The sequence below is a fragment of the Tachyglossus aculeatus genome, chromosome 1, assembly GCF_015852505.1.
Source record: "Tachyglossus aculeatus isolate mTacAcu1 chromosome 1, mTacAcu1.pri, whole genome shotgun sequence".
In the NCBI taxonomy this organism is placed as follows: domain Eukaryota; kingdom Metazoa; phylum Chordata; class Mammalia; order Monotremata; family Tachyglossidae; genus Tachyglossus; species Tachyglossus aculeatus.
In genome coordinates, this window is record NC_052066.1 from 29,595,895 (window position 1) to 29,667,983 (window position 72,089).

Consider the following 72,089-nt stretch of genomic DNA (forward strand, 5'->3'; position numbering starts at 1 on the left):
ATCCCCTCGGCCCCAGTGACCGCCATTCCTACCCCGGTGTTACAAACCAGCAGGTTCACCAGTGACGCCGCACCACAGTAAAGTCTCCTGCTTTCCGTTTGCCTGGTAATTAGAATGATGGCATTTATTAAGCAATTACTCTGTGCCAAAGCACGGAGCGCCGGGGTAGATAAAGGATAATCAGATTGGACACAGGCCCTGTCCCGTGTTGAGATCACAATATGAGAGGAAAAGAGAGAGAAAGAGGAGAGAAAGAGAGGGAGCACTGCACTGTATCACCATCTTACAGAATCCCCCGAACCCCAGGCCTGTGGTATTTCCACTCATAACAATAATAATGATATTTGTTAAGCTCTTACTATGTGCCACGCACTGTACTAAGCGCGGAGTGGACACAAGCGAATCGGATTGAACACAGTCCCTTCCTTGCAGAGGGCTCCCAGTCTTAGTCTCCATTTTACAGATGAGCTAACTGAGGCCCAGAGAAGTGAATGACTTGCCTAAGGTCACACAGCAGACAAGCGGCGGAGCTGGGATTAGAACCCACGACTTTCTGAATCCCAGACCGTGCTCTATCCTCTAAGCTACGCTGTTTCACTGCTTCTCTAATCCACTCTATCACCATTTTTTGGAAATATGTTGCGTTAGCCTGAATCTAGAGACTGTCAAACCCCCACTTCACACACACCCCACCCCGTCTCTCTCTTTCAATTTCTCTCTCTTTCTCTCTCTCTCCCAATGCATTGCATTTCTTCCCGGGTCCCTTTAACCTCAGACTCTGCTTCGGAGCCAAGGAATTAGGTGGCAGAAGGTGGGCAGAGAGAGGTTGGATGACAAAAATAGAAATACCAGGCACACAGGCATACATTACGTACCCTAGCTGCCCTGGGCAGGAGCTAGGTTGCCAGAAAGCTAGACTGTCTGGTACAGAGTTGAGTGACAGCCACCCCCCTGCCCAAGTAGACCCGATTAGCCATTCCTTCCCCCTAAAACACTGGTCCCATCCCACTGAACCAAAGAGCCAGGAGGGGAAGGGAAACTACGCAGGAGGGTCCCCTTTGGCAAGAGCCGGGGGGTCCTTGTAGACCTTCTTCTTCCTTCCCAATCCCCACTCACTCCATCACTCACTCTTCTCACCTTTTATTACTCTCTCGGCTTCCATTCCTCCTCCCTTTCCTTCTTCTCCTCTTCTTTCCTTTCCTTCTCCTTTTCCTTCCCCTTCTCCTCTTCCTCCTCCTCTTCCTTTTCCTTCTCCTCCTCTTCTTTCCCTTCCTCCTCCTTTCCCTTCTCCTCCTCCTCCTCCTTCTCCTCTTCCTCCTCCTTCTCCTCCTCCTCCTTCTCCTCTTCCTCCTCCTTCTCCTCTTCCTCCTCCTTCTCTTCCTCCTCCTTCTCTTCCTCCTTCTCCTCTTCCTCCTCCTTCTCCTCTTCCTCCTTCTCCTCCTCCTCTTGTTCCTCCTTACCGTACGATCCATCCTTCCCTGCTTCCTCTTCCCCGTTCCCCCGTCTCATCCAAAACATCATCATAATAAACCCAGCCGACGAAACGGCAGGACAAAAACACTCAACCACCACCATGAAAACATAAGAAAGCATTCCCAAACGAGTTCCCCCAAAATGCCGGCGGGCCCGCACAGTGCGGTCGTCTCTTCCGACAGACCGAAAGCCGGAGGAGCGTCCGGCTTCACCCGAGTCCCCACTTTGGTTAATAAATATTCGACGACGGAGACCGAGTAGGGGAGCGAGGACTCGGGAGGAGGAGGAGGCCGAGTTCCCACCCCTGAGGCGACCCTGCCGACGGGCCGGGGTCAGTAAACGGAGGACCAGTGGCAGCGCGTCTTCACGACCTGCAGCAGTGGCTTCTTGAAAGTCAGGAAGATGACGCCGCAGGCCACGAGCAGGGTGAGGCAGGTGGGGAGGAGGAGCACCAAGTAGAGCAGGGCCGGGTCGGCCCGTCCCCAACGGCAGTCGCGGACCACCTCCTCGGGCAGGTCGTCCACGCGGAAGCCGCGGGCGGAGAAGTTGCAGAGGACCCGGGCCCGGTCGGGGACGCCGAGCCCCGGCCGGCTGAGGAGGAGGTCCCAGCCCTCCATCCGGCAGCAGTCGAAGGGATTCTGGCCCAGGTAGAGGACCCGCAGGCTCTGCGGGAGCCGCTCGGCCACGGTCCGGCGGGGCAGGGCCGCCAGGCCGTTCTGCCGCAGGTCCAGGATCTCCAGGGCCAGGCGGCCCAGGGCCCGGGGGACGTCGCTCAGGGAGTTGCTCGCCAGGCCCAGGACCCGCAGGCTCCCGAAGAGGGACAGGTCCGGCTCGGTGCAGTTGGGCCCCAGGCCGGCGCGGCCCAGGTGGAGGACCCTCAGGGTGGCGGCCAGGGGCCCCAGGGCCGGACCACCCCGACACAGGGCGCCCTCGTTGTCGGACAGGTCCAGGTGGGTCAAGGCCATCCCCCGGAAGGCCTGGGCGTCCAGGCCCGCCAGCCCGCAGCCGCCCAGGGAGAGGCTCCTCAGGGAGGCCGCGTCCCGGAAATCCACGCAGGCCCCGGTCGGCTGCGGGCACAGCCGGATGCGGTTGTGACTCAGGTCCACTGTAGTGATGTTCCCGGTGTGGGCGAAGAAGCCGGCGGGCAGCCCCCGCAGCCGGTTGACGCTCAGGTTCAGGAAGCGGAGGTCCCGGAGGAGCCGGGGGGCCGCCTCCGTCCCCTCCCTGGCCGGGCCTCGTCCTCGCGGGGGCCGGGCCCGGCCCGGGGGCCCGTCCTCCCGCAGGCCGAGCGACTCCAGGCAGTTCCGGTTCAGGTCCAGGTGGGCGAGGGCCGTCAGATTGCGCAGGAACCCGGACGGCAGGTAGCGAAACTGGTTTCGGCTGAGGTCCAGGAAGCGCAGGGAGGACAGGTCGCCCAGGGCCCAGTCCTCCCAGAGGGTCACGGTGGTGACCGAGAGCAGGCCGCCGTCCAGGAGCAGGAACTGCACCACTTCCTCCCGCCCCCGCGGTCGGGCCTCCCCGCCGAGGGCCGCGGCCGCCGCCTCGTAGAAGCTCATCTCGTTGTCGGCCAGGAGGAGCGTGTGGAGCCGGCTGGCCGCCGGCAGGAGCGGGAAGAAGAGGAGCCGGTTGTGGGACAGGTCGAGGGTCTCCAGGCGGAAGGCCGCCTCTCGGCCGGACGACAGGAACCACTCCAGGATGTTGTTGCTCACGTTGAGCACCCGCAGCTGGGTCAGCTCGAAGTCCACGATGCAGGGGAGAATGTTGTAGGCCAGATCGAGCCGGTCCAGGGCCCCCAGCCCCTCGAAGGTCCCCTTCTCGATCTCGTAGATGTAGTTTTTCTGCAGGTCCAGCTCCCGGAGGCTGCCCAGGCCGGCGAAGACGGAGGGGTCCAGCCGCATGAGGCCGTTGCGGGCCAGGGACAGGGACTCCAGGGAGGAGAGGTTCCGGAGCAGCAGGGCGGCCGTCTCCTCGGTCAGGCCGTTCCTCGACAGGTCCAGCCTCCTCAGGGCCGGGAGGGAGCGGAGGGCGGCCCCCGTGGCGGCGGCGTGGGCGGAGAGGGAGTTGTCCGCCAGGTCCAGGGCCCACAGGCGGGCGCTGCCCGTGAGGGCGCCGGGTTCGACGAGCTCCAGCCGGCAGCCGCGGGCGCTCAGCTTCCCCAGCAGCGGGTAGGAGGAGGAGAGCCGCCCGCCCAAAGTCCGGATGGGGTTCCCGTCCAGGAGCAGCTCTTCTAGCTGGGGCGGCAGATGGGTGGGGGGCGAAGTCAGGCCTCTCCTCTGGCAATCAGCACTCCCATCCACCTGGTCGGGAGAGGGGGGAAAAGCAGCGTGGCTCAGTGGAAAGAGCACGGGTTTGGAGGTCAGAGGGCATGAGCTCAAATCCCGCCACTTGTCCGCTGGGTGACCCTTTTTATGGCATTTATTAAGCACGTACAATGTGCAAAGCACTGTTCTAAGCACTGGGGAGGTTACAAGGTGATCAGTTTGTCCCACGGGGGGCTCACGGTCTTAATTCCCATTTTACAGACGAGCGATCTGAGGCCCAGAGAAGTGACTTGCCCAAAGTCACACAGCTGACAATTGGTGGAGCCGGGACTTGAACCCATGACCTCTGACTCCAAAGCCCGGGCTCTTTCCACTGAGCCACGCTGCTTTGGGCAAGCCGCTTCACTTCTCTGGGCCTCAGTTCCCTCATCTGTAAAATGGGGATGAAGACTGTGAGCCCCGCGTGGGACGACCTGATCACCTGTAGGCTCCCCAGTGCTTCGAACAGTGCTTTGCACATAGTTAGCGCTTAACAAATGCCATCATTATTTTTTGAGAAACAGCGTGGCTCAGTGGAAAGAGCCCGGGCTTGCGAGTCAGAGGTCATGGGTTCAAATCCCAGCTCCGCCACTTGTCAACTCTGTGACTTTGGGCAAGCCACTACACTTCTCTGGGCCTCAGTCACCTCATCTGTAAAATGGGGATGAAGACTGTGAGCCCCACGTGGGACAACCTGATCACCTTGTATCCTGAACAGTGCTTCGCTTAACAAATGCCATTATTATTATTATTATTATTATTATTATTAAACACATCACCACGCTAGAAAATTGGGGGGCGCAGGGGCGAAAGGCTAGGCCTAGTGGAAAGAGCCCGGGCTTGGGAGTCGAAGGATCTGGATTCTAATCCCAGGCTCTGCCGGTCACTTGCTGTGTGACTTGCCCAAGTCACCTCACTTCTCTGGATCTCGGTTTCCTCAACTGCAAAGTTCAATCCACCTGACAATGACTCTCCCCTCCCTTCAAAGCCTTATTCAAGGCCCATCCACTAGGCCATGCTGCTTCTCTCAGTTATCCACCACTAGTCCACTATGTGACCTTGGGCAAGTCATTTCCCTCTTCTGTACCTCAGTTAGCTCATCTGTAATAATGGGGATTAAGATGGTGAGCCCTAGGTGAGACAGGGACTCTACCCAAACTGATTAGCTTGTATTGGCCCCAGTGCCTAGTAATAATAATAATGGCATTTGTTAAGTACTTACTATGTGCCAAACACTGTTGTAAGCGCTGGGGGGGATACAAGGTAATGAGGTTGTCCCACATGGGGCGCACAGTCTTACTCCCCATTTTCCAAATGAGGGAATTGAGGCCCAGAGAAGTTGTGACTTGCCCAAAGTCACACAGCTGACAAGTGGCGGAGCCGGATTAGAACCCATGACCTCTGACTCCCAAGCCCAACTGTGAGCCCACTGTTGGGTAGGGACTGTCTCTAGATGTTGCCAACTTGTACTTCCCAAGCGCTTAGTACAGTGCTCTGCACACAGTAAGCGCTCAATAAATACGATTGATTGATTGATTGATTGATTGATTTCCACTGAACTACGCTGCTTCTCTAGTACAGTGCCTGGCACATAGCTCTTAACCAATACCACAAAAACAAAAATCTTAATCTTACTTGGCCACTTGCCTGCCTCTCTATGTTACAGTTTCCTCAATGATAAAATAAGGATTAATGAACACCTTTCCCTCCTATTTAGATTGGGAGCTCATTCACTCATTCATTCAGTCGTATTTATTGAGCACTTACTGTGTGCAGAGCACTGGACTAAGCGCTTGGGAAGTCCAAGTTGGCAACATCTAGAGACGGTCCCTACCCACCAACGGGCTCACAGTCTGGAAGGGGGAGACAGACAACAGAACAAAACATGTGGACGGGTGTCAAGTCATCAGAATAAATGGAAGTAAAGCTAGATGCACATCATTAACAAAATAAATAGAATAGAAAATATGTACAAATAAAATAAATAGAGTAATAAATCTGTACAGATCTGTGCAGTGGGGAGGGGAAGGAGGTAGACTGTGGAGGTAGACAGTCTTTTAGACTGTGAGCCCACCGTTGGGTAGGGACTGTCTCTATATGTTGCCAACTTGGACTTCCCAAGCGCTTAGTACAGTGGTCTGCACACAGTAAGCGCTCAATACATACGATTGATGATGATGATGATGAGGTAGGGCGGGGAGGATGGGGAGGAGGAGAGGAAAAAGGGGGCTCAGTCTGGAAAGCTCCATGGCAGACAGTGACTCTGTCTGACCTGATTACCCCAACGCTTGGCACAGAGTAAATGCTCAACAAATACCACCATTATTATTACTAGTATCCCCCACTCAAATCTCTCCTAGAATCCCACCTCCTCCAGCAAGCTTTCCCCAATTAATTTCCCACCTCCTCACCCATTTTCATTCATTCATTCATTCAATCGTAATTATTGAGTGCTTGCTGTTTGCAGAGCACTGTACTAAGTGCTTGGAAAGTACAGTTCAGCAAAAAAGAGAGATAATCCCTGCCCACGTCGGGCTCACAGTCTAGAAGGGGGCAGACAGACATCAAAACAAGTAAACAGGCATCAATATAAATAAATAGAATTATAGAATTATTTACATAAGTGCTGTGGGGTGGGGATGGGGGGAAATCAAAGGCAGCGAGTCGAGGTGAACCGAAAGGGAGGGGGAACTGAGGAAAAGGGGGTTAGTCTGGGAAGGCCTCTTGGAGGAGGTGAGCCTTCAGTAGGGATTGGAAGGGGGGAAGTGTGATTGTTTGGTGGATTTGAGGAGGGAGAGCATTCCAGGCCAGGGGGAGGATGTGGGACAGGTGAGACAAGGCCCAGTGAGGAGGTGAGCGATGGCAGAGGAGCGGAGGGTGCGGGCTGGGCTGGAGAAGGAGAGAAGGGAGGTGAGGTAAGAAGGGGCGAGGTGATGGATGGCCTTGAAGCCGAGAGTGAGGAGTTTTTGCTTCATGTGAAGGTTGACAGGCAGCCACTGGAGATTTTTGAGGAAGGGAGTGACATGCTCAGAGTGCTTCTGTAGAAAAATGATCTGGGCAGTAGAGTGAAGTATGGACCGAAGTGGGAACAGACAGGAGGATGGGAGGTCAGAGAGGAGGCCGATGCAGTAATCCAGTCGGGATAGGATGAGAGATTGAACCAGCAAGGTAGCAGGTTGGATGGAGAAGCAAAGGCGGATCTTGGTGATAAGCCATATCATCCTTTCCTTTAATCTTACCATCTACAAACTCGTGTACAGCCTCCTTAGCACACATGACCACTCTATGATAATAATAATAATAATAATAATAATAATAATCTTGGTATTTGTTAAGTGCTTACTTCTATTACTTCTAGTACAGCCCACACCCTCCGCTCCTCCTCCGCTGATCTCCTCACCGTACCTCGTTCTCGCCTGTCCCGCCATCGACCCCCAGCCCACGTCCTCCCCCTGGCCCGGAATGCCCTCCCTCTGCCCATCCGCCAAGCTACCTCTCTTTCTCCCTTCAAGGCCCTACTGAGAGCTCACCTCCTCCAGGAGGCCTTCCCAAACTCAGCCCCCTGCTTCCTCTCCCCCTCGTCCCCCTCACTATCCCCCGGTCTTACCTCCTTCCCTTCCCCACAGCACCTGTATATATGTATATATGTTTGTACATATTTATTATTCTATTTATTTATTTATTTTACTTGTACATATCTATTCTATTTATTTCATTTTGTTAATATGTTTGGTTTTGTACTCTGTCTCCCCATTCTAGACTGTGAGCCCACTGTGAGGTAGGGACTGTCTCTATATGTTGCCAACTTGTACTTTCCAAGTGCTTAGTACAGTGCTCTGCACACAGTAAGTGCTCAATAAATATGATTGATTGATTGATTGATTACTATATGCCAAGCACTGCTCTAAGCACTGGGGGAGATACAAAGCTATCAGGTTGTCCCACGTGGGGCTCACAGTCTTCATCCTCATCTTACAGATGAGTGAACTGAGGCCCAGAGAAGTGAAGTGACTTGCCCAAAGTCACACAGCTGACAAGTGGCAGAGCTGGGATTAGACCCCATGACCTCTAACTCCCAAGCCTGGGCTCTTCCCACTGAGCCACACTGCTTCTCTAATAATACATATATATAATATTTTTATGTTCATTATTAATATTAATGACAATAATACTGAGATTTATTAAGTGCTTACTATGGGCCAGGCACTGTACTAAGCGCTGGGGTGGATACAAGCAAATCGGGTTGGACACAGTCCCTGTCCCATGTGGGGCTCGCAGTCTCAATCCCCATTTTCCAGTTGAGGTAATTGAGGCCCAGAGAAGTGAAGCGACTTGCCTGGGGTCACACAGCAGATAAGTGGCAGAGCCCGGATTAGAACCCAGGACCTTCAGACTCACAGGCCCGGGCTGTAGCCATCGTCTCTCCAGTCAGTGTGTAAGCTCCTTGGGACCAGGGAATGTGTCACTTTGCAAGTCTTTATTTCCCAAGTGACTATAACAGTGCAATCACACGAAGTGGTTGCTCAATAAATAATAATAATAATGATGGTATTTGTTTGTTAAGTGCTTACTATGTGCCAAGCACTGTTCTAAGCGCTGGGGAGGATACAAGGTAATCAGGTTGTCCCATGGTGGGGGCTCACATATTTATTTATTTTACTTGTACATATCTATTCTATTTATTTTATTTTGTTAGTATGTTTGGTTTTGTTCTCTGTCTCCCCCTTTTAGACTGTGAGCCCACTGTTGGGTAGGGACTGCCTCTATATGTTGCCAACTTGTACTTCCCAAGCGCTTAGTACAGTGCTCTGCACACGGTAAGTGCTCAATAAATACGATTGATTGATTGATTGATTGATTAATCCCCATTTTACAGATGAGGGAACTGAGGCCCAGAGAAGTTAGGCGACTTGCCCAAAGTCACACAGCTGACAAGAGGCGGAATCGGGATTAGAACCCATGACCTCTGACTTCCAAGCCTGGGCTCTTTCCTTTGAGCCATGCTGCTTCTCAACAGTGATTATGGTATCTGTTAGGCTCTTACTATGAGCCAGGCACTGTAGTAAGCGCTGGGGTGGATACAAGCAATTGGGTTAGAGACAGTCCCTTGTCCGACGGGGGGGGGGGCTCACAGTTTTAATCTTCATGTTACAGATGAGGTAAGTGAGGCACAGATATGTTAAATGACTTGCCCAAGGTCACACAGCAGACAAGTGTCAGAGCCGGGATTAGAACCTAGATCCTCCTGATTCCCAGGCCCGTGTTCAATCCCCCGCTGTTGGGTAGGGACCGTCTCTAGATGTTGCCAACTTGGACTTCCCAAGCGCTTAGTACAGTGCTCTGCACGCAGTAAGCGCTCAATAAATACGATTGAATGAATGAACCCGCTACGCCATGCGGCTTCTTAATTACGACTGCTTTTCCCAAACGACTCGACGGCATAAAACAAGACCTCCACTGCTATTACTACTCTGGCGTAGTGGCCAGAGCACAGGCCTGGGAATCAGAAGGTCACGGGTTCTAATCCTGGCTCCGCCACTCGTCTGCTGTGTGGCCTTGGGCAAGTCCCTTCACTTCTCTGGGCCTCAGTTACCTCATCTGGAAAATGGGGTTGAGACTGTGAGTCCCACGTGGGACAGGGACTGTGTCCAACCTGATTTGCTTGTATCCAACCCAGCGCTTAGTTCAGTGGCTGGCACAGAGTAAGTACTTAACAAGTAGCGTGGCTCAGTGGAAAGAGCCCGGGCTTTGGAGTCAGGGGTCAGGGGTTCAATTCCCGGCTCTGCCAATTGTCAGCTGGGTGACTTTGGGCAAGTCACTTAACTTCTCTGGGCCTCAGTGACCTCATCTGTAAAATGGGGATGAAGACTGTGAGCCCCCCGTGGGACAACCTGATCACCTTGTAACCTCCCCAGTGCTTAGAACAGTGCTTGGCACATAGTAAGCGCTTAACAAAAGCCATTATTATTATTATTATTATTATTAAGTACCAAAATTACCATTATTATTATCATTATTAATCTCAATCAATCCATTTGTATCTGAGAGTTTACTGTGTGCAGAGCACTGTACTAAGCACTTGGGAGAGTGGAATATCACAGAGTCGGTAGACATGTAGAAAAGCAGCGTGGCTCAGTGGAAAGAGCCCGGGCTTTGGAGTCAGAGGTCATGGGTTCAAATCCCGGCTCCACCAATTGTCAGCTGTGTGACCTCGGGGAATTAATTTGCCCAAAGAGAGAGTCTCCCTCTCTCCCCCTCACCCTACCTCCTTCCCCTCCCCACAGCCCCTGTATGTAATGATAATAATAATGATGGTATTTGTTAAGTGCTTACTACGTGCCAAGCACTGTTCTAAGCGCTGGGGAGGATACAAGGTAATCAGGTTGTCCCATGGGGGGCTCACATTCTTAATCCCAATTTTACAGATGAGGGAACTGAGGCCCTCATCTCATCTCTTTACTTGTACATTTTACATTTCTTTTAGACTGTGAGCCCACTGTTGGGTAGGGACTGTCTCTGTGTGTTGCCAATTTGTACTTCCCAAGTGCTTAGTACAGTGCTCTGCACATAGTAAGCGCTCAATAAATACGATTGATTGATTGATTGATTTACTATTCTATTTATTTTGTTAATGATGTGCATCTAGCTTTACTGCTATTTATTCTGATGACCTGACACCTGTTCACATGTTTAGTTTTGTTGTCTGTCTCCCCCTTCTAGACTGTGAGCCCGTTGTTGGGTAGGGACCGTCTCTAGATGTTGCCGACTTGTACTTCCCAAGCGCTTAGTACAGTGCTCTGCAGACAGTAAGTGCTCAATAAATACGATTGAATGAATGAATGAATGAACTTAACTTCTCTGTGCCTCAGTGACCTCATCTATAAAATGGGGATTAAGACTGTGAGCCCCCCCGCCGTGAGACAACCTGGTCACCTAGTAACCTTCCCAGTGCTTAGAACAGTGCTTTGCACATAATAAGCGCTAAATAAATGCCATTATTATTATTATTATGTTCCCTGTCCAAAAGGAATTTACAGACTAGCAGGGAACACAGACATAAAAATAAATTATGGATACGGACCTAAGTGCTTTGGGTCTGATTGTCTCTGTTGCTGAATTGTACTTTCCAAGCGCATAGTACAGTGCTCTGCATACAGTAAGCATTCATTAAATACGATTGAATGAATGAATGATGGTGGGGAGAATAAAGGGGACAAATATAAGCACATACATATTTGTACATATTGTACATTGTACATTTGTATATTTGTACATATTTATTACTCTATTTATTTATTTATTTATTTATTTATTTTACTTGTACATATCTATTCTATTTATTTTATTTTGTTAGTATGTTTGGTTTTGTTCTCTGTCTCCCCGTTTTAGACTGTGAGCCCACTGTTGGGTAGGGACTGTCTCTATATGTTGCCAACTTGGACTTCCCAAGCGCTTAATACAGTGCTCTGCACACAGTAAGCACTCAATAAATACGATTGATGATGAAATATAAGCGCAAGGGCAATGCAGAAGAGATGCGAAAAGGGCAAATGACCGTTTAGTTGGGGAAGGTCTCTTGGAGGAGATGTGACTTTAATAAGACTTTGAAGATGGGGAGAGTTGTATTCATTCAGCATTTACCTTGTGCAGAGCACCTTACCAAGCTCTCGGTAGAGAACAATATAACAGTGTCGGTCGACACGTTCCCTGCCTGCAGCGAGCTTACAATCGTGTGTGTTGTATTCGACGTGGAGAGGGAGTTACAGGCCAGAGGAAGGACGTGGGTGAGGGGTTTCAGGTGAGAAAAATGAGATGGAGATAGAGCGGTCGGTTAGCGTTAGAGGAGTAAAGTGTGAGGGCTGGCTTGTAGCAGGAAATAAGTAAGGTAAGGGAGGAGGCGGCCAGGTAACTGAGTGCTTTAAATAATAATAATAATAATAATGGCATTTATTAAGCACTAACTATGTGCCAAGCACTGTTCTAAGCACTGGGAAGGTTACAAGGTGATCAGGTTGTCCCACGTGGGGCTCACAGTCTTCATCCTCATTTTACAGATGAGGTAACTGAGGCCCAGAGAAGTGAAGTGACTCGCCCAAAGTCACACAGCTGACAATTGGTGCAGCTGGGATTTGAACCCATGACCTCTGACTCCAAAGCCCGGGCTCTTTCCACTGAGCCACGCTGCTTCCCCTGAAGCCGACGATAAGGAGCTTCCATTTGCTGCGGAGGTGGATGGGCAACCACTTGGAGGTTCTTGACGACGGGAGGACGTGGACTGAGCTTTTTTTGAGAAAAACGATCGAGGCAGCAAAGTGAAATATGGAGCGGAGCGTGGAGAGACAGGAGGCAGGGAGATCAGCCAGGAGGCTGAGGCAGTAGTCAAGGCGGGATAGGGTAAGTGTTTGGATCAGCATCATAATTCATTCATTCTTTCAATCGTATTTATTGTACGCTTACTGTGCGCAGAGCACTGTACTAAGCGCTTGGGAAGTACAAGTTGGCAACATCTAGAGACGGTCCCTACCCAACAGCGGGCTCACGGTCTAGAAGGGGGAGCCAGACGACAAAACGAAACATGCAGACCGGTGTCAAAATCGTCAGAACAAATAGCATTAAAGCTAGATGCGCATCATGAACAAAATAAATAGAATAGTAAATATGTACAAGTAAAATAAATCGAGTAATAAATCTGTACAGACAAATATACAGGTGCTGTGGGGAGGGGAAGGAGGTAGGGCGGGGGGGATGGGGAGGAGGAGAGGAAAAAGGGAGCTCAGTCTGGGGCTTAGTAATATTTTGGCCGGAGAGGAAAGAGTGGATTTTAGTAATGTTGGGGAGATAGAACCAAAATTATTTGCTGAAACTAGCTCTCTTCCTCCCTTCAAAACCCTACTGAGAGCTCACCTCCTCCAGGAGGACTTCCCACACTCAGCCCTCCTCATCCTCTGTTCCTCCTCCCCTTCCCATAGCCCCTACTCCCTCCCTCTGCCCTACCTCCTTCCCCTCCCCACAGCACCTGTGCATATTTGTACATATCTATTACTCTATTAATTTTATTAATGATGTGTATATATCTATAATTCTATTTATTTAGAGAAGCAGCATGGCTCAGTGGAAAGAGCATGGTCTTCAGAGTCAGAGGTCATGGGTTCGAATCCCGGCTCCGCCACTTGTCAGCTGTGTGACTTTCAGCAAGTCACATAATAATAATAATAATAATAATAGTATTTGTTAAGCACTTACTATGTACAAAGCACTGTTCCAAGCACTGGGGCGGTTACAAGGTGATCAGGTTGTCCCACCGGGGGCTCACAGTTTTAATCCCCATTTTACAGATGAGGTCACTGAGGCCCAGAGAAGTTAAGTGACTTGCCCTAAGTCACACAGCTGATAGTTGGCGGAACTGGGATTTGAACCCATGACCTCTGACTCCAAAGCCCGTGCTCTTTCCACTGAGCCACGGTGCTTCTCTACTTCTCCGGGCCTCAGTTCCCTCATCTGTAAAATGGGGATTAAGACTGTGAGCCCCATGTAGGACAACCTGATAACCCTGTTTCCTCCCCAGTGCTTAGAACAGTGCTTTGCACATAGTAAGCACTTAATAAATGCCATCATATTATTATATTATTATTTATTTAGATGGTATTGACACCTGTCTACTTGTTTTGTTTTGCTGGCTGTCTCCCCCTTCTAGACTGGGAGCCCGTTGTTGGGTAGGGACCGTCTCTAGATGTTGCCGACTTGGACTTCCTGAGCGCTTAGTACAGTGCTCTGCACACAGTAAACGCTCAATAAATACGATTGAATGAATGAACGACAGATTGAGTATATGGGTCGAATGAAAGAGGTGAACCGAGAATAATGCCGCGGTTACAGGCTCGTGAGACGGGGACGGTAGTGGTGCCGTCTACAGTGATGGGAAAGTTGCGGAAGGACAGGGTTTGGGGGTGAAGATAAGGAATTCTGTTCCTGACATGTTAAGTTGGATATAATGGCAGAATATTCAGGTAGAGATGACCTGAAGGGGGGAGGAAACGTATGATTTCCAAGAAGGAGAAAGATCAGGGCTGGAGATGTAGATTTGGGGAATCAGATGAATAGAGATGTTAGTTGAAGCTGTGACAGCAATTGAGTTCTCCAAGGGAGTGAGTGTAGGTGAATAATAATAATAATAATACTAAATAATAATAATAATAATAATAATAATGGCATTTATTAAGCACTTACTATGTGCAAAGCACCGTTCTAAGTGCTGGGAAGAGAAGGGAACCGAGAACTTAGCCTTGAGGGACCCCCAATCATATTTATTGAGCGCTTACTGTGTGCAGAGCACTGTACTAAGCGCTTGGGAAGTACAAGTTGGCAACATATAGAGAAGCAGCATGGCTCAGTGGAAAGAGCCCGGGCTTTGGAGTCAAAGGTTCAAATCCCGGCTCCGCCAACTGTCAGCTGTGTGACTTTGGGCAAGTCACTTCACTTCTCTGGGCCTCAGTGACCTCATCTGTAAAATGGGGATTAAGACTGGGAGCCCCCGTGGGACAACCTGATCACCTTGTAACCTCCCCAGCGCTTAGAACAGTGCTTTGCACATAGTAAGCGCTTAACAAATGCCATCATTATTATTATTATATAGAGACGGTCCCAACCCAACAATGGGCTCACAGTCTAGAAGGGGAGACAGACAACAAAACAAAACATGTGGACAGGTGTCAAGTCATCAACACAGTTGGGGGTAGAAGGCAGAAGGCCATGAAAGAGACTGAGATTTAGCAGTCAGAGTGGAAAAAGCATGGGTTTGGGAGTCAGAGGTCATGGGTTCTAATCCTGACTCTGCCACTTCATCATCATCAATCGTATTTATTGAGCGCTTACTGTGTGCAGAGCACTGTACTAAGCGCTTAGCACTGTTGTCAGCTGTGTGACTCTGGGCAAGTCACTTAACTTCTCTGTGCCTCAGTTCCCTCATCTGTAAAATGGGGATGAAGACTGTGAGCCCCCTGTGGGACATCCTGATTATCTTGTATCTCCCCCAGTGCTTACAACAGTGCCTGTCACACAGTAAGTGCTTAACAAATACCATCATCATAATTATTATTACTACTGCTACTGCTTTTGCTACCGTTTTCCCCCTTCTAGACTGTGAGCCCATTGTTGGGTAAGAATTGTCTCTATTTGTTGCCGAATTGTACTTTCCAAGCGCTTAGTCCAGTGCGCTGCACACAGTAAGCGCTCAATAAATACGATTGACTGAATGAATTAATGTTTTTCTTAATGGAATTTGACCAGCACTTACTGTATGCTAGGCACTGTACTAAGCACTGCTGTAGATACAAGCTACTCAGGTTGGACACAGTCTTGGACCCATATGGGGCTCACAGTCTTAAGCCCCATTTTACAGATGAGGTAACTGAGGCGCAACGGAATGAAGTGACTTGCCCAAGATCCCCCAGCAGGTAAGTGGCAGGGCCAGGATTAGAACCCAGGACTTTTTGACTCCCAGTCTTGTGCTCTATCCACATTTCTTCTGAGGCTCCTGCTCATTCTACTACTACTAGTCAGTCAGTCAATCGTATTTATTGAACACTTACTGTGTGCTAAGCGCCCTAGTAAGCCTTGGGAATACAATGTAACCATATAACAGACAGATTCCCTACCCACGAAGAGCTTACAGTCTAGGGCCTACTATACTTCATTCATTCATCAATCGTATTTACTGGGTGCATACTGTGTGCCAAGCACTGTACTAAGCGCTTGGGAAGTACAATTCAGCAACAAATAGAGACAATCCCTGCCCATAATGGGCTCACTTCTACTACTAGTAGTACTGATCAATCAATCAATCAATCAATCAATCGTATTTATTGAGCGCTTACTGTGTGCAGAGCACTGTACTAAGCGCTTGGGAAGTACAAGTTGGCAACATACAGATACGGTCCCTACCCAACAGTGGGCTCACAGTCTAGAAGTATTACACATGGGTTCTAATCCCGGCTCTGCCACTTGGCTGCTGTGTAATCTCGGGCATGTCACTTCTCTGTGCCTCAGTTCGCTCATCTGTAAAATGGGGATGAAGACTGTGAGCCCCACGTGAGACAACCTGATTACCCTGCATCCACCCCAGCACTTAGAACAGTGCTTGGTACACAGTAAGCACTTAACAAAGACCATTCATTCATTCAATCGTATTAATTGAGCGCTTACTGTGTGCCGAGCACTGTACTAAGCGCTTGGGAAGTACAAGTTATAATGGTATTTGTTAAGCACTTACTATGTGCCAAGCACTGCTCTAAGCACTGGGGGAGTTACAGGGTAATCAGGTTGGCCCACAGTTTTAATCCCCATTTTACAGATGAGGGAACTGAGGCACAGAGAAGTGAAGTGACTTGCCCAAAGTCACCCAGCTGACAAGTGGCAGAGTCGGGATTTGAACCTATGACCTCTGACTCCAAAGCCCAGGCTCTTTCCAATGAGCCACACTGCTTCTTATTGTTATTATTACTGCTACTACCTCCATTCATTCAATCGTATTTATTGAGCGCTTACTGTGGGCAGAGCACTGAACTAAGTGCTTGGGAAGTACAATTCAGCAACAGAGACAATCCCTGCCTACAACGAGCTCACAGTCTAGAAGGGGAGAGACAGACATCAAAACAGGTAAACAGGCATCAATAGCAGCAGTATAAATAAATAGAATTTTAGACATATGTACACAATTAATAAAATAAATAGAATAGAGGGAGGGCATTCCAGGCCCGGGGGAGGACGTGGGCTGGGGGTTGATGGGGGGACAGGCGAGAACGAGGCCCGGTGAGGGGGTGAGCGGCAGAGGAGTGGAGGGTGCGGGCTGGGCTGGAGAAGGACAGAAGGGAGGGGAGGTAGGAGGGGGCGAGGGGATGGACAGCCTGGAAGCCCAGGGTGAGGAGTTTTTGCTTGATTCATAGGTTGACAGGCAACCACAGGAGGTTTTTGAGGAGGGGAGTGACATGCCCAGAGCGTTTCTGCACAAAGATGACCCACGCAGCAGAGTGAAGTATAGGCTGAAGCGGGGAGAGACAGGAGGATGGGAGATCAGAGAAGAGGCTGACGCGGTAATCCAGTCGGGATAAGATGAGAGACTGTACCAGCAAGGTAGCGGTTTGGATGGAGAGAAAAGGGCGGATCTAGGTGAGGTTGTGGAGGTGAAACCAGCAGGTTTTGGTGATGGACTGGATGTGAGGGGTGAATGAGAGAGCGGAGTCGAGGATGACACCGAGGTTGCGGGCTTGTGAGATGGGAAGGATGGTAGTGCCGTCAACAGTGATGGGAAAGTCATGGAGAGGGCAGGGTTTGGGAGGGAAGACAAGGAGCTCAGTCTTGGACATGTTGAGTTTGAGGTGGCGGGCAGACATCCAGATGGAGATGTCCTGAAGGCAGGAGGAGACCCGAGCCTGAAGGGAGGGAGAGAGAGCAGGGGCAGAGATGTAGATTTGGGTGTCATCAGCGTAGAGATGAAAGTTGAAGCTGTGGGAGCGAATGAGGTCACTGAGGGAGTGAGTGTAGATGGAGAACAGAAGGGGACCGAGCACTGGACCTTGGGGAACCCCCACAGTAAGGGGATGGGAGGGGGAGGAGGAGCCTGCAAAAGAGACTGAGAATGAACGACCGGAGAGATAAGAGGAGAACCAGGAGAGGACGGAGTCTGTAAAGCCTAGGTTGGATAGCGTGTTGAGGAGAAGGGGGCGGTCCGCAGTGTCGAAGGCAGCTGAGAGGTCGAGGAGGATTAGGACAGAGTAGGAGCCGTTGGATTTGGCAAGAAGGAGGTCATTGGTGACCTTTGAGAGGGCAGTTTCTTTGGAGTGGAGGGGACAGAAGCCAGATTGGAGGACGTCAAGGAGAGAGTTGGCGTTGAGGAATTCTATTTATTCTGACGGTTTTGACACCTGTCTCCATGTTTTGTTCTGTTCTCTGTCTCCCCATTCTAGACTGCGAGCCCATTGTTGGGTAGGGACCGCCTCTAGATGTTGCCGACTTGTACTACCAAGCGCTTAGTCCAGTGCTCTGCACACAGGAAGCGCTCAATAAATGTGACTGGATGAATTAGAACACACAACCTCTGACTCCCAAGCCCGGGCTCTTTCCACAGAGCCACAGGATCCCAGACAGAGCGGACCCAGATCTGATGGCTTAGTCCAGTGCTCTGCACACAGTAAGTGCTCAATAAATACGATTGATTGATTGATTGATGGAGCTCCGAGTCTTGGGACTTCTCACCCACAGCGGGGTGGGAAAGGGGAGTTTTCACAGCTGGGCCCAGACTGGGTTTAGTGCATCATTTAAAGAAGCGATGTGGCATAATGGAAAGAGCGCAGGTTTGGGAGTCGGAGGACGTGGGCTCTAATCCCGCCTCCGCCACTTGTCTGCTGTGTGATCTTGGGAAAGTCACTTCACTTCTCTGGGCCTCAGTTCCCTCTTCTGTAAAATGGGGATGAAGACTGGGAGCCCCACGTGGGACAACCAGATGACCTTGTATCTACCCCAGTGCTAAGAACAGTGCTTGGCACATAGTAAGCGCTTAATAAATACCATAATTATTATTATTAGTAGTATTATTATTAAAGGGACCCCCATAAGTTTAACCCTCTTCATCCAGAGGCCATTCCTCCGGGGCCCCTCGGTCGATCACACCCCAACAATCAATGAATCAATCGTATTTATTGGCCATGGAGAAGCAGCATGGCTCAGTGGAAAGAGCCCAGGCTTTGGAGACAGAGGTCACGGGTTCAAATCCCAGCTCCACCACTTCTCAGCTGTGTGACTTAGGGCAAGTCACTTCACTTCTCTGTGCCTCAGTTCCCTCATCCGTAAAATGGGGAGGAAGACTGTGAGCCTCATTTGGGACAACCTGATCACCTTGTAACCTCCCCAGCGCTTTGAACAGTGCTTGGCACATAGTAAGCGCTTAATAAATGCTATCATTATTATTATACTATGGGCTGGATTTTCAGAGGAGCTGCGGTGGTCTCCCTGGGCTTTCTGAACTCACCAGCCTGCATACATCTTGGGAAGCGCCTGCGGTCATTCCCGTCCCGCTCCTCCATCCCACGGCCAACAGCACGGAACTCAGGGACAAGCAGAGGGATGGTAACTCCATCTCAAGTGCAGCACTCCTACAGGGAAGAGGAAGAGAGGAGCTAAATCTCAGCGTAAAAGTCAGAGACTCTTTCAAATCACAATTACTACCGTTATTAATCAATCAATTGTATTTATTGAGCGCTTACTGTGTGCAGAGCACTGTACTAAGTGCTTGGGAAGTACAAGTTGGCAACATATGGAGACGGTCCCTACCCAACAGTGGGCTCACAGTCTAGAATGTGTGTACACATTTATTACTCGATTTATTTTACTTGTACCTATTTACTGTTCTATTTATTTTGTTAATGATGTGCATCTAGCTTTAATTCTATTTGTTCTGATGACTTAAAACCCATCCACATGTTTGGTTTTGTTGTCCGTCTCCCCCTTCTGGACTGTGAACCCGTCGTTGGGTAGGGACCGTCTCTATATGTTGCCGACCTATACTTCCCAAGCATTTAGTACAGTGCTCTGCACAGAGTAAGCGCTCAATAAACACGCCTGAATGAATGAATGAATAAATGTTCTAAGGACTGGGGAATGAATGAATGAATGAATGAATGAATGAATGAATGAACGAACGAACGAACTAGTAAGGAGAAGCAGCATGGTATAGTAGATTGAGCCCAGGCCTGGGAATCATAAGGTCCTGAGTTCAAATCCTGACTCCACAAATTGTCAGCCGTATGACTTTGGACAAGTCACATCACTTCTCTGGGCCTCAGTTCCCTCATCTGTAAAATGGGGATTAAGACTGTGAGCCCCCCCCCATGGGAAAACCTGATCACCTTGTAACCTCCCCAGCACTCAGAACAGTGCTTTGCACATAGTAAATGCTTAATAAATGCCATCATCATTATTATTAATCCCAGCTCCACCACTTGTCTGCTGTGTGACCTTAGGCCAGTCACTTCACTTCTCTGGCTTCTCTCCCCTACATTCCACGGGAACTGCCCTCTCAAAGGTCACCAATGACCTCCTGCTTGCAAAATCCAACGGCTCCTACTATATCCTAATCCTCCTCAACCTCTCAGCTGCCTTCGACACTGTGGACCACCCCCTTCTTCTCAACACGCTATCCGACCTTGGCTTCACAGACTCCGTCCTCTCCCGGTTCTCCTCTTATCTCTCCAGTCGTTCATTCTCAGTCTCTTTTGCGGGCTCCTCCTCCCCCTCCCACCCCCTTACTGTGGGGGTTCCCCAAGGTTCAGTGCTTGGTCCCCTTCTGTTCTCCATCTACACTCACTCCCTCGGTGACCTCATTCGCTCCCATGGCTTCAACTTTCATCTCTACGCTGATGACACCCAGATCTACATCTCCGCCCCTGCTCTCTCCCCCTCCCTCCAGGCTCGCATCTCCTCCTGCCTTCAGAACATCTCCATCTGGATGTCTGCCCGCCACCTAAAACTCAATGTGTCCAGGACTGAACTCCTTGTCTTCCCTCCCAAACCTTGTCCTCTCCCTGACTTTCCCGTCTCTGTTGCCGGCACTACCATCCTTCCCATCTCACAAGCCCACGACCTCGGTGTCATCTTCGACTCCGCTCTCTCATTCACCCCTCACATCCAAGCCGTCGCCAAAACCTGCCGGTCTCAGCTCCGCAACATTGCCAAGATCCGCCCTTTCCTCTCCATCCAAACCGCTACCCTGCTCGTTCAAGCTCTCATCCTATCCCGTCTGGACTACTGCATCAGCCTTCTCTGTGATCTCCCATCCTCGTGTCTCTCCCCACTTCAATCCATACTTCATGCTGCTGCCTGGATTGTCTTTGTCCAGAAACGCTCTGGGCATGTTACTCCCCTCCTCAAAAATCTCCAGTGGCTACCGATCAATCTGCGCATCAGGCAGAAACTCCTCACCCTGGACTTCCAGGCTGTCCATCCCCTCACCCCCTCCTACCTCACCTCCCTTCTCTCCTTTTCCAGCCCAGCCCGCACCCTCCACTCCTCCGCCACTAATCTCCTCACCTTACCTCGTTCTCGCCTATCCCGCCATCGACCCCCGGCCCACGTCATCCCCCGGGCCCGGAATGCCCTCCCTCTGCCCATCCGCCAAGCACTCTCTCTTCCTCCCTTCAAGGCCCTACTGAGAGCTCACCTCCTCCAGGAGGCCTTTTCAGACTGAGCCCCTTCCTTCCTCTCCCCCTTCTCCCCCTCCCCATCCCCCCGTCTTACCTCCTTCTCTTCCCCACAGCACCTGTATATATGTATATATGTTTGTAAAAATTTATTACTCTATTTATTTATTTATTTATTTATTTATTTTACTAGTACATATCTATTCTATTTATTTTATTTTGTTAATATGTTTGTTTTTGTTCTCTGTCTCCCCCCTCTAAACTGTGAGCCCACTGTTGGGTAGGGACCGTCTCTATATGCTGCCAACTTGGACTTCCCAAGCGCTTAGTACAGTGCTCTGCACACAGTAAGCGCTAAATAAAAACGATTGATTGATTAATTGATTGATTACTCTCCTACTACAATCCAGCCCACACACTTTGCTCCTCTAATGAAGCCTGGCCTACTGCTTAAAGTCAGAGCAGCGTGGCTCAGTGGAAAGAGCCCGGGCTTTGGAGTCAGAGGTCATAGGTTCGAATTCCGGCTCCGCCACATGTCTGCTGTGTGACCTTGGGCAAGTCACTTAACTTCTCTGAGCCTCAGTTACCTCCTCTGGAAAATGGGGATTAAGACTGTGAGTCCCACGTGGGACAACCTGATTACCTTGTATCCCCCCCCAGCGCTTAGGACAGTGCTTTGCACATAGTAAGCGCTTAACAAATGCCATCATTATTATTATTATTATGGGTTCAAATCCCAGCTCCGCCAACTGCCAGCTGTGTGACTTTGGGCAAGTCACTTCACTTCTCTGAGCCTCAGTTCCCTCATCTGTAAAATGGGGATTAAAATTGTAAGCCCCCCGTGGGACAACCTGATCATCTTGTAACCTCCCCAGCGCTTAGAACAGTGCTTTGCACATAGTAAGTGCTTAACAAATACCATTATTATTATCATTATTATTAGAGCACAAGCCTGGGAGTCAAAAGGTCTTGGATTCTAATCCCGGCTCTGCCACCTGTCCGCTGTGTGACGTTGGGCAAGTCACTTCACTTCTCTGTGCTTCAGTTCCCTCATCTGGAGAATGGGGATTGAGACCCTGAGCCCCACGTGGGACAGGGACTGTGTCCAACCCAATTTCCTTGTATCTACCCCAGAATTTAGCACAGTGCATGGCATATAGACTCAGTGGAAAGAGCCCGGGCTTTGGAGTCAGAGGTCATGGGTTCAAATCTCAGCTATGCCAATTGTCAGCTGTGTGACTTTGGGCAAGTCACTTCACTTCTCTGGGCCTCAGTTACCTCATCTGTAAAATGGGGATTAAAACTGTGAGCCCCGCGTGGGACAACCTGATCACCTTGTAACCTCCCCAGCGCTTAGAACAGTGCTTTGCATTCATTCATTCATTCAATCGTATCTATTGAGCGCTTACTGTGTGCAGAGCATTGTACTAAGCGCTTGGGACGTACAAGTTGGCAACATATAGAGACGGTCCCTATCCCACAGCGGGATCACAGTCTAGAAGGGGGAGATAGATAACAAAACAAAACATATTAACAAAGCAAAATAAATAGAATAAATATGTACAAATAAAATAAATAAATATACTAATGAATCTGTACAAACATATATACAGCTGCTGTGGGGTGGGGAAGGAGGTAAGGCAGGGGGGATGGGGAGGGGGGAGCACATACTAAGTGCTTAATAGTAAGTGTTTAATAAATGCCATTATTATTATTATTAAAATACCACAATTATTATTATTATTATTGTTATTATTATTATTATTTCCCCTCTCCTCCAGAACCTCCAGTGGTTGCCATCTACCTCCACATCAAACAGAAACTTCTCACCACTGGGATTATTATTAATGTTCATTTTGTCACTGCAGCTCTATCTCCTCTATCTCACCGCCAACCTCTCACCCACATCCTGCCTCTGGCCGGGAACGCCCTCCCTCCTCATAACCAAAAAACAACGACTCTCCCTGCCCTCAAAGTCTTACTGAAGGCCCATCTCCTCCAAGAAGCCTTCCCTGACTAAGCCCTCCTTTCCTCTTCTCCCACTCCCTTCTGCGTCACCCCGACTCGGTCCCTTTATTATTCACCCCTGCCCAGCCCCACAGCACTTATTTTTAGACTGTAAGCCCACTGCTGGGTAGGGACTGTCTCTATATGTTGCCAACTTGTACTTCCCAAGCGCTTAGTACAGTGTTCTGCACAAAGTAAGCGCTCAATAAATACGATTGATGATGATGATGATGATATCTACATTATTTAAAATTTATATTAATGTCCATCTCCCCCTCTAGACTGTAAGCTTGGTGTGGGCAGGGAACATGTCTGCTACATTGTACTCTCCCAAGCACTTAGTAAAGGGCTCTGCACGCAGTGAGCGCTCAATAAATGCGATTGATTGACTGACTGAGATCCCCATGCGTGGGGGAATTGATTCTAGTGCTAGTGGTTTGGACCGTGTCACTCAAACTGTCACTTCCCTGATAGTGAGATTCCGGCTGGGCCGGAGCGACACGAAAGGGCAGCCGGGGTGCGACACATTGTGCATTGCGCACAAAGGTTATTTACATGCAGGACTATTTGCAGCCAAAGAGATGGCAAGGCAGTGCTGGATGCTCAGCCAGGCACTGTACTAAGCGCTGCTGTAGACACACCCTAATTCATTCATAAAGTCGTATTCATTGGGCGCTTACTGTGTGCAGAGCACTGTACTAAGCGCTTGGGAAGTCCAAGTCGGCAACATCTAGAGACGGTCCCTACCCAACAACGGGCTCACAGTCTACAAGGGGATGGACCCAGCCTGTAACTCTTAGTCTTCCGCAATCCTACTGAGGTAAGGTTGCATATTAGTTCAAATAAGAGTTTGGAGCTTGACAATTATTGCTCTTTACATTCCAACGTTAGATTGAGATTTAACCTGGGCATTGGAAGAGGCATGTGAGACAAATCCTTGCAGTGATCCCCCACCTTGAACAACTTGGGGTTTCAGCTAGCTCAGCAAAGGAACATAACACAGTTCCTGAGGAGAAACAGTACAGAACAAAGAAACGCCCCAAGAAGAAAGGAGCATCCCTGTCTGGTGGCCATTGTTGTCATTTCTTAATAATAATAATAACAATAATAATAATAATAATAATAATAATGGCATTTATTAAGCGCTTACTATGTGCAAAGCACTGTTCTAAGCACTGGGGAGTTTACAAGATGATCAGGTTGTTCCATAGGGGACTCACAATCTTAATCCCCATTTTACAGATGAGGGAACTGAGGTCCAGAGAAGTGAAGTGACTTGCCCAAAGTCACACAGCTGACAATTGGCAGAGCTGGGATTTGAGCCCATGAACTCTGACTCCAAAGCCCATGCTCTTTCCAGTGAGCCACGCATGCACAAGCAGAAGTGGTTATTCCTAATTTCCTAATCAGGTGGGACACGGTCCATGTCCCATGTGGGGCCCACAGTCACTCATTCGTTCATTCAGTCCTATTTATTGAGTGTTTACTGTGTGCAGAGCACTGTACTAAGTGCTTGGGAAGTACAAGTCGGCATCATCTAGAGACGGTCCCTACCCAACAAAGGGCTCACAGTCTTGAAGGGGATGGACCCAGCCTGTAACTCTTAGTCTTCTGCAATCCTACTGAGGTAAGGTTACGTATTAGTTCAAATAAGAGTTTGCAGCTTGACAGAGTTATTGCTCTTCACATTCCAACGTTAGATTGAGATTTAACCTGGGCATTGGAAGAGGCATGTGAGACAAATCCTTGCAGTGATCCCTCACCTTGAACTACTTGGGATTTCAGCTAGTTCAGCAAAGAAACATAACACAGTTCCTGAGGAGAAACAGTATAGAACAAAGAAACTCCCCAAGAAGAAACGAGCATCCCTGTCTGGTGGCCATTGCTGTCATTTCTTAATAATGATAATAATGGCATTTATTAAGCACTTATTATGTGCAAAGCACTGTTCTAAGCACTGGGAAGGTTACAAATTGATCAGGTTGTCCCATGGGGGGCTCACAGTCTTAATCCCCATTTTACAGATGAGGGAACTAAGGCACAGAGAAGTTAAGTCTCTATATGTTGCCAACTTGTACTTCCCAAGCACTTAGTACAGTGCTCTGCACACAGTAAGTGCTCAATAAATACGATTGATTGATTGATTGATTACGTGACTTGTCCAAAGTCACACAGCTGACAATTGGAGGAGCTGGGATTTGAACCCATGACCTCTGACTCCAAAGCCCGGGCTCTTTCCACTGAGCCACGCTGCTTCGGAAGCGCAGGTGGAGAACTTGGAGAGGAGGCAGGAGATCTCTTCTTTCATTCATTCAATCGTATTTATTGAGCGCTTACTGCGTGCACAGCACTGGACCAAGCGCTTGGAAAGTACAAATTTCTTCTACCATGCCCAAGCAGAAGCGGTTATTCCCAATTCCCTAATCAGGTGGGACACGGTCCATATCCCACGTGGGGCTCACAGTCATTCATTCGTTCATTCAATCGTATTTATTGAGCGCTTACTGTGTGCAGAGCACTGGACTAAGCACTTGGGTAGTACAGGTCGACAACATCTAGAAACGGTCCCTACCCAACAACGGGCTCACAGTCTAGAAGGGGGAGACAGGCAACAAAACAGAACGTGGAGACAGGTGTCAAAATCATCAGAACAAATAGAATTATACCTATATGCACATCATTAACAAAATAAATAGAATGGTAAATATGTGCAAGTAAAATAGAGTGATAAATCTGTACAAATATATACAAGTGCTGTGGGGAGGGGAAGGAAGTAGGGCTGGGGGGGATGGGGAGGAGTCATCATCATCATCATCATCATCAATCGCATTTATTGAGCGCTTACTATGTGCAGAGCACTGTACTAAGCGCTTGGGAAGTACAAATTGGCAACATATAGAGACAGTCCCTATCCAACAATGGGCTCACAGTCCTCATCCCTATTTTACAGATGAGGGTACTGAGGCACAGAGAAGTTTTGACTTGCCCAAAATCATACAACAGAGAAGTGGAGGAGGCAGGATTAGAACCCGGGTCCTCGGACTCCCAGGGTCATGCTCTTTTCTTTAGGCCATGCTGTAGACTGTGTGCCCGTTGAGGGCAGGTATTGTCTCTATTTGTTGCTAAATTGTACTTCCTAAGTGCGTAGTCCAGTGCTCTGCACACAGTAAGTGCTCAATAAATCAGTGTGGCTCAGTGGAAAGGGCCCAGGCTTTGGAGTCAGAGGTCATGGGTTCAAATCCTGGCTCTGCCACTTGTCAGCTGTGTGACTTTGGGCAAGTCACTTAACTTTTTTGGGCCTCAGTTCCCTCATCTGTAAAATGGGGATTAAGACTGTGAGCCCCCGTGAGACAACTTCATCACCTTGTAACCTCTCCAGCACTTAGAACAGTGCTTTGCACATAGTAAATGCCTAATAAATGCTATCAATATCAATAAATACAATTGAATGAATGAATGAATGAATACTATTGAATGAATGACTGAATATTATTTTATATTGTACTCTCCAAAGTGCTTAGTACAGTTCTCTGCATTTCATTCAATCGTATTTACTTACTGTGTCCAAGGCACCTTACTAACCGCTTGGGAGAGTTCAAAACAACACAGTAAACCCTCAATAAATACCCATCGATGACTTGACATTGATGATTGTACTCTCCCAGGGGCTTAGTACAGTGCTCTGCACACAATAAGTGCTCAATAAGTACCGTTGCTCATGACTGATAATCACATCCTGAGAGCTCCTTGTCGCCGGAAACTGGAATTTGGTTTGCCTGTGAATACTCCCAAACAGATCAACTGTACAGCGTTCAATCAATCAATCAGTGGTATTTATTGAGCGCTCACTAGATGCAGAGCACTGTACTAAGCGCTTCGGGGAGTACAACACAACAGAATTAGCAGACACGTTCCCTGCCCATAATAGGTTTATAGTCTACAGCGTCGTACATGTAGACTGTAAGCTCGTCCTCTAGACTGTACGTTAGTTGTGGGCAGGGAATGTGTCTGTTTGTTGTCGTATTGTACTCTCCCAGATGCTTAGTACAGTGCGCTGCACACAGTAAGCGCTCAATAAATATGACTGAACGAACATGTCTCAGGCATTCAATAAATACGAGTGATGACAGCGATCCGAGACTAATTTGAGAGCTCACCAGAGGGAATCCTCTGGCCTTGTCCTTTACACCGCTTTTATAAAGGAGGAGAGTTCACGCCGGAAATCATTTCTGACCCATGCCATGATTTGGAGTATGAGAGTTACACGGTCAATCGATCATCAAACAAGTAAATAGGCATCAATATGAATAAATAGAATTGTAGATAAATGCACGTCAACACAATATAAATAAGCAGCGTGGCTTAGTGGAAAAGAGCCCGGGCTTTGGAGTCAGAGGTCAGGGGTTCAAATCCCGGCTCCGCCAACTATCAGCTGTGTGAGTTTGGGCAAGTCACTTAACTTCTCTGTGCCTCAGTTACCTCATCTGTAAAATGGGGATTAAGACTGTGAGCCCCATGTGGGACAACCTGATCACCTTGTAACCCCCCAGCGCTTAGAACAGTGCTTTGCACATAGTAAGCTCTTAATAAATGCTATCATTATTATTATTATTATCTTCTAGACTGTGAGCCCGCTGTTGGGTAGGGACCATCTCTATAGGTTGCCAACTTGTACTTCCCAAGCGCTTAGTACAGTGCTCTGCACACAGTAAGCGCTCAATAAATGCGATCGAATTTATTTACTACGTGCAGAGGAAGAGAGGACTGTATTAAGCGCTTGGGAGAGTACGATACAATAGAGCTGGTAGACCCAGTCCCTGCCCACAGCGAGCATACAGGACACACAACCCAATAGACCACCAGTTGGGTGGCATCTTCTCGACTGATGGAAAGAGCGGTTGGATGCTGCATGGCGCAGTGGATAGAGCCCGGGCCTGAGACTCAGAAGGTCATGAGTTCTAATCCTGCCTCCGCCACTCATCTGCTGTGTGAGCTTGGGCTAGTCACTTCACTTCTCTGGGCCTCGGTTCCCTCATCTGTAAAAGTGGGGATGGAGGCTGTGAACCCCATGTGGGACAGGGACTATGCCCAACCCAATTTGCTTGCATCCACCCCAGCGCTTAGTATAGTGTCTGGTCCATAGTAAGCACGTCCCTCTCTCCACCCCACAGCACTTGTGTATATATGTACCTATCCAAAATTCTATTGATTAATATCGATGCCTATTTAATAATAATAATAATAATGATGGCATTTATTAAGCACTTACTATGTGCAAAGCACCGTTCTAAGCGCTGGGGAGGTTACAAGGTGATCAGGTTGTCCCATGGGGGGCTCACAGTCTTCATCTCCATTTTACAGATGAGGTAACTGAGGCACAGAGAAGTGATGTGACTTGCCCAAAGTCACACAGCTGACAAGTGGCGGAGCCGGGATTTGAACCCGTGACCTCTGACTCCAAAGCCCGTGCTCTTTTCCACTGAGCCACGCTGCTTATTTATATTGTGTTGACGTGCATTTATCTACAATTCTATTTATTCATATTGATGCCTATTTACTTGTTTCGATGTCTGTCTTCCCCCTTCTAGACTGTAAGTCCAGTGTGGGTAGGGATTGTCTCTATTGCTGAATTGTACTTTCCAAGCGCTTAGCACAGTGCTCTGCAAACAGTAAGCACTCAATAAATATGACTGAATGAATGAATGAAATACCATAACTATTATTATTATGCTGACAGGGAGGCCATTTGTGAGGGGGTTTCAACAGTAAATTTGTCCTGCAGATTGAAGACAGCACTGTCGACAGAGGGACGGCAACTCTTTTATACACTGTCATTCAATCAATCAATCAATCATTCATTCAATGGTATTTATTCACTGACACTGTCCTCTCTTAGTTTTCCTTCTATCTCTCTGGGCATTCATTCTCCATCTCCTTCGCGGGCTCCTCCTCTGCCTCCCACCCCCTAATTGTGAGGGTCGCTCAAGGTTCAGTTCTGGGTCCCCCCCTATTCTCCATCTGCACTCTTTCGCTCCCATGGCTTCAATTACCCACCTTTATGCGGATGATTCCCAAATCTACACCTCCAGCCCTGATCTCTCTCCCTCTCTGCAGTCTTGCATCTCCTCCTGCCTTCAAGACATCTCTAGTCGGATGCCCTGCCATCTCCTCAAACTTAACTTCTACAAAATAGGACTCATCTTTCCCCCCAAACGCCGTCCTCCCTCTGATTTTCTCATCACTGTAGACAGCACCATTCATTCATTCATCCAATCAATCGTATTTATTGAGCGCTTATTGTGTGCAGAGCACTGTACTAAGCACTTGGGGAGTACAAGTTGGCAACATCCTTCCCCTCTCACAAGCCCGTAACCTTGGCATTATCCTTGACTCGTCTCTCTCATTCAAACCACATAATCTATCGCTAAATCCTGTCAGTTCCACCTCCACAGCATTGCTAAAATCCACCTTTTCCTCTCCATCCAATCTGTTCCCACCTTAATCAAGGCACTCATCCTATCCCACCTGGACTACTGAATCATCCTCCTTGCTGACCTCCTTGCCTCCTGTCTCTCTCCACTCCAGTCCATACTTAATAATAATAGTTATTATTATTATGGTATTTGTTAAGCGCTGACTATGTGTTGAGCACTGTACTAAGCGCTGGGATGGATACAAGCAAATCACGTTGGACACAGTAACCTGTCCCATGTGAGTCTCACAATCTCAATCCCCATTTTACAGATGAGGCAACTGAGGCACAGAGAAGTTAAGTGACTTGCCCAAGTGGCGGAGCCGGGATTAGAGCCCATGCCCTTCTGACTCCACTCAGCCGATCCAGCAAACAATCAAATTTATTGGTGCTTATTGTGTGGAGAGCACTGGACTAAGCCCTTGAGGGAGTACAAAATAAAGAGTTAGTAGACATATTCCCTGTCCACAACAAACTTACAGTCTAGAGAGGGACTTAATGACGTAAATAAATAAATTACAGTTATTTACTGAAGTGCTTTTGGAGCGGAGGGAGGGGTGAATAAAGGGAGCAAATCGGAGCGATGGAGAAGGAAGTGGGAGAAGAGAAAATGAGGACATAGAGAAGACCTCTTGGAGGAGATGGGCCTTCAATAAGGCTTTGAAAGAGGGGAGAGTCATTGTCTGTCGGATGTGAAGAGGGAGGGCATTCCAGGCCAGAGGGGGGACGGGGGCGAGAGTGACTTCACTCTGCTGCCCTGATCATTTTTCTAAAGAAAAATTCAGTCCACGTTTCCCCCCTCCTCAAGAACCTCTGAAGATTGGCCATCCACCTCCACCATCAAACAGCAACTCCTTATCGTCGGCTTTAAAGCATTCAATCACCTCTCCCCCTCCGACCTCATCTCGCTCCTCTCCTACTCCAAACCAGCCCGCACAATTCGCTCCTTTTAATGCCAACCCACTCACTGCACCTCAATCTCATCTATCTCACCGCCAAGCTCTCGCCCCCGACCAGCCTCTGGCCTGGAATGCCCTCCCTCTTCACATCCAACAATGACTCTCCCCTCCTTCGAAGCCTTACTGAAGGCCCGTCTCCTCCAAGAGGCCTTCTCTAAGTCCTCATTCTCTCTTCTCCCACTCCCTTCTCCGTCGCCCCGATTTGCTCCCTTTATTCACCCCTCCCTCCGCTCCAAAGCACTTTGGTAAATAACTGTAATTTATTTATTTACATTCATTTCTGTGTCCCCCTCCAGACTGTAAGCTCGTTGTGGGCAGGGAATGTGTCTACCAACTCTTTATTTTGTACCCCTTCAAGGGCTTAGTCCAGTGCTCTCCACACAATAAGCACCAATAAATTTGATTGTTTGTTGGATCGATTGAGCGCTTACTGTGCGCAGAGCACTGTGTGAGGCATTTGGGAGAGTACGATACAACAGAGTTGGTAGACCCGTTCCTTGCCCACAGTGATCTTCCCCATTAAAGCCCAGTGGTTCCATTTTTCTGTCCCCTCACTACTAGGAGTGAACTTTGGATGATATAATTGATCAAACAGGATAGTAATAATGATGGCATTTGTTAAGCGATTACTATGTGCAAAGCACTGTTCTAAGCGCTGGGGAGGATATAAGGTGATCAGGTTGTCCCAAGTGAAGCTCACAGTCTTCACCCCCATTTTACAGATGAGGTAACTGAGGCCCAGAGAAGTGAAGTGACTTTCCCAAAGTCACACAGCTGACAAGCGGCAGAGCCGGTATTCGAACCCACGACCTCTGACTCCCAAGCCCGGGATCTTTCCACTAAACCACGCTGCTTCTCTCATCCAACTCGATCCAACTCGAGCCTTGACAAGGCTCTACACAAGGGCTGAAAAGATCAAACATGGAAAGAGCCCGGGCTTGGGAGTCAGAGGTAGTGGGTTCTAATCCCGGCTCCGCCACTTGTCAGCTGTGTGACTTTGGGCAAGTCACTTCACTTCTCTGTGCCTGTTACCTCATCTGTAAAATGGGGATGAAGTCTGTGAGCCCCACATGGGACAACCTGATTATCTTATATCTACCCCAGCGCTTAGAACAGTGCTTGGAAAATAGTAAATGCTTAACAAATACCATCATCATTATTATTATTATCTAAACGAGCCAGAAGGCCTATTCTCTGCAGAGCAGTTTTCAAGGCACAATCCGATCGATCATGCGGGAGTATTTATTGAGCACCTACAGAGCAGAATCCTGATTCTTTTGAAATGTGGTGTTGGAGAAGGCTTTTGGAAATACCATGGACTGCCTGAAAAAAAAAAAAACCAATGAATTTTGGAGCAAATTAAACCAAAGTGGTCTCTGGAAGGCCAAACGACTCAACTTGGAGTAGTGTATTTTGAACACATAATCAGGAGGACTGATTCTTTGGAGGAGACACTAATGCTAGGAAAAGTCCAGGGAAAATGTGGAAGAGGCAGACCAGCAGCTAGATGGTTAGAGACCATAATGATGATAACAGAAAGATCATTAGAAAGGTGCATTCATTTATTCAATCATATTTATTGAGCGCTTACCGTATGCAGAGCACTGTACTAAGCGCTTGGGAAGTACAAGTTGTGGATTATGGCGGAGGACAGGACATTCTGGAGAAAGAATATCCATGGAGTCACTATGAATCGGAAACGACTCGACGGCGCTTGATAATGATAATAATACCGAGCCAAATACTGTGCTAGCCACATGTCTAGAAGAAATGTGAGCCCGCTGTTGGGTAGGGACCGTCTCTATATGTTGCCAACTTGTACATCCCAAGCGCTTAGTACAGTGCTCTGCACACAGTAAGCGCTCAATAAATACAATTGAATGAATGAATGAACGGAGGTGATCCCTGTCTTCAAGACGCCTACAATCTAGCAGCGCAGAAAGAAACAAAGGCGAAATATAAATGGGAGGAAAAAACAGAGAATATGAGATCTGCAAATCAGCTCCAGGAGGCAAAGAGTTTGCGGTATCACGGTGGAGCCCAAACACTATATTGTGTAGAAAGAAGCCAATCTACTGGCTCTTAGGGAGGTAAAACAATGAGATGCTAATAGTGTTGCAATTCCCAATTTCCCAAATGCACCTTCCTCTTTAGCAAAGTACCCTCCATTACCACACTGTTATCTTCTGCCTGGATTCCCCTCGGGTCTACAATTTGATTGGCTTAGAAGCAGTGAGGCTTAGTGGCAAGAGCACTCTTGCTTCTCTTCAAAGCGCATAAATCCTTCGCCTTTTACTAAAGATTTCCGTGGAGAGGAGAAACAGAGAAACTGAAGGAAATTTTTGCGAGCCCCCAGGTAGTGGAGCTTTTATAATCCAGCGCTTAGAACAGTGCTTGGCACATAGTAAGCGCTTAATAAATGCCATCAAAAAAAAAGAGCACGGGTTTAGGAGTCAGTAGACATGGGTTCTAATCCCTGCTCCGCTACTTGTCTGCTCTGTGACCTTGGGCAAATCACTTAACTTCTCTGTGCCTCGGTTACCTCATCTGTAAAATAGGGATTAAGACTGCGAGCCCCATATGAGACAACCTGATTACCTTGTATCTACCCCAGTGCTTAGAACAGTGCTTGGCACATATTGTTTAACAAATACCATTATTATTATATAATAACAACAAATAATAATATAATAATTAATACAATATAATGATTATTAACATTATAATAATATAGCCATTTGAGTATAGATGGGCCCTAAAAATTGGTAGGTGTGGGGATCTGAAGGTTTCTCAGATTTTCAAAAAGCAAGAGTCAAGGGGCTCCCCTCCCCACTTTCTCCCTACCCTCCCATCGTTCCTGATCTGATTGTGCCAGAATAATAATAATACTAATGGCGTTTTTAAGCACTTATTATGTGTCAAGCCCTGTTCTAAACACTGGGATAGATACAACGTTTGGACACAGTCTCTGTCCTGCATGGTGTTCACAGTCTAGTTAGGAGGGAGTGGAATTGAATCCTCATTTTAGTGTTGAGGTAACTGAGGCCCGAAGAAGTGAAGTGACTTACCCGACGTCACGCAGCAGAAAAATTGGTGGAGCCGGAATTAGAACCCATGACCTTCTGGCTCCCAGGCCCGGGCTCTAGCCATCAGGCCACCCTGCTTTTCCCATTTGCTGGAAAACACTGAGCGCACCGGTGGTGGCTTCTGCCATCAAAGAACTCAGACAAAAGTGAGGCTTTCAAAAAACCACGTTACAACGTGCCAATCAAATTAGGAAACACGTTTTCACAAGGGTTGGGACACTGAGGCAGGAGAGATCCAGGGCTTCTCAGCCCACCACAAAACCCCAGATTCCTTGTCTTGTCTTATGCCGTCGAGCCGCTTCCGACCCATAGTGTGTGAGCCCACTGTTGGGTAGGGACCGTCTCTATATGTTGACAACTTGTACTTCCCGAGCGCTTAGTACAGTGCTCTGCACACAGTAAGCACTCAATAAATACGATTGATTGATTGATAGCGACACCATGGAAACATCTCTCCCGGAGTGCCCTGCTCTGCATCTGCCATCGTTCTGGTAGTGGATCCACAGAGTTTTCCACATGTCGCTAAAGACAATCTGTGATCCTGTTCATTCATTCATTCAGTCGTATTTATTGAGCGCTTACTCTGTGCAGAGCACTGTACTAAGCTCTTGCGAAGTACAAGTCGGCAACATGTAGAGGCGGTCCCTACCCAACAACGGGCTCACAGTCTAGAAGGGGGAAACAGATGACAAAACAAAACATGTAGACTGTGAGCCCACTGTTGGGTAGGGACCGTCTCTATATGTTGCCAACTTGGACTTCCCAAGAGCTTAGTCCAGTGCTCTGCACACAGTAAACGCTCAATAAATACGATTGAATGAATGAATGAATGCAGGCAGGTGTCAAAATCGTCAGAATTCCGGGCCGCTGGAGGACAAAGATAACTCATTCCATGCAAGAACGGAATCCTAAAAAGATGGCAAGAATATTTCAGTGCGTTCTCCTCAAAGAAACCGTAATCGACTCATCAATCGATGGCATTTATGGAGCGCTTGCTGTGTGCAGAGCACTGGACTAAGCGCTTGGGAGAATACACTGCAATAGAGTTGGTGGACAAGGTTCCCTGCCCACCAGGAGCTCTAACAGGTGCTTAGAAACCCCTCCTTCCCTTCCCCACAGCACCTGTATATATGTATATATGTTTGTACATATTTATTACTCTATTTATTTATTTATTTTACTTATACATATCTATTCTATTTATTTTATTTTGTTAGTATGTTTGGTTTTGTTCTCTGTCTCCCCCTTTTAGACTGTGAGCCCACTGTTGGGTAGGGACTGTCTCTAGATGTTGCCAACTTGTACTTCCCAAGCGCTTAGTACAGTGCTCTGCACACATTAAGCGCTCAATAAATACGATTGATGGGTTGATTGATAGAAACCTCCGCAACAAACAGAAACTCATCACCGTCGACTTTAGAGCTCTCCATCCCCTTGCCCCCTCCTGCTTCACCTCGCTACTCTTCTCCTCCAACCCAGCGTGCAAACTTCGCTCCTCTCATGCCAATCCCCTCACTGTACCCCAAGTAACCTCCATCTCAAGTAACCTCCGTCTTGTTCGCCCTCCTACCACACTGTCCACTGAAACAGAACAGGGAGCCTGACGACTGAGGGCAGGAAGCACAGGCTGAATGTAGGACAGAGAGGAAGAGCAGATTTATTAAAGCTCTTTGTGGGGTCACACTGTGCCCGTCCGCTAACATGGAAGGAGGTGTTTCCATCCTGGGGGAAAGTGGGGCCTAAGGACTCATTAAGGACTCTCCCTCTTCTAGACTGTGAGCCCGTTGTTGGGTAGGGACCGTCTCTATATGTTGCCAACTTGTACTTCCCAAGCGCTTAGTACAGTGCTCTGCACAAAGTAAGCGCTCAATAAATACGATTGATTGATTGATTGATTGATTGATTGATTAAGCAGCGTGGCTCAGCAGAAACAGCCCGGGCTTGGGAGTCAGAGGTCATGGGATCAAATCCCGGCTCTGCCACTTGTCAGCTATGTAACTTTGGGCAAGTCACTTGACTTCTGTGCCTCAGTTCCCTCATCTGGAAAATGGGGATTAAGACTGTGAGCCCCCCGTGGGACAACCTGATCACCTTGTAACCTCCCCAGCGTTTAGAACAGTGCTTTGCATGTAGTAAGCGCTTAATAAATGCTATCATTATTATTGTTATTATTATTATTATTATTATTATTATTACCCCGACTTCATCCTATCTCGCCGCTGACCTCTCGCCCATGCCCTGCTTCTGGCCTGGAATGCCCTCCCTTTTCATTTCTAGCAGACAATGACTCTCCCCCACCTTCAACCTCCCTCTCGTCCCCCTCTGCATCCCCCCTATCTTACCTCCTTCCCTTCCCCACAGCACCTGTATATATGTATATATGTTTGTACATATTTATTACTCTATTTATTCATTTATTTATCTTACTTGTACATATCTATTCTATTTATTTTATTTTGTTAGTATGTTTGGTTTTGTTCTCTGTCTCCCCCTTTTAGACTGTGAGCCCACTGTTGGGTAGGGACTGTCTCTATATGTTGCCAACTTGTACTTCCCAAGCGCTTAGTACAGTGCTCTGCACACAGTAAGCGCTCAATAAATACGATTGATTGATTGATTGATTGATTCAAAGCCTTATTGAAGGCCCATCTCCTCCAAGAGGCCTTCCCTGACTAAGCCCTCTTTTCCTTTCCTTCCACTCCCTTCCGTGTCGCCCCGTCTTTCTCCCTTTGTTCATCCCCAAGCCCCACAGCCCTTATGTACCTCTCCGTAATTTATAGAGAAGCAGCGTGACTTAGTGAAAGAGCCGGGGTTTGGGAGTCAGAGGTCGTGGGTTCTAATTCCGGCTCCGCCACATGTCAGCTGGGTGACCTTGGGCAAGTCACTTCTCTGCACCTCAGTTCCCTCATCTGTAAAATGGGGGTGAAGACTGTGAGCCCCACGTGGGACAATCTAATTACATTTTATCTCCCTCCAGTGCTTAGAACAGTGCTTGGCACATAGTAAGCGCTTAACAAATACAAACATTAATATTATTATTATTTATTTCTATGAATGTCTGTTTTCCCCCTTTAGACTGTATCCTTGCTGTGGGCAGGGAATTTGTCTGTTTAATGCTACAGTGTACTCTCCCAAGTGCTTAGTACAGTGAAAATGGGGATTAAGACTGCCCCATGGGACAACTGGATCACTTTGTAACATCCCCAGCACTTAGAACAGTGCTTTGCACATAGTAAATGCTTAATAAATGCCATCATCATTATTATTATTATTATTATTGCAGTGCTTTGTACACAGTAAGTGCTCAAAGAGAAGGGCAAAAAAGCATACCATTCATTCATTCATTCATTCAATCATTTATTGAGAACTTACTGTGTGCAGAGCACTCTACTAATCGCTTGGGAAGTACAAGTTGGCATTCATTCATTCAATCGTATTTATTGAGCGCTTACTGTGTGCAGGGGACTGTACTAAGCTCTTAGGAAGTACAAGTTGGCAACATATAGAGATGGTCCCTACCCAACAAGGGGTCACTTACTTTGATGTTGTCTAGTGAGGAGTGAGAAAGGTCAGAGTCAAGAGATGATTGTAGATAGGGTTACCCCAAAGTTTAGACTTTCCCCACAAGTTAGAGAAGACCTAAACCTGCAAAATGGATGAATGTTTCTGGTTGCAACTCGAACCTGTAGTCAGCTAGCTCTACCAAAGAAAGGAGTCCTCAAAAAGTTCAATAATAATAATGGTATTTGTTAAGCACTTACTATGTGCCAAGCACTGTTCTAAGCGATGGGGGGATACAAGGTGATCAGGTTGTCTCATGTGGGGCTCACGGTCTTCATCCTCATTTTACATATGAGGGAACTGAGGCCCAGGGAAGCGAAGTGACTTGCCCAAGGTCATACAGCTGACAAGTGGCAGAGCCGGGATTTGAACCCATGACCTCTGACTCCCAAGCCCGGGCTCTTTCCACTGAGCCACGCTGCTTCTCTACAAGTAACAAGTACTTCTTGTACTTGTTACAAACAAGTGCAATATCCGAGGCTAGAATAATAATGAATAATAACTGTGGTGGTTGTTAAGCGCTTACTATATGTCAGGCACTCTACGAAGCCCTGGGTCAGATATCATCATCATCATCATCATCAATTGTCTTTATTGAGCGCTTACTGTGTGCAGAGCACTGTACTAAGCACTTGGGAAGTACAAGTTGGCAACATATAGAGACAGTCCCTACCCAACAGTGGGCTCACAGTCTAAAAGATATCTAAAATATAAATATTACTTACATATTCATCTTTTATCTAAAAGATAAAAGTCAGATATGAGCAAATCAGATTGGATGCTGTCCTTGTCCCACATGGGGTTCACAAGCCTCAATCCCCATTCTACAGATGAGCTGAGGCCCAGAGAAGTGAAGTGACTTGCCCAAGGTCACACCGCAGCAGCGTGGCTCGGTGGAAAGAGCGGGCTTTGGAGTCAGAGGTCATGGGTTCAAATCCCGGCTCCGCCAACTGTCAGCTGTGTGACTTTGGGCAAGTCACTTCACTTCTCTGTGTGCCGCAGTTACCTCATCTGTAAAATGGGGATGAAGACTGTGAGCCCCCCCGGGACAATCTGATCAATCAGTCAATCAATCAATCGTATTTATTGAGCGCTTACTATGTGTAGAGCACTGTACTAAGTGCTTGGAAAGTACAAATTGGCAACATATAGAGACAGTCCCTACCCAACAGTGGGCTCACAGTCTAAAAGGGGGAGACAGAGAACAAAACCAAACATACTAACAAAATAAAATAAATAGGATAGATACGTACAAGTAAAATAAATAAATAAATAAATAAATAGAATAATAAATCTGTACAAACATATATACATATATACAGGTGCTGTGGGGAAGGGAAGGAGGTAAGATGGGAGGATGGAGAGGGGGACGAGGGGGAGAGGAAGGAAGGGGCTCAGTGTGGGAAGGCCTCCTGGAGGAGGTGAGCTCTCAGCAGGGCCTTGAAGGGAGGAAGAGAGCTAGCTTGGCGGATGGGCAGAGGGAGGGCATTCCAGGTCATCATTATTATTATAAGTGGCGGAGGCAGGATTAGAACCCATAACCTTCTGACTCCCAATCCCGAGCTCTAGCCATTATGCCATGCTGCTTCTCAACCTAGATTCTAGAACTAGGATCATTTAGGTAGGGAGGCTGTAGAAGCTTTCTCTCCGAAGGCCTCGAAAAATATCCTCCTCCTCCGTCACCGATAGCGGCTTGGTGGCAAAAATAAATCTCCTCAGCATTTCTTAGGGCATAAATTCAAACCCACCTGAACCCCCTGGTAGTTTGGTCTTCTCCCTGAACCAAAGCAGAGAAATCCACCTGCAGAAATCCGCCTGCTTTGAATCCATTCCGGCTCTGCCGCTTCCCTGTTGTGCGGCCTGGGGTTTCTCTGTGCCTCGGTTTCCTCGTCTGTGAAATGGGGATGAAAGACCCGTTCTCCCTCCCGCATGGACTGCGAGGCTCGGGTAGAATAGGAGCTGTGTCTGTACATATTTACTAATGTATTTTATTAATGATGTGCATATAGCTATAATTCTATTTATTCTGATGGTTTTCACACCTGTCTCCATGTTTTGTTTTGTTCTCTGTCTCCCCCTTCTAGCCTGTGAGCTAGAAGCACTTAGTAATAATAATAATAATAATAATAATGGCATTTATTAAGCACTTACTATGTGCAAAGCACTGTTCTGAGCGCTGCGGAGGTTACAAGGTGATCAGGTTGTCCCACGTGGGACTCACAGTCTTCATCCCCATTTTACAGATGAGGTAACTGAGGCACAGAGAAGTTAAGTGACTTGCCCAAAGTCACACAGCTGACAAGTGGCGGAGCTACAGTGCTCTGCACACAGTAAGCGCTCAATAAATACGACTGAATTGAATGAATGAATGTGAGCCCGTTGTTGGGTAGGGACCGTCTCTATCTGTTGCCGACTTGTACTTCCCAAGCGCTTAGTACAGTGCTCTGCACACAGTAAGCGCTCAATAAATACGATTGAATGAATGAATGGATCTGACTCTCTTCTATCTCCCCCAGCGTTTGGCACAGTGCCCGGCCCATAACGAGCACTATGCAAATATCATAATTATTATCATGGTTATTATTGTCTGTGTTGCTGTTTGTTAATGCAGCTCTTTTCTCTTCCTCTTCTTGCCAAAATGCTCACACCTCTGGTAAGTTAATTTTAACTCCCTGGGCAGATTTGAATATTCTCAAGAGAAAACCTCCAACAGTCAAGTTAAATGAAACCTGCTAATCTCCCCTACCTTCTGACCCCAGCAGAGAAACGGCATGGCTCAGTGGAAAGAGCCCGGGCTTTGGAGTCAGAGGTCATGGGTTCGAATCCTGGCTCTGCCACATGTCTGCTGTGTGACCTTGGGCAAGTCACTTCACTTCTCTGTGCCTCAGTTCCCTCATCTGTCAAATGGGGATTGACTGTGAGCCCCCCCGTGGGACAACCTGATCACCTTGTAACCTCTCCAGCGCTTAGAACAGTGCTTCTCACATAGTAAGTGCTTAATAAATGCCATCATCATTATTATTATTATTCTCTGAGCCTCAGTGACCTCATCTGTAAAATGAGGATGAAGACTGTGAGCCCCACGTGGGACAACTTGATCACCCTGTATCTCCCCCCCTGACAGCGCTTAGAACAGTGCTTTGCACATAGTAAGCGCTTAACAAATGCCATCATCATTATTATTATTATAAAACTTGTCACCCAGATCAGGGCTGCTCTCCTATTCATTCATTCATTCAATCGTATTTATTGAGCGCTTACTGTGTGCAGAGCACTGTACTAAGCGCTTGGGAAGTCCAAGTTGGCAACATATAGAGACAGTCCCTACCCAACAGCGGGCTCACAGTCTAGAAGGGGGAGACAGACAACAAAACAAATTAACAAAATAAAATAAATAGAATAGTAAATATGTACAAGTACACTATGTACTCCTAGTTCTACAGTCAGTCAGTAGCCACTGGTATTTATTGAGCTCTTACTGTTCATTCATTCATTCAATCGTATTTACTGAGTGCTTACCGTGTGCAGAGCGCTTAGCACTGTACTGTACTGTACGCAGAGCGCTGTGCTAAGCGCTTGGGAGAGTATGCTATAGTGATAAAGCAGACACGATCCCCATTCTCAACGAGCTTACAGCCTAGAGGGGAAGACAGATGTGAATATAAATAAAGACTGAGAGGCTCGGGTGGAACAGGGGCTGTGTTTGTACATATTTACTACTCTATTTTATTAATGATGTGCATATAGCTATAATTCTATTTATTCTGATGGTTTTGACACCTGTCTACATGTTTTATTTTGTTGTCTGTCTCCCCCTTCTAGCCTGTGAGCCGATACGGACTTGAGTGCTATGGGGGCGGGAAGGGGGGATGAATAAAGGGAGCAAGTCAGGGCGATGCAGAAGGGAGCGGGAGAAGAGGAAAAGAGGGATTTTTGGAGGAGATGGGCCTTCTTTGAAGCGGGGGCAGAATAATTGTCTGTTGGCTATGAGGAGGGAGGGCATTCCAGGCCAGAGGCAGGATTGCTCAGTGGAAAGATCATGGGCTTTGGAGTCAAAGGTCATAAGTTCAAATCCTGGCTCTGCCAGTTGTCAGCTGTGTGACTTTGGGCAAGTCACTTCACTTCTCTGTGCCTCAGTTACCTCATCTGGAAAATGAGGATTAAGATTGTGAGCTCCCAATGGGGCAACCTGATCACCTTATAACCTCCCCAGTGCTTAGAACAGTGCTTTGCACACAGTAAGCGCTTAATGAATGCCATTATTATTACTTTTAGACTGTGAGCCCACTGTTGGGTAGGGACGGTCTCTATATGTTGCCAATTTGTACTTCCCAAGCGCTTTGTACAGTGCTCTGCACATAGTAAGCGCTCAATAAATACAGTTGATGATGATGGTGATGCGGAGGAGAGGCGGGCGGCGAGAACGATGAGATGATGGCACGGTGAGAAGGTGAGCGTTAGAGGAGCGAAGTGTGCAGACTGTGTTGGAATAGGAGAGTAGCGAGGTGAAGGAGGGGGCAAATCAATCAATCAATCAATCGTATTTATTGAGCGCTTACTGTGTGCAGAGCGCTTGGGAAGTCCAAGTTGGCAACATATAGAGACGGTCCCTACCCAACAGTGGACTCACAGTCTAGAAGGCAAAGTGACTGGGGGCTTCACAGGCAATGGTGAGGAGTTTCCCTTTGATGCGGAGGTGGATGGGCAGCCACTGGAGGTTCTCGAGGAGTGGGGAAACACGGCCTCATCATTCCCGTAGGAAAGTGATCCAGGCGGCAGAGTGAAGTATGGACTGGAATGGGGAAAGACGGGAGGCTGGGAGGTCAGCCAGGAGGCTGGTACGGTAATCGGGGCGGGATAAGATAAGCGACTGGATTAACGTAGTAGCAGTTTGGATGGAGAGGAAAGGGTGGATTTTAGCGATGTTGAGAAGGTCCGAACCCACAGGATTTATTCATTCAGTCGTATGTATTGAGCGCTTACTGTGTGCAGAGCACTATACTAAGCACTTTGGAAGTACAAGTTGGCAACATAAAGAGACGGGCCCTACCCAGCAGTGGGCTCACAGTCTAGAAGGGGGAGAATTTGGTGATTAGGATTTAGTGATTAGGAGAAGCAGCGTGGCTCAGTGGAAAGAGCCCGGGCTTGGGAGTTAGAGATCATGGGTTCTAATCCCGGCTCCGCCACTTATCGGCTGTGTGACTTTGGGCAAGTCACTTAACTTCTCTGTGCCTTAGCTACCTCATCTGTAAAATGGGGATTAAGATTGTGAGCCCCCCGTGAGAAAACCTGATCACCTTGTATCCCCCCAGCGCTTAGAACAGTGCTTTGCACATGGTAAGCGCTTAACAAATACCATCATTATTATTATTATTATTGATTGAAAATGTGGATTGAAAAGTACAGTCCCACATACTATCAATCCATCCATCAATCAATGGCATTTACTGAGTGCCCATTGTGTGCGGAACACTGTAATAATAATATAATAATAATAATAATGTTGATGATGGTGTTTGTTAAGCACTTACTAAGTACAAAGCACTGTTCTAAGCGCTGGGGAGGTTACCAGGCGATCAGGTTGTCCCAAGGGGGGTTCACAGTCTTCATCTCCATTTTACAGATGAGGTGACTGAGACACAGAGAAGTGAAGTTACTTGCCCAAAGTCACACAGCTGACAATTGGCAGAGCCGGAATTTGAACCCGTGACCTCTGACTCCAAAGCCCGGGCTCTTTCCACTGAGCCACGCTGCTTCTCAGTGCAACAGAATTAGCAGACATGTTCCCCGCCCCTAATAAGTTTACAGACTAGATTCATTCATTCAATCATATTTATTGAGCGCTTACTGTGTGCAGAGCACTGTACTAAGTGCTTGGGAAGTACAAGTTGATGATTGTACTATCATAATAATGCACATTCATTAACAAATATCACAACTATTATTGTTATTAATAATAATAACAATTCTGTCTAAATGTCCAGTCTTTAATTTATTTGTTTATATTAGTTTCCCCCATCTTACCTCCTTCCCTTCCCCACAGTACCTGTATATATATTATATATGTTTGTACATATTTATTACTCTATTTATTGATTGATTTATTTTACTTGTACATATCTATTCTATTTATTTTATTTTGTTAGTATGTTTGGTTTTGTTCTCTGTCTCCCCCTTCTAGACTGTGAGCCCACTGTTGGGTAGGGACTGTCTCTATATGTTGCCAACTTGGACTTCCCAAGCGCTTAGTACAGTGCTCTGCACACAGTAAGTGCTCAATAAATACGATTGATTGATTGATTGATTGATTGATTGATTGTCTCCCCCTCTAAACTGTAAGCTCGATGTGGGCAGGGAATATGTGTGTTTATTGTTCTATTGTACTCATTCAAACACTTAGTAATAATAATGATGACATTTGTTAGGCACCTACTATGTGCAAAGCACTGTTCTAAGTGCTGGTACAGTGCTCTGCACATAGTAAGCGCTCAATAAGCTCGATTGACTGTCACCAGTTTCAGAGGTTCAATTTCACCGTTCCTTTCCCAGGTACAAAGTGTAGTTTTCCATATTTACGTAGGATAGATTCTCTTCTGTCTGGAATTGGTCGAACATTAGCCCTAGTAGAGGCAGAGGGATGGATTTGGTCACATTTCACATCCTTTCCAACTCTTATCATTCTCTGAACAGGATGAGTGTCTTCCCAAGAAGCCTCTCTAGAAACCAATCCGCCCACCCCGCTGGAAACTTTGAACAAAAACATTTGTAGAATTCTTTGCCAGTCCTTTTTTGGTTCAAAAGAAAAGGGAACGGGACATTTTTAGAGTCCCTTTCACAGTTTCTAGACTGTAAGCTCCTCGTGGGCAGGGAATGTACCTACCAACTCATCATTTAGACTGTGGGCCCACTGTTGGGTAGGGACTGTCTCTATATGTTGCCAACTTGGACTTCCCAAGCGCTTAGTACAGTGCTCTGCATACAGTAAGTGCTCAATAAATACGATTGATTGATTGATTGATTGATCATTCATTCAATCGTATTGATTGAGCACTTGCTGCATGCAAAGCACTGTACTAAGCCTTTGGGAGAGTACAGTGTTACAACGAACAGACATATTCCCTGTTTATTCATTCATTCATTCAATCGTATTTATTGAGCGTTTACTGTAATAATAATAATAATAATAATAATGGCACTTATTAAGCGCTTACTATGCGCAAAGCACTGTTCTAAGCGCTGGGGAGTTTACAAGGTGATCAGGTTGTCCCATGGGGGGCTTACAGTCTTAATCCCCATTTTACAGATGAGGGAACTGAGGCCCAGAGAAGTGAAGTGACTTGCCCAAAGTCACACAGCTGACAAGTGGCGGAGCCGGGATTTGAACCCATGACCTCTGACTCCAAAGTCCGGGCTCTTTCCACTGAGCGACGCTGCTTTCCCTGTGTGCAGAGCACTGTACTAAGCGCTTGGGAAGTACAAGTTGGCAACATATAGAGATGGTCCCTGCCCAACAGCGGGCTCACAGTCTAGAAGGGGGAGACAGACAACAAAACAAAATATAGTAACAAAATAAAATAAATAGAATAGTAATTATTAAGTAGTAATTATTACAACAGGCTTAGAGTCTACAGTAGTCTGCTCCCAGTAAACAATAAATACCATGGATGAAGTGATTGATTTATTGATTGATTTTTACACAGTTAAGAAAGCTTTAGGTTTGAAGCTTTGGAGGGATGAGGAACGAGCATGCATTTTGCCTTATTAAACGTGGCTACTGTTGCCCTGGATTTGAGTTGGAAAATGGCAAGAGCATAACAGAGTGGAAATTAATTTGTTAATCAATCAATTTATTTATGGAGCACCTTCTAAGTGCGGAGCCCTGGACTAAGCCTTTTGGAGAGTACAATGTTACAATGAACAGACATAGTCCCTGTTTATTACAACAGGCTTAGAGTCTACAGTAGCCTGCTCCCAATAAACAATAAATACCACTGATGAAGTGATTGATTTATTGATTGATTTTTACACAGTTAAGAAAGCTTTAGGTTTGAAGCTTTGGAGGGATGAGGAAAGAGCATGCATTTTGCCTTATTAAACGTGGCTACTGTTGCCCTGGAATTGAGTTGGAAAATGGCAAGAGCATAACGGAGTGGAAATTAATTTGTTAATCAATCAATTTATTTATTGAGCACCTTCTAAGTACGGAGCCCTGGCCTAAGCACTTGGGAGAGAATATTTATTACTCTATTTATTTATTTATTTTACTTGTACATATCTATTCTATTTATTTTATTTTGTTAGTATGTTTGGTTTTGTTCTCTGTCTCCCCCTTTCAGACTCTGAGCCCACTGTTGGGTAGGGACTGTCTCTAGATGTTGCCAACTTGTACGTCCCAAGCACTTAGTACAGTGCTCTGCACACAGTAGGCGCTCAATAAATACGATTGATTGATTAGTAGAAATGACCCTGAACAACTAAGAGCTCTAGATTCTACTCAGACTTTGGACAAGTCAGTTTCCCATCTGTAATTTTTTTTTTAATTTTTTTATGGTAGTTGCTAAGTGCTTACTATGTGCCAGGCATTGTACTAAGCACTGGGGTAAAAACAAGCTAGTGCTCTGCACACAGTAAGTGCTCAATAAATACGATTGAATGAAAGCTAATCAGGTTGGACACAATCTCCTCCTAGCCCCGCTCTTCCAAGAAGGCTTCTCCTGGCAAATTTCCCCCACCAACATGTGTTCATCGCACCCTTTAATGCTAACAGATTCATTCATTCATTCATTCAATCGTATTTATTGAGCGCTTACTGTGTGCAGAGCACTGTACTAAGCGCTTGGGAAGTACAAGTTGGCAACATATAGAGACGGTCCCTACCCAACAGCGGGCTCACAGTCTAGAAGACGACTGTGAGCTCACTGTGGGCAGGGAATGCGTCTGTCTGGTATTATAGTGTACTCTCCCAAGCTCTTAGTACAGTGCTTTGCACACAGTGAGTGCTCAATAAATACGATTGAATGAATGAATGAACAGTTATATCTCCATATATAACACCTCCTTCCCCTCCCCACAGCACCTGTATATATATTTGTACGGATTTATTACTCTATTTATTTTACTTGTACATATTTACTATTTATTTTGTTAATGATGTGCATATAGCTTTAATTCTATTTGTTCTGGCAATTTTGACACCTGTCCACATGTTTTGTTTTGTTGTCTGTCTCTCCCTTCTAGACTGTGAGCCCGTTGTTGGGTAGGGACCGTCTCTAGATGTTGCCGATTTGGACTTCCCAAGCGCTTAGTACAGTGCTCTGCACACAGTAAGCGCTCAATAAATACGATTGAATGAATGAATGAATGAATATGTAACAGATACATCCCTCCTGGACTGTAAGCTCTTTGTAGGCAGGAAACGTGTTCACCAACTCTGCTATATATTACCCTCCCAAGCGCTTAGTACAGTCCTTTGCACATAGTAAGTGCTCAATAAATACAATTGAATGAATGAATGAACAGCTATATTGCTATTCATTCATTCAATCGTATTTGTTGAGCGCTTACTGTGTGCAGATATGTAACCTATGTAATCAATCAATCAATGAATCAATCAATGTAACAGATATGTTGTGTGGCTCAGTGGAAAGAGCCCGGGCTTGGGAGTCAGAGGTCATGGGTTCTAATCCCAGCTCCTCCACATGTCTGCTGTGTGACCTTGGGCAAGTCACTTAACTTCTCTGAGCCTCAGTTACCTCATCTGTAAAATGGGGATTAAGACTGTGAGCCCCCCGTGGGACAACCTGATCACCTTGGAACCTCCCCAGTGCTTAAAACAGTGCTTTGCACATAGTAAGCGCTTAACAAATGCCATTATTCTTATTATTATTCTTATTATTATTATATATCCCCTCTAGACTGTAAACTCTCTGTAGGCAGGGAACGTGTTTACCAACTCTGTTATATTTTACACTCCCAAGCGCTTAGCACAGCTCTCTGCATAGAGTAAACTCTCAGTAAATACCACTGATTATTGTTTGATTGATCTCCATGCATGCCTCATTTATTTACTTATCCATTTATTCATTCTTTCTCCTTACTCTTACTTTTTCCAGCGTGGCTCAGCGGAAAGAGCCCGGACTTGGGGATCAGAGGTCATGGGTTCTAATGCCGACTCCGCCACTTGTCAGCTGCGTGACTTTGGGCGAGTCACTTCACTTCTCTGGGCCTCAGTTCCCTCATCCGTAAAATGGGGATGAAGACTGTGAGCCCCACGAGGGACAACCTGATGACCCTGCATTCCCCCTCAGTGCTTAGAACAGTGCTTGGCACACAGTAAGCGCTTAACAGATGTTATTATTATTATTATTATTATTATTATTATTATTATTATTATTATTATATAGCTCTATTTTTCTTTCTGCTCTCACTGTCTGCCTTTCTCCCCCCCGAATCGATTTTAAGGCGCAACCCCCACCCCCTCTTGATTGTAAGCTCATCATGGGCGGGGAATGTGTCTATTGTCATATTGTAATCTCCCAAGCGTTTTGTGCAATGCTCTGCGCACAGCAAGCGTTTAATAAATACGACTGAATAAATGAATTAATGAAAGCTCCCTGAGGGAAGAGACTTGTTCTCTTCCAAGTGTGTAGCACAGTGCTCTGCACACAGAAGTCCCTCGATAAATATCACTGAGCGAAGGAGGAGGACTTGCTACCTTGTTGGAACAGGATAACTATTAGAGCTCTAAATTAAGAGAATTTTCATTGAAAAGATTTCTTATGACATGAAGTCAATCAATCAATCGTATTTATTGAGCGCTTACTGTGTGCAGAGCACTGTACTAAGCGCTTGGGAAGTACAAGCTGGCAACAATGAAGTGTCATTCCCCAGTCTCCGTTTCTTCTGCTTTCTCCTGCAGCACCAGAGGATCCTCGAGGAGTTCAAGATGGGGGTTCATTCATTCAGTCGTATTTATTGAGCGCTTACTGTGTGCAGAGCACTGTACTAAGCGCTTGAGTGCTTGAGAAGCACTCTCAGAAAAGAGAATCTGAAAAGAACTGCTCGAGAAAACTGAGTATGTGCTCCAACCACATGGATAGAGGTAGCAAGTCCTCCTCCTTCACTCAGTGATATTTATCGAGGGGCTTCTGTGTGCAGAGCACTGTACTACACACTTGGGCGAGAACAAGTCTCTTCCCTCAGGGAGCTTTCATTCATTCATCTATTCAGTTGTATCTATTGAACGCTCACTGTGTGCAGAGCATTGCACAAAACGCTTGGGAGATTACAATATGACAATAGACAAATTCCCCGCCCATGATGAGCTTACAATCAAGAGGGGGTGGGGGGTGCGCCTTAAAATCGATTCCAGGGGGAGAAAGGCAGACAGGGAGAGCAGAAAGAAAAATAGAGCTATATAATAATAATAATAATAATAATAATAATAATAATAATGACGTCATGGATAAGAGGCTCAGAGGTGGTCCGTGAAATTTCTATTCCATTCTATTCCATGTAATTGACGCAGCATGGCTCAGTGGAAAGAGCACGGGCTTTGGAGTCGGAGGTCATGGGTTCAAATCCCAGCTCCGTCACTAGTCAGCTGTGTGACTTTGGGCAAGTCACTTCACTTCTCTGGGCCTCAGTTACCTCATCTGGAAAATGGGGATGAAGACTGTCAGCCCCCTGTGGGACAACCTGATCACCTTGTAACCTCCCCCGAGCTTAGAACAGTGCTTTGCACATAGTAAGCGCTTAATAATTGCCATTACTATTATTATTATTATTATTCTACCAGTAGGTGAGGTGCAGGGGCTCAGAAGTGGTCCGTGGAATTCATGAATAATAATAATAACTATGGCATTTGTTAAGTGCTTACTATGTGCTGGGCACTGTACTAAGCACTGGGGTGGATACAAGCAAATCATGTTGGACACAGTCCCTGTCCCGCATGGGGCTCACAGTCTCAATCCCCATTTTGCAGATGAGGGAACTGAGGCCCAGAGAAGTGAAGTGACTTTCCCCAGGTCACACAGCAGACAAATGGTGAAGCCGGGATTAGAACCCGTGACCTTCTGACTCCCGGGCCTGCTCTCTCCCCTAAGCCAGTGGATCCCAAATCTGTTTCCCCCAAAGCGAATCTGGCTCTTGCTCTCCTAGCTCCACCTCACTTCTCCCATCCCAGCTCCGCCACTGGTCTGCTGTGCAGCTTTGGGTAAGCTGCACAAGCGCTTAGTACAGTGCTCTGCACACAGCGCTTAATAAATATGATTGAATGAAGTCATTTAACTTCTCTGTGCCTCAGTGACCTCATCTGTAAAATGGGGATGAAGACTGTGAGCCCCTCGTGGGACAACCTGATTACCTTGTATCCTCCCCAGTGCTTAGAATAGTGCTTCACACATAGTAAGTGCTTAACAAATGCCATTATTATTATTATTATTATTATTATTATTATTATTATTATTATAATCGGTTTCCCTGCCTGAGCTGCCCTCCCCATCTCACTCCAGCAAACCACATCCCTCCCCTCCTTCAGAGCCCTCCTAGAAAATCACTTCCTCTGTGAAGCCTTCCCTGATAAGCCTCTCCCCTCCCCAGTTCTGCTTACCCTGCTCCCTCTGCTACTCTAGAGAAGCAGCGTGGCTCAGTGGAAAGAGCCCGGGCTTTAGAGTCAGAGGTCATGGGTTCAAATCCCGACTCCACCAACTGTCAGCTGTGTGACTTCGGGCAAGTCACTTCACTTCTCTGGGCCTCAGTTCCCTCATCTGTAAAATGAGGTTGAAGACTGTGAGGCCCCACGTGGGACAACCTGATCACCTTGTAATAATAATAATAATAATAATGGTATTTATTAAGCACTTACTATGTGCAAAGCACTGTTCTAAGCGCTGTGGAGGTTACAAGGTGATCAGGTTGTCCCACGGGGGGCTCACAGTCTTAATCACCATTTTACGGATGAGGTAACTGAGGTACAGAGAAAGTAAGTGACTTGCCCAAAGTCACGCAGCTAACAATTGGCAGAGCCGGGGTTTGAACCCATGACCTCTGACTCCCTCCCCAGCTCTTAGAACAGTGCTTTGCACATAGTAAGCGCTTAATAAATGCCATTATTATTATTATTATTTAGGCCCCTCCAACACTTCATTAGAGATGCAGCCTGGCTCAGTGGAAAGAGCACGGGCTTTGGAGTCAGAGGTCATGGGTTCTAATCCAGGCTCCGCCAAATGTCAGCTGTATGACTTTGGGCAAGTCACTTCACTTCTCTGGGCCTCAGTGACCTCATCTGTAAAGTGGGGATTAAGACTGTGAGCCCCCTCGTGGGGCAACCTGATCACCTTGTAACCTCCCCAGCACTTAGAACAGTGCTGTGCACATAGTAAGCGCTTAATAAATGCCATCATTATTATTATTATTATTATTTAGCCCACTGTTGGGTAGGGACTGTCTCTATATGTTGCCAACTTGCACTTCCCAAGCACTTAGCACAGTGCTTTGCACACAGTAAGCGCTCAATAAATACGATTGATTGATTGATTGATTGATTGATTTAGGCCCCTCCAACACTTCATTGTTTTTGGGCAACTGATTTATCCACTTGTTCACTGTCCCAAATTCTCCAGTCTTCTCTTTTCTCCGATTCTTAAGCTGTTCTATCATCATCCATCCATCCCAGCTCTTAGAACAGTGCTTTGCACATAGTAAGCGCTTAATAAATGCCATCATTACTGTTATTTTGAGTGCGGCTGTCTTCCCCAGGCTCCTTGAAGGCAGAATAATAATAATAATAATGATGACACTTGTTAAGCGCTTACTATGTGCAAAGCACCGTTCTAAGCGTTGGGGGGATACAAGGTGATCAGATTGTCCCACGGGGGGCTCACAGTCTTAATCTCCATTTTCCATATGAGGTAACTGAGGCTTAGAGAAGTTAAGTGTCTTGCCCAAGCTCACACAGCAGACATGTGGCGGAGTCAGGATTCGAACCCATGACCTCTGACTCCAAAGTCCAGGCTCTTTCCACTGAGCCACGCCACTGCTGGAAACCTCGCAACCTTATGCTTCTCCAGTAGGTCCCCCCAAGTAGTCGGAGCTCAATAAATGCTGGGTGGAGAAACTCTTCCGAGGTCACCTCGTCCATCGTGGCTCAATGGAAAGAGCCCGGGCTTGGGAGTCAGAGGTCATGGGTTCAAATCCCGGCTCTGCCAATTGTCAGCTATGTGACCTTGGGCAAGTCAATTCACTTCTCTAGGCCTCAGTTCCCTCATCTGGAAAATGGGGATTAAGACTGTGAGCCCCCCCGTGGGACAACCTGATCCCACATTGTAACCTCCCCAGCTCTTAGAACAGTGCTCTGCACATAGTAAGCGCTTAACAAATATTATTATCATCATCATCCCTCTGCCTCCCCGTGGGAACACACCCTCATCCAGCCTGCCCAATGCATTCTTACCGACCTTGGAGGTGGGGAGGACCTGCCGTCTCCCTCAATCAATCATATTTATTGAGCACTTACTGTGTGCAGAGCACTGTACTAAGCGCTTGGGAAGTACAAGCTGGCAACATATAGAGACAGTCCCTACCCAACAGTGGGCTCACAGTCTAGAAGGGGGAGACAGAGAACAAAACCAAACATACCTCAGGGGGGGAAGGTCACTGAAATTTCCAATTCGACCTGAAGCCAAAACACGGCAGAGCCCACTGTTCCCATCTCTGCTCGGATTCCGGCCAACCTCTAGAACAGTCTCCTAGACTGTAAGCCCACTGTTGGGTAGGGACCATCCCTAGATGTTGCCAACTTGTACCTCCCAAACGCTTAGTACAGTGCTCTGCACACAGTAAGCGCTCAATAAATACGATGGAGTGAATGAATGAATGAACCTCAAGACCGGACTCACTATTATTATTATAGTGGTGTCTGACATATTATTTTGTTAATTTGCTTTGTTTTGTTGTCTGTCTCCCCCTTCTAGACTGTGAGCCCACTGTTGGGTAGGGATCGTCTCTATATGTTGCCAACTTGGACTTCCCAAGTGCTTAGTACAGTGCTCTGCACACAGTAAGCGCTAAGCAGCGTGGCTTAGTGGAAAGAACCTGGGCTTTGGAGTCAGAGGTCATGGGTTCAAATCCCGGCTCCGCCAATTAGCTGTGTGACTTTGGGCAAGTCACTTAGCTTCTCTGTGCCTCAGTTACCTCATCTGTAAAATGGGGATGAAGACTGTGAGCCCCCCCCGTGGGACAACCTGATCACCTTGTAACATCCCCAGCGCTTAGAACAGTGCTTTGCACATAGTAAGCACTTAATAAATGCTATTATTATTATTATTATCAATAAATACGATTGAATAAATGAATGAATGAATTCAGTCAGTTGTTCAGTCGCATTTATTGAGCGCTTACCGTGTGCACTTGGAAGAGTACAATATAACAACAAACAGACACATTCTTGCCCACGACAAGCTCAGAGTCTAGAGGGGGAGCTCACAGTAGCACTTACTGTGTGCCAGGCACTGTACTAAGCGCTGGAGTAGAGGCGCAGCATGGCCTAATGGAGTCAGAGGTCGTGGGTTCCAATCCTGCTTGTCAGCTGTGTGACTTCGGGCAAGTCACTTCACTTCTCTGGGCCCCAGTTCCCTCATCCGGAAAATGGGGATCTAGACTGTGAGCCCCACGTGGGACAGGGACTGTGTCCACCCCGATTTGCTTGTATTCACCCCAGCCCTGGTACGTAATAAGAGCTTAACAATCACCATAATTACTATTATTATACAAGTTAATCAGGTTGGACACAGTTCCTGTCCCACATAAAGCTCACGGTCTTAACCCCATTTTACAGGCGAGGGAACTGAGGCCCAGGGAAACTAAGTGACTTCCTCTCCCCCTCCCCATCCCCCCGACCTTATCTCCTTCCCCTCCCCACAGCACCTGTATATATGTATATATGTTTGTATGCATTTATTACTCTATTTATTTATTGGTACATATTTATTCTATTTATTTTATTTTGTTAATATGTTTGGTTTTGTTCTCTGTCTTCCCCTTCTAGACTGTGAGCCCACTGTTGGGTAGGGACCGTCTCTATACGTTGCCGACTTGTACTTCCCAAGAGCTTAGTACAGGGCTCTGCACACAGTAAGCGCTCAATGAATACGATTGAATGAACGACTGAATTAATAGTGGTGGAGCCGGGATTAGAACCCAGATCCTTCCGCCTCCCAAGCCGGGGTTCTGTCCATTTAGGCCACACCATTTCTCATCCCAGGAACCCAGTGGACACGGCAGAGCCTGGGGACGAGATCACAAGCCGGGGAAGCACGAGGCTGGAGGTCTTAGCCGGCTCTGCCACTTGCCCGCTGTGTGACCTTGGACACGTCACTTAACTTCTCTGGGCCTCATCGACCAAAGGGGGATTCAATACCCGCTCTCCCTCCCACTAAGACTATGAGCCCCCTGTGGACCAGGGACTGGGTCCCCAGTGCTTAGTAATACTAATGATGGCATTTGTGAAGCACTTAATAACAATAATGGCATTTATTAAGCGCTTACTATGTGCAAAGCACTGTTCTAAGCACTGGGGGAGGTTACAAGGTGATCAGGTTGCCCCACGGGGGGCTCAAAGTCTCAATCCCCATTTTCCAGAGGAGGGAACTGAGGCCCAGAGAAGTGAAGTGACTTGCCCAAAGTCACACAGCTGACAAGCAGGATTAGAACCCACGACCTCTGACTCCAAAGCCCGGGCTCTTTCCACTGAGCCACGCTGCTTCTCTGTTTACTATGTGCAAAGCACTGTCCTAAGCGCTACAGTACCGTAAGCTCGTTATGGGCAGGGAACGAGTCTGCTAATTCTGTTGTACTCTCCCAAGAGCTTAGTGCCATGTTCGGCACGTAATAAGTGCTCAATAAATACCACCGATCGATTGATAGTAAGCGCTTAACAAATACCAAGCAGCGTGGCTCAGAGGAAAGAGCCCGGGCTTGGGAGTAAGAGGTTGTGGGTTCTAATCCCGCTTGTCAGCTGTGTGACTTTGGGCAAGTCCACTTCACTTCTCTGGGCCTCAGTTCCCTCATCTGGAAAATGGGGATTAAGACTGTGAGCCCCACGTGGGACAACCTGATTACCTTGTACCCCCCCAGCGCTTAGAACAGTGCTTGGCACATAGTAAGTGCTTAACCAATGTCATCATTATCATTACTAGCTGGAAGCCCTGGGCATTTCAGCTCTCCACAGCTCTGCCACTTGCCTGCCGTGTGGCCTCGGGCAAGTCGTTTCACTTCTCTGGGCCTCGGTTCCCTCATCTGGAAAATGGGGATTAAGACTGTGAACCCTATGTGGGACAAACTGATTACCTTGTACCCCCCCAGCGCTTAGAACAGTGCTTGGCACATAGTAATCGCTTAACCAATGTCATCATTATCATTACTAGCTGGAAGTCCTGGGCATTTCAGCTCTCCACAGCTCTGCCACTTGCCTGCCGTGTGGCCTCGGGCAAGTCGTTTCACTTCTCTGGGCCTCGGTTCCCTCATCTGGAAAATGGGGATTAAGACTGTGAGCCCCATGTGGGACAACCTGATTACCTTGTACCCCCCCAGTGCTTAGAACAGTGCTTGGCACATAGTAAGCGCTTAGATGTCATCATTATCATTACTAGCTGGAAGCCCTGGGCATTTCAGCTCTCCACAGCTCTGCCCCTTGCCTGCCGTTTGGCCTCGGGCAAGTCGTTTCACTTCTCTGGGCCTCGGTTCCCTCATCTGGAAAATGGGGATTAAGACTGTGAGCCCCATGTGGGACAAACTGATTACCTTGTACCCCCCCCCCCCCGCCCCCGCCAGTGCTTAGAACAGTGCTTGGCACATAGTAAGCGCTTAACCAATGTCATCATTATCATTACTAGCTGGAAGCCCTGGGCATTTCAGCTCTCCACAGCTCTGCCGTGTGGCCTCGGGCAAGTCGTTTCACTTCCCTGGGCCTCAGTTCCCTCATCTGTAAAACGGGGATTAGGACTGGGAGCCCTGTGTGGGTCCAACCTGCTTTGCTTGCCTCCACCCCAGAGCTTAGTACAAAGTAAGCGCTTAACAAGTACCACGATCGTAAATATTATAGTTATTTACAAGATACTGGCTTGGCCGCACACGCGCACACGTACGGCACCGGCCTCTGGGATCTCCTCAGCGGCTCAGTTGCACCGAGTTCAGGCGAACACCACAGGCAGTGTGAGGGAAAAACCACTCCACGGCCACCTGCGCCTCAGTGGTAGTCGGCCACAGCCGGCCGCAGCTTCCCCGTTGCTCGCCTCACCCTCTTTCGGGGTTCCCACTGAGCTTCTCCCGACTCGGGGTGGGCCCGGCCCACCTCCCCATCCCTCAAGCGGGCGGCCCGGGGAAGAGGGAGCTTACTCACCGCACCGGGAGGCCCGGGTACCCGTCTAGGGCTCATCCTCTCCGTGGGGGGCAGTTCCCCCAGGACCCTCTCGGAGAGCCAGCCGAGCACGGGCTGCCTGTCCTCCCCTCCGGTGAATTTAGCAGTAGCGGAAGGAAGGAACGGAAACCCAAGTCACATGGAGCCCCAGAGCCGGCAGAGCCCACTCGCAGAGCTCAGGGGACTGCAAACCGCGGGCCAGGAGGGAGTTCCGGGGGCCGCGGGTGGGGGAGAGGCGGGCAGGGGTCAAGGTTCAGAACCCATCGCCCACCCCAACGAGTGGCCGGTCCCGCCACCCTCACTGGTTTGGTTTTGTCCTCCGTCTCCCCCTCTTAGACTGTGAGCCCACTGTTGGGTAGGGACTGTCTCTAGATGTTGCCAATTTGTACTTCCCAAGCGCTTAGTACAGCGCTCTGCACCCAGTAAGCGCTCAATAAATACGATCGATGATGATGATGGTTCAAGTCTGGGGCTGGATCGGGGGGTGAGTTCTCCGACGGCCTTCCAGCCACGCGACCTGCAGACCCGAGCCTGGACTAGGCCTGGTTTTCATTCATTCATTCATTCATTCATTCATTCATTCATTCATTCAATCGTATTTATTGAGCGCTTATTGGGTGCAGAGCACGCTTCACCAGAGAGACCGTCGTTTCCACTGGGGGGGCAGAGCCGAGGCACGTGCCGGCGGCCTTCCGAGACGGGCCGGGGATGACAAGGGGAGGATGGGCAACTACGTGGCTCAGTGGAAAGAGCCCGGGCTTTGGAGTCAGAGGTCATGGTTTCGAATCCCGGCTCCGCCACATGTCTGCTGTGTAACCTTGGGCAAGTCACTTAACTTCTCTGAGCCTCAGTTACCTCATCTGTAAAATGGGGATTAAGACTGTGAGCCCCACGTGGGACAACTTGATCACTTTGTATCCCCCAAGCGCTTAGAACAGTGCTTTGCACATAGTAAGCGCTTAACAAATGCCAACATTATTATTATTAAGAGCCCCTTGGGCCGGCAGGGACGAGGCCAGGCGTCCCCACATCAGGCAGAAGGGGCACGTTGTTAGTATGTTTGCTTTTGTTCTCTGTCTCCCCCTTTTAGACTGTGAGCCCACTGTTGGGTAGGGACCGTCTGTAGATGTTGCCAACTTGGACTTCCCAAGCGCTTAGTACAGTGCTCTGCACACAGTAAGCGCTCAATAAATACGATTGATTGATTGATTGATGGTTTGAATTCCGCTGTCCTGAGGGAGACCCGAAGGGCCTGTCATTCATTCATTCATTCAATCATATTTATTGAGCACTCACTGTGTGCAGAGCATGGGGGTGGAGGGGAGGGCAGATTGACCGGCCTCCTCCCCTTCCTTCCTTCTCCTCTTTCTCCACGGCCACAGACACCGCTGCTGCCACCCGAGTGGTCGGAGCCCGCGACTGGGAGTCTGTAGGGCCTGGGTTCTAATCCCACCAAGCGACCTTGGGCTAATCACTTCACTTCTCTTAGAGAAGCAGCGTGGCTCAGTGGAAAGAGCCCGGGCTTTGGAGTCAGAGGTCATGGGTTGAATCCCGGCTCTGCCAATTGTCAGCTGTGCGACTTTGTGCAGGTCACTTCACGTCTCTGGGCCTCAGTTCCCTCATCTGTAAAATGGGGGTGAAGACTGTGAGCCCCACATCGGACAACCTGATCTCCTTATAACCTCCCTAGTGCTTAGAACAGTGCTTTGCACATAGTAAGTGCTTAATAAATGCCATTATTATTATTATTATTATTCTCTGGGCCTCAGTTGTTTCATCTATGAAAAGGGGATTAAGACTGAGCTCTGTGTGGGACTGTGTCTGACCTGATTTGCTTGTATCTACCCCAGTGCTTAGAACAGTGTCTGGCACATAATACCCTAATAATAATAATAATAATAATCAATCAAATTTATTGAGCGCTTACTGTGTGCAGAGCACTGTACTAAGCGCTTGGGAAGTACAAGTTGGCAACATACAGAAACAGTCCCTACCCAACAGTGGGCTCACAGTCTAATAGCATGTATTAAGCGCTTACTATGTGCAAAGCACTGTTCTAAGTGCTGGGGTAGATACAAGGTAATCAAGTTGTCCCATATGGGGACAAACAGACTTAATCCCCATTTTACAGATGAGGTAACTGAGGCACAGAGAAGTCAAGTGACTTGCCCAAAGTCACACAGCTGACAAGTGGCAGAGCCGGGATTCAAACCCATGACCTCTGACTCCAAAGCCCGGGCTCTTTCCACTGAGCCACACTGCTTCTCAATAATAATTGTGGTATTTTTGAAGCACTTACTACGAGCCAGGCACTGTACTAAGCATTCTTTCATTCATTCAATCGTATTTATTGAGCGCTTACTGTGTGCAGAGCACTGTACTGAGCACTTGGGAAGTACAAGTCAGCAACATATAGAGACAGTCCCTACCCAGCAATGGGCTGGGGTGGATACAAGCAGATTGGGTTGGACACAGTCCCTGTCCCGCGTGAGGCTCACAGTTTCAATCCCCATTTCACAGATGAGGAAATTGAGGCCCAGAGAAGTGAAGTGATTTGCCCAAGGTCACACAGCAGACAAGTGGCGGAGCTGGGATTAGAACCCAGGACCTTCTGACTCCCGGGCCCAAGCTCTATTCACTATGCCATGCTGCTTCTTACTTGTCTGATGTGTGACTTTAGGCACTGTACTAAGCGCTTAGTACAGTGCTCTGCACATAGTAAGCGCTCAATAAATATGATTGATGAAGTCACTTAACTTCTCTATGCCTCAATTACCTCATCTGTAAAATGGGGATGAAGACTGTGAGCCCCACGTGGGACAACCTGATAACGTTGTATCTACCCCAGCGCTTAGAACAGTGCTTGGCACATAGTAAGCGCTTTACAAATACTATCATTATTAAAGAGAAGCAGCGTGGCTCAGCGGAAAGAGCTCAGGCTTGGGAGTCAGAGGCCATGGGTTCTAATCCTCACTTCATCAGTGGTATTTATTGTTTGTTTACTGGGAGCAGACTACTGTAGACTCTAAGCCTGTTGTAATAAACAGGGACTATGTCTGTTCATTGTAACACTGTACTCTCCCAAAGGCTTAGTCCAGGGCTCCGCACTTAGACGGTGTTCAATAAATAAAGTGATTGATTAACAAATTAATTTCCACTCCAGTAGTCTGGGAGCAGACTACTGTAGACTCTAAGCCTGTTAGAGAAGAGGCATGGCTCAGTGGGAAGAGCCCGGCCTTTGGAGTCAGAGGTCACGGGTTTGAATCCCTGCTCTGCCATATATATATTATATATATATATATATATATAATGACATTTATTAAGCGCTTACTATGTGCAAAGCACTGTTCTAAGCGCTGGGGAGGTTACAAGGTGATCAGGTTGTCCCACGGGGGGCTCACAGTCTCCATCCCCATTTTACAGATGAGGGAACTGGGGGCACCCAGAGAAGTGAAGTGACTTGCCCAAAGTCACACAGCTGACAGATGGCGGAGCCGGGATTTGAACCCATGACCTCTGACTCCAAAGCCCAGTCTCTTCCCACTGAGCCACGCTGTCTGCTGTGTGACCTTGGGCAAGTCACTTCACTTCTCTGAGCCTCAGTGACCTCATCTGTAAAATGGGGATGAAGACTGTGAGCCCCACGTGGGACAACCTGATCACCTTGTATCCCCCCAGCGCTTAGAACAGTGTTTTGCACATAGTAAATGCTCAATAAATACGATTGAATGAATGAATGTTGTAATAATTACTACTTAATAATTACTATTCACTCAACTTCTCTGTGCCTCAGTTACCTCATCTGTAAAATGGGGATGAAGACTGTGAGCCCCGTGTGGGACAACCTGATCACCTTGTATCCCCCCAGCGCTTAGAACAGTGCTTGGCACATAGTAAGCACTTAACAAATGCCATCGTTATTATTATTATAATTATTCTTATCTCAACACATACCATAAAAAAAAAAACAAATGCCAAAGGCTCCGCAGCCGTTTTCTGGAGGGCTTCCAGTGGGACCACTGTGGCTACTGCTGCTGCCGTAACATTCATTCCATCACATTTATTGAGCGCTAACTGTGTGCAAAGCACTGTACCAAGCACTTGGGAGAGTACAGCGTAACAACAAACGAGACACATTCCTGCCCACAGCGAGCCCACAGTCTGGAGGGGTAGGCAGACATTAATATGAATAAATAGATAAATACGTAAATAAATTACTGATATATATATATATACAGATCTATACATATGTGTGATGGGGATAGGAGGGAGGAAGAAAGAAGGAGCAAGTAAGAGCAGCTCAGAAGGGAGTGGAAGAAGAGGAGAGAACGGAATAGTCAGGGAATAATAATAATGATGATAATGGTATTTGTTAAGCACTAACTGTGTGCCAAGCACTGTTCTAAGCCCTGGGGGGGGATACAAGGTGATCAGGTTGTCCCACATGGGGCTCACAGTCTTAATCCCCATTTTACAGATCAGGGAACTGAGGCCCAGAGAAGTGAAGTGACTTGCCCAAAGTCACACAGCTGACAAGCGGCAGATCCAGGATTAGAACCCATGACCACTGACTCCCAAGCCTGAGCTCTTTCCACTGAGCCATGCTGCTTCTCTATAATAATAATGATGGTTTTTGTTAAGCGCTTACTATGTGCCAAGCACTGTTCTAAGTGCTGGGGTAGATACAAGGTAATCAGGTTGCCCCACGTGGGGCTCACAGTCTTCATCCCCATTTTATCGGTGAGGGAACTGAGGCACAGAGAAGTGAAGCAACTTGCCCAAAGTCACACAGTTGACAAGTGGCAGAGGCGGCATTAGAACCCACGACCTCTGACTCCTAAGCCCGGGCTCTTTCCCCTAAGCCACGTTGCTTCTCCGAAGGCTTCTTGGAGGAGATGTTCATTCATTTATTCATTCATTCGTATTTATTGAGGGCTTACTGTGTGCAGAGCACTGTACTAAGCGCTTGGAAAGTACAATTCGGCAACAGATAGAGACGGTCCCTACCCAACAGCGGGCTCGCAGTCTAGATGTGCCTTCAATAAGGCTTTGAAGTGGGGGAGAGCAATTACTTGACCCACATGGTGCTCAAAGTCTTTATCTCCATTTTCCAGATTCATTCATTCAATCGTATTTACTGTATTCCCCACTTAGTTAAAACTGAAACTGCAGTTTCAGTGCAGAGCACTGTACTAAGCGCTTGCACCGTACTAAGCGCTTCAGATGAGGTGGCTGAGGCCCTGAGGTGGAATGATTGCCCCTAGAGAAGCAGCGTGGCTCGGTGGAAAGAGCCCGGGCTTTGGAGTCAGAGGTCATGGGTTCTAATCCTGTCTCTGCCACTTATCAGCTGTGTGACTTTAGGCAAGTCACTTAACTTCTCTGTGCCTCAGTTACCTCATCTGTAAAATGGGGATTAAGACTGTGAGCCCCACGTGGGACAACCCAATTACCTTGTATCCCCCCCAGCACTTAGAACAGTGCTTTGCACATAGTAAGTGCTTAACAAATACCATTATTATTATTATTTAACTTCTCTCGGCCTCAGTTCTCTCATCTGTAAAATGGGGATTAAGACTGTGAGCCTCCCCGCCCTGCCGTGGGACAAACTGATCACCTTGCAAACCTCCCCAGTGCTTAGAACAGTGCTTTCTTCACACATAGTAAGCGCTTAATAAATGCCATTATTATTATTATTAGGTCACAATAAATACGATTGAATGAATGAATGAAGGAGCCTGCTGTTGGGTAGGGACCGTCTCTAGATGTTGCCAACTTGGACTTCCCAAGCGCTTATACAGTGCTCTGCGCACAGTAAGCGCTCAGTAAATACAATTGAATTCAATTCAATCCCCCCTCCTCCCCCTCCCCATCCCCCCACCTTACCTCTTTCCCCTCCACACAGCACCTGTATATATGTATATATGTTTCTACATATTTATTGCTCTATTCATTTATTTATTTTATTTGTACATATTTATTCTATTCGTTTTATCTTGTTAATATGTGTTGTTTCGTTCTCTGTCTCCCCCTCATAGACTGTGAGCCCACTGTTGGGTAGGGACTGTCTCTATATGTTGCCAACTTGGACTTCCCAAGCGCTTAGTACAGTGCTCTGCACAGAGTAAGCGCTCAATAAATACGATTGAACTGAACTGAACTCAGCGGACCAGCCGGGATCAGAGCCTGTGTCGTCTGACACAGAGGCCTTTGCTTTCTCCGCTGGACCACACTGTTTCCGTGCCATGATCGTCCCAACCAGATGTCAGCGATGAGGGAGGGAGACGGAGGCTGGCGCCAGTGGCAGAGACTTGGCGAGTCATCAAGGATTCGATTCAATTTGATTAATTCGATTAATTAACGATACTTACTGAGCCCTTACTATGAGCAGGGAACCACATTGGCTGCACTCACCCAAGAAGAAGCGGCGTGGCTTAGTGGAAAGAGCCCAGGCTGGAGAGTCAGAGGTCATTCAATCAATCAATCAATCAATCAATCGTATTTATTGAGCGCTTACTGTGTGCAGAGCTCGTCCCCCTCTCCATCCCCCCGTCTTACCTCCTTCCCTTCCCCACAGCACCTGTATATATGTATATATGGTTGTACATATTTATTACTCTATTTATCTATTTATTTATTTATTTTACTTGTACATTTCTATCCTACTTATTTTATTTTGTTGGTATGTTTGGTTCTGTTCTCTGTCTCCCCCTTTTAGACTGTGAGCCCACTGTTGGGTAGGGACTGTCTCTATGTGATGCCAATTTGTACTTCCCAAGCGCTTAGTACAGTGCTCTGCACATAGTAAGTGCTCAATAAATACGATTGATTGATTGATTGATTGATTGATTGATTGTACTAAGCGCTTGGGGAGTACAAGTTGGCAACACATAGAGATGGTCCCTACCCAACAATGGGCTCACCGTCTAGAAGGGGGAGACAGAGAACAAAACAAAACATATTAACAAAATAAAATAAACAGAATAGATATGTACAAGTAAAATAAATAGAGTAATAAATAAATAGCTGTTAATGTACGTTAACACACACTCACTCACTCACTTCTATTGTAAGAGGAATAACAACCAAAGTAAATTGACTCAATCGCATTTATTGAGCGCTTACTGTGTGCAGAGCACTGTACTAAGCGCTTGGTCCTGGGTTCAAATCCTGACTCCGCCACCTGTCAGCTGTGTGACTTTGGGCAAGTCACTTCACTTCTCTTGTGCCTCAGTTCCCTCATCTGTAAACTGAGGATCAAGACGGTGAGCCCCAGGTGGGACAACCTAATAACCTCGTGTCTATCCCATCGCTTAGAACAGTGCTTGGCACATAGTAAGCGCTTAATAAATACCAACATTATTATTATTATCACCTTGCATCTACCCCATTACTTAGAACAATGCTTGGCATATAGTAAGCACTTAACAAATACAAATATTATTATTATTATTATTATTATTATTATTATTATTACTGTCCAACAGCATGAACACACACTTTCCCTGCCCATAACGAGCTTAGCATCTGGAGGGGGAGACAGACATTAATATGAATCAATAGACTGTGAGCCCGTTGTTGGGTAGGGACCGGCTCTATATGTTGCCGACTTGCACTTCCAAAGCGCTTAGTGCAGTGCTCTGCACATAGTAAGTGCTCAATAAATAGGATTGAATGAATGAATGAATCAATAAGTCATTTAAAATAGACAGTTTCAAGGTATATACACAGGTGCTGTGGGATTGGGGGTGGGGTAACAAAGGGAAGCAGCGTGGCTCAGTGGAAAGAGCCCGGGCTTGGGAGTCAGAGGTCGTGGGTTCTAATCCCACCTCCGCCACTTCTCAGCTGTGTGGCTTTGGGCAAGTCACTTAACTTCTCTGTGCCTCAGTTACCTCATCTATAAAATGGGGATTGAGACTGTGACCCCCACGTGGGACAACCTGATTACCTTGTGTCTACCCCAGCACTTAGAACAGTGTTTGGCACATAGTAAGCACTTAACAAATACCATTGTTATTATTATTATAATTATTATTATTATTACGTGTCCAAAGGTCCCAGATCTTATGCCCAGGACCCCATCGCTTTATTCTCCTTCTCTGCTTCCGCTCACCACTCACTTCGTCTTGTCTTTCTCACTTTCTGTTTTTTCTTTGTCCGTCTTTCTGTCTCTCTTTGTGCCTCTTTCTCCTCTTTCTCTCCCTCTCTCTGCATTTCCATCTCTCTGTCTCTCTCTGGCTCACTCCCTCTCTGTCTCCTTCTGCATTTGATTTTGACGCTATTGACGCCTGTCTACTTGTTTTGTTTTGTTGTCTATCTCCCCCTTCTAGACTGTGAGCCCATTGTTGGGTAGGGACCATCTCTATTTGTTGCCGACCTGTACTTCCCAAGCACTTAGTACAGTGCTCTGCACGCAGTAAGCGCTCAATAAATACGATTGAATGAATGAATGAATGCATCTTTCTCTCCCTCACCCCGCTATGTCTCCCTGCTTTGCTTTCTCGCTCGCTCTCTCTATTGTTTTCTGTCTCTCTGCCTCCCTGTCTCTCTTTCCCTCTCTCTATCTGTTCTTTTCACTGGATCTCTCTCACACTTTGTTTATCTCTGTATGTCTCTCTCCTCTTTGTCTCTCCTTATCTGGATGTCTCCTTTGCTGTCTCCCTGCGTGTGTCTCTCTGACTCTGTCTCCCTCTCCTTGTTCCTCTGCATCCTTCTCACTCTTTATGTCTCTGTGTGTGTGTCTCATCTTTCTTTCCCTCACTTTGTCTCCATTCATTCATTCAATCATATTTATTGAGTGCTTACTGTGTGCAGAGCACTGTACTAAGCACTTGGGAAGTACAAGTTCTTTGCTTTCTCCCTCTCTGCCCCTCTAGACTTTTGGCTTATCACAGCAGGGAATGTGTCTATCAGCTCTGCCTTATTGTACCCTCCCAAGCGCTTAGTACAGTGCTCTGCACACAGTAAGCACTCAATAAATACGATTGAATGAATGAATGAATGAATAGTAAGTGCTCAATAAATATGATTGATTGCCTCTCTCTGTCTCTCTCTCTCTCTCTCTCTCTGTTTCTCTCTCTGTATCTCTGACTCTTTGTCTTTAATAATAATAATGGTATTTGTTAAGTGCTTACTATGTCACCTGTCTGCGTGTTTTGTTTTGTTGTCTGTCTCCCCTTTCTAGACTGTGAGCCCACTGTTGAATAGGGACCATCTCTATATGTTGCCGACTTGTACTTCCCAAGCGCTTAATACAGTGCTCTGCACACAGTAAACGCTCAATAAATACAACTGAATGAATGAATGAATATATGCGAAGCGCTTTTCTAAGCGTTGGAGAGGATACAAGGTGATCATGTTGTCCCACGTGGGGCTCACAGTCTTAATCTCCATTTTACAGATGAGGCAACTGAGGCTCAGAGAAGTAAAGTGACTTGCCCAAGGTGACACAGCTGGCAAGTGGCGGAGCCGGGATTAGAACCGATGACCTGTGACTGCCAAGCCTGGGCTCTTTCCACTGAGCCTTGCTGTTTTTCTGCATCTCTCCTCCTTCTCCTTCTCCGTGTCTCTCTTTCCCCTCTCTGTCTCTGTCTCTCTGACTCTCTGTCCCTCTTTGCCTCCTTTTCCTGCCAATTCAATCCGCTCCCCTTGAGGCCCTGCTCTCTGTTCTTCTTTCAGCTCTCAGAAATGGGGGTCACCTACACCTCTGTGGGATCCCTCACTCTGGATGTCTTTCTGGAGGGGAGTCCATTTCAGTGAGTCAGTCCCCCCACCAACAAAGCAGAAGATTAAGCTAGGTTTTTTTAGGGTCACTTTAGCGTGGCTAAAATTCTGAATGAGATAACGTGACCTGGGCATATCGGCTTCCTGGGAATAAAAACTACTCCTGAACCTACTTTGAACAGCACCTAGTAGTTTGGGTGTGCTCAGTAAATACCGACGAGGTGACGATGGTGATGATTATGAAAAACCTCAAAAAAAGAACAAATTTGTTCCAACCCCAAAGATTTCCTTCTTACCCCGTGGACTTCCTTAGGCATCACAAGGAAGATTTACTCCTCCCTTGCAGTGGTCTCGTTAAGATAGTTCAACCCTAATGACAAATCTCAAGGAAAGAAATAAACTTTCCTCAGAAGCCACCATGATATATGTTTTCCCAGTATCCGGAGAGTGTGCGTTTCCTTCCCTCTTTCTCTCTGCTCCTCACCACTCCCCATCGTTCATTCATTCATTCAATCATATTTATTGAGCGCTTACTGTGTGCAGAGCACTGTACTAAGCGCTTGGGAAGTACAAGTTGGTAACATATAGAGACAGTCCCTACCCAACAGCAGGTTCACAGTCTAGAAGGGGGAGACAGACAACAAAATAAAACATATTAACAAAATAAAATAAATAGAATAAATATGTACAAGTAAAATAAATAGAGTAATAAATATGTACTAACTTATATACATATATACAGGTGCCGTGGGGAGGGGAAGGAGGTAAGGCGGGGGGGGGGATGGGGAGGGGGAGGAGGGGAAGAGAAAGGAGGGGGCTCAGTCTGGGAAGGCCTCCTGGAGGAGGTGAGCTCTCAATAGGGCTCTGAAGGGAGGAAGAGTGGAGGGAGGGCATTCCAGGCCTGGGGGAGGACGTGGGCCAGGGGTCGACGGCGGGACAGGCGAGAACGAGGCACAGTGAAGACGTGAGTGGCAGAGGAGTGGAGGGTGAGGGCTGGGCTGGAGAAGGAGAGAAAGGAGGTGAGGTAGGAGGGGGCGAGGGGATGGACAGCCTTGAAGCCGAGAGTGAGGAGTTTTTGCCTGATGCGTAGGTTGATTGGTAGCCACTGGAGATTTTTGAGGAGGGGAGTGACATGCCCAGAGCGTTTCTGCTGCACAAAGGTGATCCGGGCAGCGGTGTGAAGTATAGATTGAAGTGGGGAGAGACAGGAGGATGGGAGATCAGAGAGGAGGCTGATGCAGTAATCCAGATGGGATAGGATGAGAGATTGAACCAGCAGGGTAGCGGTTTGGATGGAGAGGAAAGGGCGGATCTTGGCGATGTTGCAGAGGTGAGACCGGCAGGTTTTGGTGACAGATTGGATGTGAGGGGTGAACGAGAGAGCGGAGTCGAGGGTGACACCGAGATTGTGGGCTTGTGAGACGGGAAGGATGGTAGTGCCATCAGCAGTAACGGGAAAGTCAGGGAGAGGGCAGGGTTTAGGAGGGAAGATAAGGAGTTCAGTCTTGGACATATTGAGTTTTAGATGGCAGGCAGACATCCAGGTGGAGATGTCTTGAAGGCAGGAGGAGACCCGAGCCTGAAGGGAGGGAGAGAGAGCAGGGGCAGAGATGTAGATTTGGGTGTCATCAGCGTAGAGATGAAAGTTGAAGCCGTGAGAGCGAATGAGGTCACTGTGGGAGTGAATGTAGATGGAGAACAGAAGGGGACCAAGAACTGACCCTTGAGGAACCCCTACAGTAAGGGGATGGGAGGGGGAGGAGGAGCCTGCAAAAGAGACTGAGAATGAACGGCCAGAGAGATAAGAGGAGAACCAGGAGAGGACAGAGTCTGTGAAGCCAAGGATGGATAGCATGTTGAGGAGAAGGGGGTGGTCCACAGTGTCGAAGGCAGCTGAGAGGTGGAGGAGGATTAGGACAGAGTAGGAGCCGTTGGATTTGGCAAGCAGGAGGTCACAGGTGACCTTTGAGAGGGCAGTTTCCGTGGAAAGTAGGGGACGGAAGCCGGATTGGAGGGGGTCGAGGAGAGAGTTGACGTTGAGGAATTCGAGGCAGCGTGTGTAGATGACACGTTCAAGGAGTTTGGAAAAGAATGGTAGGAGGGAGATAGGGCGATAACTAGAAGGGGAGGTGGGGTCAAGAGAGGGTTTTTTAGGATGGGGGAGACGTGGGCACGTTTGAAGGCAGAGGGGAAGGAACAAGTGGAGAGTGAGCAGTTGAAGATGGAAGTTAAGGAGGGGAGAAGGGACGGAGCGAGAGATTTCATGAGATGAGAGGGTATGGGGTCAGAAGCACAGGTGGCCGGAGTAGCACTTGAGAGGAGGGAGGAGAGCTCCTCTGAGGATACTGCTGGGAAGGATGGGAGAGTAGCAGAGAGTGTTGAGAGCCAGGGGGTTGGAGAAGGGGGAGGAGTGACTTTGGGGAGCTCAGACCTGATGGAGTTAATTTTATTAATGAAGTAGGAGGCCAGATCATTGGAGATGAGGGAAGGAGGAGGGGGAGGAACTGGGGGCCTGAGAAGGGAGTTGAATGTACAGAAGAGCTGGCGGGGATGATGGGCATGGGTGTCAATAAGGGAGGAGAAATAGTTTTGTCTGGCAGAGGAGAGGGCAGAGTTAAGGCAGGCAAGGATAAAGTTGAAGTGAATGAGGTTGGCACGGTGTTTAGACTTTCGCCAGCAGCATTCAGCAGCTCGAGCATAAGAGCGAAGGAAGCGGACAGTGGCAGCGATCCAGGGCTGTGGGTTAGTGGTCCGAGAGCGGCGAAGGGAAAGGGGAGCGAGGGAGTCGAGCCATCCACACGGCTGTTCCTTCCTCGTGATAAGGTTTCCAGATGGACTAAAGTGATTTTCCTAAATAAACCCAGATGTTTCATGGTTTTTTCTTTGACAATTTTTTCCCTGCTGAGGCAAAGTCAGGATTAACTGGAGATTCCAGGGGCCCGCCCAGTCAGTTTTACACTGGGCATTCTGGTTTCCAACCTGTCTGCCCCCTGTCAGTCTGGAGTTAGCAGGCTTAGTCTTCACACCTGCTGTGTTTATTTTAGGACTGAGCCTCCCTCCCGCTTGACTCTTGTTCACACAGGAACCTGATCACACAGGTTCAAAAGCGGGCCAGTTGAAATGTACAACCGCCACCACCATCATTTTTTTTTAATGGTATTTTTTAAGTGCTTACTGTGTGCCAGGTGATGTACTAAGCGCTGGGGTAGATACTAGCCAATCAGATTGGACAGAATCCATGTCCTACATGGAGCTTCACAGTCTTCAGCGCTTAGAACAGTGCTTTGCACATAGTAAGCGCTTAATAAATGCCATTATTATTATTATTATTAATCCTCATTTTATTTATTTATTTTACTTGTACATATTTATTCTATTTATTTTATTCTGTTGATATGTTTTGTTTTGTTCTCTGTCTCCCCCTTCTAGACTGTGAGCCCACTGTTGGGTAGGGACCGTCTCTATATGTTGCCAACTTGGACTTCCCAAGCGCTTAGTACAGTGCTCTGCACACAGTAAGCGCTCAATAAATACGATTGAATGAATGAATTTTGTAAGTGCTCAATAAATATGATTGAATGAATGAATGAATTTTGCCGATGAGGTAACTGAGGCCCAGAGAATAATAATGATAATGATGGTTTTTGTTAAGCGCTTACTATGTGCCAAGCCCTTGGGGGGATACAAGGTGATCAGGTTGTCCCACACGGGTCTCACAGTCTTAATCCTCATGTTGTAAGTGCTCAATAAATGCGATTTAATGAATTACTGAATGAATTTTGCCAATGAGGTAACTGAGGCCCAGAGAATAATAATAATAATGATGGTTTTTGTTAAGCGCTTACTATGTGCCAAGCACTGGGGGGGATACAAGGTGATCAGGTTGTCCCACACGGGGCTCACAGTCTTAATCCTCATGTTGTAAGCGCTCAATAAATACGATTTAATGAATTACTGAATGAATTTTGCCGATGAGGTAACTGAGGCCCAGAGAATAATAATAATAATGATGGTTTTTGTTAAGCGCTTACTATGTGCCAAGCACTGTTCTAAGTGCTGAGTGATACAAGGCGATCAGGTTGTCCCACATGGGGCTCACAGTCTTAATATCCATTTTACAGATGAGGGAACTGAGGCACAGAGAAGTTAAGTGACTTGCCCAAAGTCATACAGCTGACAAGCGGCGGAGCCGGGATTAGAACCCATAACCTCTGACTCCCAAGCCCGGGCTCTTTCCAGTGACCCAGAGACGTGAAGCGACTTGCCCAAGGTCACCCAGCAGACAAGTGGCGGAGCCGGGATTAGAACCCAGGCCCGAGCTTTTTCCCCTAGGATACACTGTTTCCCTTCAAACCCTCTTCTCTCTAGAAAAGCAGCGTGGCTCAGTGGAAAGAGCACGGGTTTTGGAGTCAGAGGTCATGGGTTCAAATCCTGGCTCCACCACATGTCTGCTGTGTGACCTTGGGCAAGTCACTTAACTTCTCTGAGCCTCCGTTACCTAATCTGTAAAATGGGGATTAAGACTGTGAGCCCCACGTGGGACAACCTGATCACTTTGTATCCCCCCAGCACTTAGAACAGTGCTTTGCACATAGTAAGCGCTTAACAAATGTCAACATTATTATTATTATTATTGAAGGTACAATTTGAAACTGCTACCTTCCTCACTTCAGTCAATCAATCAATCAATCAATCAATCAATCCATTGTATTTTTGAGGGTTTATGGTGGGCAGATCACTGTCGTAAGTGCCTGGGAGAGGACAAGTTGAGTGGGTTGATACAAGCCCAGTTCTGAGGGGGAGACAGATATGAATCTAAATAAATTAGATTATGGATTTGTACATCAGTGCGCTGGGGCTGAGGGAGGGGCGAACAAGGGGTACAAATCCCAGTGATGATGATGATGATGGTATTTGTTAAGCGCTTACTATGTGCAAAGCACTGTTCTAAGCGCAAGGGTGATGCGGAAGGGAGTGGGAGAGGAGGAAATGAGGGCTTAGTTGGGGCAGCCCAGATTAGATTCATTTCCCAAGCTCCCCTGGATGGCTCCCTATTCTCCCTACGGCCCTTTCCTCCCCACGGTCACGCTCTCCGGTTGGAAAATCTGGTCAGAGGAAATGGGGGAAATGGATGACTTTTTGTTGTTGTTGTTGTTTTTTAAATGGCATTTATTAAGCGCTTACTATGTGCAAAGCACTGTTCTAAGCTCTGGGGAGGTTACAAGGTGATCAGGTTGTCCCAAGGGGGGCTCACAGTCTTAATCCCCATTTTACAGATGGGGTAACTGAGGCCCAGAGAATAATAATCATAATGGTCACAGTCTTAATCCCCGTTTTACAGATGGGGTAACTGAGGCCCAGATAATAATAATAATAATAATAATAATAATAATAATAATGGCATTTTTAAAGTGCTTACTATGTGCAAAGCACTGTTCTAAGCGCTGGGGGGATACAAGGTGATCAGGTTGTCCCACGTGGGGCTCACAGTCTTAATCCCATTTTACAGATGAGGTAACTGAGGCACAGAGAAGTGAAGTGGCTTGCCCAAGATCCCACAGCTGACAAGTGGTGGAGCGGGATTCGAACCCATGACCTCTGACTCCAAAGCCCGGGCTCTTTCCACTGAGCCATGCTGCTTCCCTGTTGTGGAAATCCCACAAGAGGACAAAGTACGCTGGGCGTTCTGCAGATCGCATGGGCCCTAAATGAGTTGCCTGCCCTCCAGCAGCTGACATTCATTCCAGGGAGAAAGACATCTGCTTTGTCCAAAGAACCCATCAATCCTACTTATTGCACACTTACTATGTGCAGAGCACTGTACTAAGTGCTTGGGAGAGTACAACAGAATTAGCGATACAGTCCCTGCCCCTGATGAGCTTACAGTCTAATAATAATAACAATAATGTTGGTATTTGTTAAGCGCTTACTATGTGCCAAGCACTGTTCTAAGCAGTGGGGGAGATACAAGGTAATCAGGTTGTCCCCCGTGGGGCTCACAGTCTTCATCCCCATTTTACAGATGAGGGAACTGAGGCACAGAGAAGTGAAGTGACTTGCCCAAGGTCACACAGCTGACAAGCGGCGGAGCTGGGATTAGAACCCATGACCTCTGACTCTCAAGTCTGTGCTCTTTCCACTAAGCCATGCTGTAATAACAATAATAATGATGGTATTTGTTAAGTGCTTACTATGTGCAAAGCACTGTTCTAAGTGCTGGGGGTATACAAGGTGATCAGGTTGTCCCACGCGGGGCTCAGTCTTAACCCCCATTTTACAGATGAGGTAACTGAGGCACAGAGAAGTCAAGTGGCTTGCCCAAGGTCACACAGCTGACAAGTGGCAGAGCAGGGATTCGAACCCATAACCTCCGACTTCGAAGCCCAGGCTCTTTCCACTGAGCCATGAAGCTTCTTGCCGCTTCTCGCTGTAGAGGGGGAGGTTGATAATAATGAGGGAGATAATGACAGTAATAATAGCGTGGCTCAGTGGAAAGAGCCCGGGCTTTGGAGTCAGAGATCATAGGTTCGAATCCTGGCTCCGCCACATGTCTGCTGTGTGACCTTGGGTAAGTCACTTAACTTCTCTAAGCCTCAGTTACCCCATCTGTAAAATGGGGATTAAGACTGTGAGCCCCACGTGGGACAACCTCGTTACCTTGTTTCCCCTCCCCAGCGCTTAGAACAGTGCTTTACACATAGTAAGCACTTAACAAATGCCATTATTATTATTATTATTATATAAACGCTCAATAAATATGATTGAATGAGTGAATGAATAAATATGATTGAATGAATGACTGAATTTATTTATTTTATTTGTTCATATTTATTCTGTTTATTTTATCTTAATATGATTTGTTTCATTGTCTGTCTTCCCCTTCTAGACCGTCTCTGTTGCCAACGTG

At 47.3% G+C, this 72,089-nt stretch overlaps 1 protein-coding gene and 1 non-coding gene across 2 annotated transcripts; one reads left to right on the forward strand and one right to left on the reverse strand.

The window, feature by feature from the left end:
• Positions 1 to 1,457: 1,457 nt before the first annotated feature.
• On the reverse strand, positions 1,458 to 18,903 carry NRROS (negative regulator of reactive oxygen species). The gene is made up of 2 exons (XM_038750710.1): positions 18,796 to 18,903; positions 1,458 to 3,770 (listed from the first exon to the last, which is right to left on the reverse strand). The coding sequence occupies exons 1-2, from the start codon at positions 18,901 to 18,903 to the stop codon at positions 1,806 to 1,808; spliced, it is 2,073 nt and encodes a 690-aa protein (XP_038606638.1). The 3' UTR covers positions 1,458 to 1,805.
• A 13,750-nt stretch (positions 18,904 to 32,653) lies between these two features.
• LOC119937651 lies at positions 32,654 to 32,767 on the forward strand. The gene has a single exon (XR_005454173.1). It is a non-coding gene; the product is annotated as a U5 spliceosomal RNA (small nuclear RNA).
• Positions 32,768 to 72,089: the final 39,322 nt, after the last annotated feature.

Excerpts from the sequence above, each read along its gene's own strand:
- NRROS (XM_038750710.1), bottom strand. The coding sequence starts at position 18,903 with ATGGAGTTACCATCCCTCTGCTTGTCCCTGAGTTCCGTGCTGTTGGCC. Across the intron at positions 3,771-18,795 it reads CCCAAGATGTATGCAGGCTG|GTGGATGGGAGTGCTGATTG; the intron begins GTGAGTTCAGAA and ends TCTCCCGACCAG.